At 50.7% G+C, this 71,518-nt stretch overlaps 2 protein-coding genes across 2 annotated transcripts; both read right to left on the minus strand.

Moving 5' to 3' along the window:
• Positions 1-31,573: 31,573 nt before the first annotated feature.
• LOC123069294 (GDSL esterase/lipase At5g45910-like) lies at positions 31,574-33,420 on the minus strand. Its single transcript, XM_044492110.1, has 5 exons — positions 33,025-33,420; positions 32,708-32,926; positions 32,454-32,599; positions 32,083-32,359; positions 31,574-32,009 (listed from the first exon to the last, which is right to left on the minus strand). Exons 1-5 carry the CDS (start codon positions 33,311-33,313, stop codon positions 31,795-31,797), a joined length of 1,146 nt encoding a protein of 381 aa, XP_044348045.1. The 5' UTR covers positions 33,314-33,420; the 3' UTR covers positions 31,574-31,794.
• Positions 33,421-50,755: 17,335 nt separating this feature from the next.
• LOC123065200 (GDSL esterase/lipase At5g45910-like) lies at positions 50,756-52,602 on the minus strand. The gene is made up of 5 exons (XM_044488549.1): positions 52,207-52,602; positions 51,890-52,108; positions 51,636-51,781; positions 51,265-51,541; positions 50,756-51,191 (listed from the first exon to the last, which is right to left on the minus strand). Exons 1-5 carry the CDS (start codon positions 52,493-52,495, stop codon positions 50,977-50,979), a joined length of 1,146 nt encoding a protein of 381 aa, XP_044344484.1. The 5' UTR covers positions 52,496-52,602; the 3' UTR covers positions 50,756-50,976.
• Between the last annotated feature and the right edge of the window lie 18,916 nt (positions 52,603-71,518).

The raw sequence follows: 71,518 nt of genomic DNA on the forward strand, positions 1-71,518 counted from the left end.
AGACCACGAGCTGGTTGTGCCGCCAAAGCGGTACTACCACTTGCCCCAGCGGTACTACCACTGGGGTTGCAGCTCAGGGCACTAAGGAGGCAGAGCAGGACAGATGGGGTGAAGCAGAGCCACACCAGGGGTACTACCGCTCGAAGGAAAGGTACTACCACTTATAGGCGGTAGTTTCGCACACCCACTGCCGCTCTACAACCGCTAGGAGCTCGCAGGGTCCTGGATAAGAGTGGAAGTGGAGCCGTAGTGCACGGACGGTACTACCGCTTGCAAGCGGTACTACGCTCATACTACCGTTCCACTGTCGCGCAACCCGACATGAAAAATCGCATTCCCAGAAGCAGCGGTACTACGCGCAGCACAGGGCCGCGGTACTGCCGCTTACAAGTGGTACTACCGCTCGTGAGAGCGGTACTACCGCTTGAGGCCTTCAGGAACATAGCAGAGAAAACAGAGGATCCAATCAATCCTGAGCTGACACAACTTCTGCAAATGAGCTCTCAATCAAGCAAACTCAAGCTTGTTGGATAGATAACGACGATTAGCATCCAAACAGCAATGTGAAACCTCTATGAATGAAGAACCGGGAAAAATCCCAACATCGAAAACATCATAGAAGATGCAAGTGAACTCCGTTTTTGATGAACTCAAGCTTGTCATGAAGAGATCATAAGATCCAAATGTCACAAGGAGAAGAACCAAGAAAGATGATGCAAGGATGCAATGGTTTGAGCTCTCTACGAACGATATGATCAAGCTACCAACTTGAGAGCCCCCCTTGATAATATGTCAATCAATCCTATAACCCGGGAAAGATGATGCAAGGATGCAATGGTTTGAGCTCTCTACGAATGATATGATCAAGCTAGCAACTTGAGAGCCCCCCTTGATAGTACAACAATCGATCCTATAACCCGGTCCCCCAATTACCACCATGATACCGGTAAAATAGAAAACCTATCAAGGGAAAACATTTGCCTTGCGCATAATCCACTTGAGCTAGATGATGACTGTCTTGTCCTCCTCAAGATGGACCACCTTTCTTGATTGCGTTGGGTCGATGAAGACTAGTTGATTGCTCCCCCATGCTCCACTATGGGTGAGTCACTCTTCAGCACATCTTCACAAGTCCATTGTCACTACAATGGATGGCAAGCTTCAAGCACTTGATCTCTCCGTGATGCTCCACTTGAACTTGCACACCGCAATCTTGATGACGATCACCACTTGATGTCATCCTCTCCATGGGTTGTATGATATCTTCCTCTTGACGCAAGCCCGTGGAAACATACCTAACCCCACATAGAACTCTCACGTAGACAATGGGTTAGTACACAAAGCGTAATGGACAATTTTTACCGTACCATGGGATCACTTGATCCCTCTCGGCACATCTTCTACGCTTTGTGAGTTGATCAACTTGATTCACTCTTGACTTAGTCTTAATCACCCATGTATCATGACCAATATTTATATAATTCCTTGAATAACACCTCGGTCAACACATAAACTCATTAAAACCAACACATGGACTTCAAGAAAAGCCTATGGACAAATCCTTGGTCAACACAAACACTCCTTGAAACCAACACATGGACTTCAAGAAAAGCCTATAGACAAATCGTTGGTCAACACAAAAACTCCTTGAAACCAACACATGGACTTCAAGAAAAGACTATGGACAAATCCTTCAAATATAACTCAAGGCAACCATTAGTCCATAGAAAATGTCATCAATTACCAAAACCTAACATGGGGGCACCGCATGTTCTTTCACCTGAGAGGTTTACGGTCCGCCTTGGAGATGCCCTACCTGCAATATATAGTGTCGTCTGAGAGGTTACTTCTCCACTTGGAATTTTTTATGGGGAAAAAGGAATTCACTGATATGGAGCAGCTATTCAAGATTTTTTTCGAAAAGGGGGGCTTGTCGTGGTCCTAAGACTGACAGTAGAAAGGGGGGTAGGTATGAAGAGGCAAGATCTTAGCTATGGTGAAGGTTTACACACGAGGTTTATGAGTTCAGGCCCTTCTCGGTGGAAGTAACAGCCCTACGTATCGGTGCCCGGAGGCGGTCGATTGGATTATGTGTGTTGTATTACAGGGGGTGCGAACCCTTGTGCCAGAGGAGGAGGGTGGCTTATATAGAGTGCGCCAGGACCCCCGCAGACCTCCATTACAAGGGACTTAATGTACATAAAGTATGGGCGTTACTGGTAACGTCTGCCTTAAGTGCTATTAATGATCTTAAAGACTATGGAGTGAATCTCTGACCGTTACAGCGCTGAGTGACTCTGGTCTTCAGTATGGTCGAGTGACTTTCCGTATGGTCGAGTGACGGTAAGGAGGAGGACCTTCGAGTGATGTGGCCATCGAGTGGATTGCACTCGACGTATACAACCGGGGCTCTCCTATTGTCTCTTGGTCCTTTTATCTTCTAGGGTAGTGACCTTGGGTAGGGCGTATAGGTCAGGCCTATGACCCTACCCCAAGTCTGTATCCTCATCAGTAGCCCCTGAATGGATTAAGGTACGAGTGGAAAGTAGGTCAAAGTTGAACCTGCTCCGAGCTTCGCGTCTTCACGAGTGTTTTTTGCAAGTCTGAACACATGCGTCGGTACTTCGATGTTGACTCAGTCGCCTTGATCCATCCAGTAAGCTGTCGAATGAACTGGTGACCTCATGCGTCGAGTGCTGTGTTGGGAAGTGGGATCTTGGGTGCGATTGTCTGCAGTGTGTCCCGGATTTCACGGGATATGAAATTTCGGGGAAGCGCGCGAGACGGGGAGTGCCGAAGCGGGAGGAGCGGATAAACAGTGATGCCTCGATTTCCATGCTGCCTTTTTCGCCACGTATGCTGCGTGCGACTGTTGCGGGATTTGACAGGATCGCCTGGTCCCATGCGTCAGTCACTCGGAAGCGACCCTCTATAAGGTGACGGGACCAAGGCGTCTGCACTGTGCACACCTTTTCCTCCTTCTTCCTTCTCCGCTCCTCTGCCGCGCCCTGCTCTTCTATTCCGACGCCGCCGCTCCGTCGACATGGCGAAGGACAAGACGGTGGCGCTAGAATGCGCGAAGAAGACGAAGGGGGTGGCGAAAGGCAAGAAGCACCAACGTGGGTTGTCGTCGTGCGTGGGGCTACCGCCGGGATGGATCCAGGGCGATTGGATCCGTTCTTCGATTCAGCAGGCGGATCTGGACAAGTTGGCGGAGTCTGGGCTAACCGCCAAGGGAGTGGCAAGGCTGCCGGAGGGGGAGATGAGTCCCCAGCCTCGACCGGGTGAGTGCGTTCTGCTCGCCACCCACGTCGACCGTGGTTTTTTGCTTCCTCCGCATCCTTTCTTCTGGGGGTTCTTGAACTTTTTCGGTGCTCAGCTCCACCATTTTTCTCCCAACACCATCACGTATCTAGCTGCTTTTGTATCGATGTGCGAGAACTTCTTAGGGTGTCAACCACACTGGAGTCTATTCAAACATATCTTCACCATTCGTTCCCAGTCGGTAAAAAAGGCGAAGTCGAGTGACTCGAAAACCCACATCATCCAGATGTGTGGGGCTTTAGGTATCCAAAAGAGGAATAGGAGTGCCTTTCCCGCCATGACTCTCCCTGACTCCGTTAGAGGCTGGCAGTGGACCTGGTTCTACTACCAGGACATCGTAACTCCATGTCAGTCGACTGGTCTTCCCCACTTCTCTTTTGACCGTGTTCAAACCCCTGCCCAACTGAAAGTAACCGTTTTTGAGACCATGGAGACGAGGATGTTGGTGGATAGAGTGGTCCAGCTCATCAATGATGGTGTTACTGGCCTGGTCTTGCTGGAAGTGTTCCTCAGTCGATGCATCCAGCCTCTCTAGGCTCGCGATCACCCGATGTGGCTATATTCCGGACTGGACGACACCGCTCGGGTCCATCCAGAAGAAGTGCCATCCAAAACCGTAGCTTTGTGGCTGAGGAACATCACAGGCAACCAGGACAACCCCAGAGGATCTAGGTGAGTCGTCCCCTTCAGTGACAGAAACCCGCCTAACAAGGTATACTTTTGTTCCGACTGCTTCCCACTCACGTTCCGACTGTACTTAATGTTGACTGACCCTAACTCGACCGATTTGTTCCGCAGGTATTAACTGAGATGCATTTGATGCCCAACGGTGAACAAGCTTTGGAGCAGGACCAGGAGGGAGGGAACAGTGCGGAGGAGAGTGGTGAGTGGGAGTCTTGTGAGAAGAAGAGGAGGAGGAGAGCGAGGAGTCGGACGAGGAGGAATAAGTCGACTCACCGCCGCGCTCCGAATGCCGGTCCAAACAGCAGCATGATCCGTCTGGCAGGTGCGGGAAAAGCATGGTCCCGACTCCCGAGTGCCAGTACTCAGAAGCGCACTCGGACGTCGACCCCGGAGCCGACGGAGAAGGTGGCCAATCAACCTAAAGTTGCTCCTCCCAAGGTTTGGAAGACATTGCCATGGATTAAGATGGACGTCCCCGTTGCTTTGGGGTGAGTATCTCGCTTGCGATTTCGTAGGTCGACTGAAGATTTTCTTGTTCTGACCGACCAATTCATGTGCCCTTCTAGTCCCACCTCTGCTGCCACTGACATTGACATTGACAAGGCGCCAGGAGACGAAGAGGCTACCTCACGAGTCGGTAAGTCCGATCGACCAAGCTTCGTTAAGTTGAGTAAATCGTCAATCGGTAGAATTTCTGACATTTCTCTCTTTCTGTAGTTCCGCAAGAAGTTGTTGTGCTTCCTGACGATGAAGAAGAAGCGCCTCTACAGGAGAGGAAGAGGAGGAGTGGGAGCGCTGGCAGGAGGAGGCTTGAGGTTCAGGTTCCTCAGTCGACGCCGGCGCTCGAGGCGGTGGTCGAACGCTGCGGAGAGCCTGTTCAGACCAGCGTCACATTTGCCAGCCCGCTGATGACTGATCATCCGGTGGGCTCGACCGCACCGACTCCTGCTGCTCCAATGCAACTCCACGCCTCCGACCCAGCGACTACCTCGGTTGCTCTGCAGCCATCACTTTTTGCTGCGTATCAGACTCCGGATGACTCGTCGAGTGCCGCTAGGGAAGCTCTTCGCCAGGTGAACCTTGTCATGGAGCAGGTGAAGGTGGTGCATGAGGCTAGCCAAGTGGCTTACAATGCCAGTACTGCCCTTCAGGCCAATGTTCAGGTCAGCAAGACTCCGACTGAACTTTCAAATGTTATCTTATATCTGATCACCCACTGGGGTGTTTCTTTGCTTAGAGCTTGGGAAATCTTGCATGTCACTCGACTTGGGTTGAACCTTAGTTGACATTCTGAACCAGTGGGGGCACGCCGAGTGCACCCACTGGGTGTAGTCCCCGAGACCACGGTCGACTGCTGGCAGTCGACTCAGGTCTTAGAATGTATCTCTTTCTTTCTCCCCTTTTTTTGAACTCACGCTGGGCAGACCCTGCTGAGTATTGATCTGAACGAGTGGGGGCACGCTAAGTGCACCCACTGGGTGTAGTCCTTAAGACTACTTGTTGGATATTTGATTCGACAGTAGTCTTAGAGTAACGTTTCTCCATCGATGCCCTTTATTTTTGTTGACTAACATATCACTTTTGTTGACTGTAGAGGTCTTGTGATCTTGGAGCTCGTCTTTCCGAGTTAAAGAAGAAGCATATCAGCGTTGAACTTGACCTTGAACTTGCCAAGAATAATCTCAAGACTGCTCAAGAAGAGACGACCATCATGGGACATAACCATTCGGCCGTTTCGTCTGCTTAGTAGACTTTCCACCGCTCTTCATTCAGTCTCTTTGAACTGAGTGACTTCACATAAGCAGATGTGCGTAGTGAAAACCGCCAACTTCAGGCTCGTCTGAAGAGTGTTGTTTCTTTAGAGAGAATGAAGGAGGCGTTGGAGAAGAAGGACCTAGACCTTGCTGCTGCTCAAAAAGAAGCTCGTGAGAAGACGATGCTTGCGGACCAGAAGCTGGCTTCAGTCGGCAAGTTGGAGGATGAGAACGCGAAGTTGAAGACAGCCATCTCGGACGCCAATCGGGGAGTCGAGCAGCTGAGGAAGGACAAGGAGAACCGGACCACTGAAGTCGACGGCCTCAGGGCCAAGACGGGCAAGCTAGAGTCCCATTTGGAACAACTTGTGGCGAAGCTTGTCTTGAAGCTTGAAGGTATGACTGTTCAGTTAGGTAACTATCGTCGGCTAAAATTTGCAATACTGTCGACTCATTGTTTTTTGTGATGGAACAGAACTCTGTCAGGACTTTGAAGCTGAAACTGGACGGGTCGAGGCAGGTCTCGACCCCATCAACCATCCCGTGAAGGATGAAGTTGCGATGAACTTGCTTCGACTGGAAACACGCTTGGACGGCGCAGTCGACTATTTGGCTCGGCTGAAGGCTGCAATGGCCCGAGTGGACGCCGAACTCTGGCCTCAGGCAGAACTTCCTCAAAGTCTCGAGTCGCTGATGACTCGACTCAACCAAATCCCTAACCGAGTGCAAGAGTGGAAGAAGTCTTCTGCCCGCTATGGCGCTGACGTTGCCTTGTCACTGGTTCGCATGCACTGCAAGGAGGCTAAAGAAGAGAAGCTCGCGGCCCTCAAGGTGGTGAATACGAAGAAGCACTCTTTCCAGGACTTCATGAGCACCTTCCTCGAGGCAGCTACCCGCATTGCTGACAGCATTGATCTTGACAGCTTCTGCAATCCGTCCAGCCCTTCTCCCGTCGAGTGACCGAAAAAACATTATGCCTCACTTTTATTTGCCTCGGAATGCCGAGTGATTCTGTAATCGTTAAAACTCCTTTGGGCCTGACGCGCAAGCACTTTTAATCTGCGGTTAGGAACCTCTAGATTTATCTTTGAATGAAATCCGTTCTTTTTATTGGACCAGTCTCCCTCTGTTTGACGCAGGTGCTGGAGAGGGATCAGCAGTCGAATCAGTTGGACGAGCCTTGGGCAGCATTGATCAGCTCATCAGCAAGGTACTCAGCAATGGTCTTGACGTTCCAGTCATCAGCAAGGGGCCAACCATTGGATGGGTGCACACAATCTCGTCCTTCTTCTTGATGGTGCATCCTCCGTGGGGGGTGGCTTCATGGTCGACCTGCAACCCCTCTCACCACTCGGTAGGGTTTTTCGAACTTAGGCGAGTACTAGACTGCGGCTAAGCCTTCGAATGGGAGGGCTGCTCACAACTTGGTAGGATTCTCAAACTTAGGTGAGTATTGGACTGCAGCTAAGCTCCCGAGTGGGAGGGCTTCTCACCACTCAGTAGGATTTCTCGGACTTAGGCGAGTACTAGACTGCGGCTAAGCCTCCGAATGGGAGGGCTGCTCACCACTCGGTAGGATTTCTCAAACTTAGGCGAGTACTGAACTGCAGCTAAGCCCTCGAGTGTGAGGGCTGCTCACCACTCGGTAGGATTTCTCGAACTTAGGCAAGTACCGGACTGCAGCTAAGCCCCCAAGTGGGAGGGCTGCTCACCACTCGGTAGGATTTCTCAAACTTAGGCGAGTACTGGACTGCAGCTAAGCCCCCGAGTGGGAGGGCTCCTCACCACTCGGTAGGATTTTTCAAACTTAGGCGAGTACTGGACTGCAGCTAAGTCCCCGAGTGGGAGGATTGCTCACCACTCGGTAGGATTTCTCAAACTTAGGCGAGTACTAGACTGCAGCTAAGCCCCCGAGTGGGAGGGTTGCTCGCCACTAGGTAGGATTTTTCAAACTTAGGCAAGTACTGGACTGCAGCTAAGCCCCCGAGAGAGAGGATTGTTCACCACTCAGTAGGATTTTTCAAACATAGGCGAGTGCTGCTCACCACAATCTCGTCCTTCTTCTTGACGGTGCAACCCCCGGGGGGATAAAGGGCCGAGACCGACCCATACCGTTTGGGAGGACTTTTTATTAATTAGGCGAGTACTGGACCGCAGCTAAGCCTCTGAGTGAGAGGCAGACTCACTACTCGGTAGAATGTTCATCACTTAGGCAAGTACTGGACTGTAGCTAAGCCCCCGAGTGAGAGGCAGACTCGCCACTCGGTAGGATTTTCATCACTTAGGCGAGTACTGGACTGCAGCTAAGCCCCCGAGTGAGAGGCAGACTCGCCACTCGGTAGGATTTTCATTACTTAGGCGAGTACTGGACTGCAACTAAGCCTTCGAGTGAGAGGAGACTCACCACTCGGTAGGATTTTTATCACTTCATCTTAGGTGAAACAGATTCACAGCTAAGCCCCCGAGTGAGAGGCAGACTCACCACTCGGTAGGATTTTTATCACTTCATCTTATGCGAAACAGATTCACAGCTAAGGCGACACATACAAAAGAAATAAACAACAATCATTCGGAAGACTGTGAAATTATGTCTTTTCATAATCAAACTAAGAGGTACTTCTTATTACATCTCATCAGTCTAAATACTTAAGAGTAAAAAGGGCGGAGCAGTTCCGCATTCCAGGCGCGTGGTTCATCTTTGTTGTGCTCGACGTTGAAGAGACGATATGCTCCATTGTGGAGTACCTTGGTGACGACGAAAGGGCCTTCCCAAGCGGGGGCGAGCTTATGTGGCTTTTGCTGGTCCACTCAGAGAACCAAGTCCCCTTCCTGGAACGCTCGACCCCTTACGTTCCTGGCATGGAATCGACGCAAGTCTTGTTGATAAATGGTCTACCGGATCAAGGCCATCTCTCTTTCTTCCACCAGGAGATCGACTGCATCTTGTCGAGCTTGCTCTGCTTCCTCTTCTGAGAAGAGTTCGACTCGGGGAGCATTGTGGAGCAAATCGCTCGGCAAAACGGCTTCGGCCCCGTAGACTAAAAAGAATGGAGTCCGTCCAATCGATCGATTGGGAGTTGTCCTCAGCCCCCAAAGCACTGATGGGAGCTCATCGACCCAAGCTCCTGCCACGTGCTTGAGGTCACGCGTCAACCGGGGCTTCAGTCCTTTGAGAATCAATCCATTCGCTCGCTCAGCCTGCCCATTCGACTGAGGATGGGCGACCGAAGCGTAATCGACCCTCGTGCCTTGGGAAGCACAAAAGGCTCTGAATTCATCAGAGTCGAAGTTCGATCCATTGTCAGTGATGATGCCGTGCGGTACACCATATCTGAATATCAATTCTCTGATGAAACTCACAGCAGTACTTGCTTCAAGGTTTTTAATGGGCTTGGCTTCGATCCAATTGGTAAACTTGTCGACTGCTACTAGCACATGGGTAAACCCACTCCTGCCGGTCCTCAGGGGTCCAACCATGTCCAATACCCAAACAGTGAAAGGCCAGATGAGTGGAATGGTCTTCAGAGCTGATGCATGTTTATGGTTCATGTTGGAGTAAAACTGACAACCTTCACACTTGTCCACTATTTCCTTTGCCATCTCGTTGGCGTGCGGCCAGTAAAACCCGGCTCGGTATGCTTTGGCCACGATGGTCTGAGAGGACACATGGTGGCCACAGGTCCCCGAATGAATATCATTGAGGATCGTTCGGCCTTCTTCTGGCATGATGCACTTCTGGCAGACCCCAGTTACACTTTCTCTGAACAACTGTCATTTTATCACAGTAAAGGCTTTAGACCATCGGACGATCTGTCGAGCCTCTTCTTCATCCTCTGGGAGTTCTTTCCTAAGAATGTATGCAATGTATGGCACTGTCCAGTCGGGAGTGATGACCAAAACCTCCATGACTAAGTCGACCACGGCTGGGATTTTGACTTCAGTCGGATCTGTGGCACCCTTGGGCTGTGGCGATTCTTCGGTGAAAGGATCTTCCTGAACTGAAGGTGAATGAATATGTTCCAAAAACACATTTCGGGGAATGGCCTCTCTCTTTGATCCTATCTTTGCCAACTCATCTGCAGCTTGATTTTTCAGTCGGGGTACATGGTGAAGCTCCAAAGCTTCAAACTTCTTTTCCAGCTTTCTCACTGCATTACAATAACCAGTCATGGCTGGGCTCCTGACATCCCATTCCTTCATCACTGGATTAACCACCAAATATGAGTCACCGTAGACCATAAGGCGACGGACACCAAGTGAAATGTCCATACGCAACCCGTATAAAAGTGCTTCATATTCGGCTTCATTATTGGAGGAATCAAAATGAATCTGGAGAACGTAACTGAGTTTATCTCCACGGGGGGATACCAATACTACCCCAGCACCTGAACCATTTAGCTTCTTGGAGCCATCAAAGAACATAGTCCAATGCTCCGAGTGGACTTGAGTCGGCAATTGCTGCTCAATCCACTCGGTAAGGAAATCTGCGATTGCTTGGGACTTGATAGCTTTCTTTGCCTCAAACTTGATATCCAATGGAAGGAGTTCAATCGCCCATTTTGCCACTCGACCAATTGCATCTCTGTTATTCAGAATTTCAGATAGTGGCGCATCGCTGACAACTGTAATGGAGTGGTCAGAGAAATAATGCACAACCTTCTTCATGGTCATGTATATTCCATAGACAAGCTTCTAATAATGTGGGTATCGTTGCTTGGATGGAGTCAAAACTTTAGAGAGATAATAGACTGGGCGTTGAACCTTGTAAGCTTTTCCTTCTTCTTCTCGCTCGACCGTGAGTACTGTACTGACAACTTGTCCGGTGGCTGCAACGTAAAGCAGTAAAGACTCTTTGCTGATTGGCGCTGCGAGCACCGGCTGGGTTGAAAGCAGGGTTTTGAGCTCTGCAAACACTGCATCAGCTTCTTTAGTCCACTCGAACTTATCAGATTTCTTCATCAGTCGGTAGAGAGGCAAGGCCTTTTCACCGAGACAAGAAATGAATCGACTCAGGGCGGCCAAACAACCAGTCAGCTTCTGAACGTCATGCACTCGCACAGGGCATTTCATTCGGAGGATGGTATCAACTTTTTTTGGATTGGCGTCGATCCCTCGTTCGGAAATGAGAAAACCGAGTAACTTTCCTCCTGGAACTCCGAATGTGCACTTTGACGGATTAAGCTTGATATCGTACCTCCTTACGTTGGCAAAGGTTTCTGCAAGGTCAGTCAATAGGTCGGAACCTTTGCGAGACTTGACCACAATGTCATCCATGTATGCTTCCACATTCCGACATATTTGAGTGAGCAGGCCCTTCTGAATCATTCTCATGAATGTGGCTCCGGCATTTTTCAAACCAAAAGGCATGGTGACATAGCAAAAGCACCCGAATGGGGTGATGAAGGTTGTTTTTATTTCATCGGGACCACACAGTCGGATCTGATGATATTCGGAATATGCATCTAAGAAAGACAAGCACTCGCACCCCGCAGTCAAGTCAACAATCTGATCGATGCGAGGGAGAGAGAAGTGATCTTTCGGGCAGGCCCGATTGATATGCTTGAAATCAATGCACATACGAAGTGAATCATCCTTCTTAGGAACCATGACTACATTGGCTAACCACTCGGAGTGGTAGATTTCACGGATGAACTCGGCTGCCAATAGTCGAGCCACTTGTTTGCCAATTGCTTTCCTCTTCTGCACGGTGGACCGCCAAAGGTGCTCTTTGACGGGCTTTACCTTGGGGTCGACAGGCAAACGGTGCTCGGCCAGTCCCCTGGGCACACCCGGCATGTCAGAAGGTTTCCATGCAAAGATGTCCCAGTTCTCACGGAGGAACTGGACGAGCGCTTCTTCCTATTTGTTATCGAGCGTTGTTGATATATGAGTCGGTGCATCATTGGGATCTGTCGAGTGAATATGAACTGGCTTCGTCTCACCACTCGACTGAAATGCGGAATCTGTGGCAGGCTTCTTGGCTCGAAGCAAGTCACTTGGATCTGCATTCTTCTGATACTCTTGGAATTCGACTGCTGCCATCTGTGCGTCGGCGATTTTGGAACCTTTCTGGAAACATTCCTCAGCCTTCTGCCGATTGCCAGTAACCGTGATCACACCTTTGGGGCCAGGCATCTTCAGTTTGAGGTACACATAACATGGTCGAGCCATAAAACGTGCATAGGCTGGCCTACCCAGAATGGCATGATAGGCACTCTGGAAATCCACGACTTCAAATGTCAACTTCTCCTTATGGTAATGCTTGGAATCACTGAAAACCACGTCAAGGGCGATCTGGCCGAGTGATTCGACTTTCTTTCCAGGGATAACACCATGAAAACGCATGTAGCTCTCGCTAAGTTTGGACATCGGAATGCCCATCCCCTTCAAGGTTTCAGCGTAAAGGATGTTCAGACCACTGCCACCAGTCCATTAGTACTTTGGTCAGTCGAGTGCCCCCAACCACGGGGTCGACCACCAGTTCTTGCCTCCCAGAGGTGGCCACACGAGCAGGATGGTCAGACTGGTCGAACGTGATGGCTATCTGAGACCATCTCAGGCAGGTGGTCGTCGCTGCAGGAGCGACCATATTCACTTCTCTGTTGATGACCTTCAATCGACTCTTGCTTTCAACATCAGCAAAAATCATCAGAGTGGAATTGACTTTGGGATAACCATCGTCCTTGTCGGTGTCAAAACCGGAGGATCTCGGGTAGGGGGTCCCGAACTATGCGTCTAGGTGGATGGTAACAGGAGACAAGGGACACGATGTTTTTACCCAGGTTCGGGCCCTCTCGATGGAGGTAAAACCCTACTCCTGCTTGATTAATATTGATGATATGGGTAGTACAAGAGTTGATCTACCACGAGATCAGAGAGGCTAAACCCTAGAAGCTAGCCTATGGTATGATTGTTGTTTGTCCTACGGACTAAACCTCTCCGGTTTATATAGACACCGGAGAGGGCTAGGGTTACACAGATTCGGTTACAATGGGAGGAGATCTACATATTGTATCGCCAAGCTTGCCTTCCACGCCAAGGAAAGTCCTATCCGGACACGGGACGAAGTCTTCAATCTTGTATCTTCATAGTCCGGGAGTCCGGCCAAAGGTCATAGTCCGACCATCCGGACACCCCCTAATCCGGGACTCCCTCAGTAGCCCCCGAACCAGGCTTCAATGACGATGAGTCCGACGTGCAGATTTATCTTCGGCATTGCAAGGTGGGTTCTTCTCCAAATCCCATATACCTGTCGAATAGTGTCCGGCCTCCAATGATGTTGCGCTCCTTGGCTTCTGCGCCCAATAATGGCCATCTTCCATGTGTCAAAAGAATGTGAAAAGACATGGTGTTTTTTATTTACCCCCTAGCTGCGAAAATGGGCCGCTTATAAAAGAGGTGGGGACTTAGATCCGAAACACACCATCTTCCCTCCACGAGCATTCATCGGAGCGCATTCGACAAAGATCCATTCCATCATGGCCGGTCGACACAGCTCCTCCTCTCACCCCCTAGCCCTCAGCCTGGAGATTGGGAGAGGTGTTCCGTCCCGCACAGCGAGCTAGTAGCGCTCCAAGCCAATGGGCTTCTCCCCTCAGCTTACATGGTCCCAGTTCGAGCCGGGATTGCCACTTATAATGGCGGAGAGCAAGCGGAGAGCGTCCCCAATCCCTCCAAAGGAGAGAGGGTATGCCTTGTCCCTTATTTAATAAGAGGGCTCGGATTTCCAGTTCATCCGTTTCTCCGGGGGCTCCTGGAGTTCTATGGCCTCCAGTTACACAACCTTACGCCTGCCTCCATATTGCATATTGCGGGCTTCATAGCCCTTTGCGAGCTGTTTTTGGGTATCGAGGCCCATTTCGCGCTGTGGAAGTTGTTCTGCCTCGTGCCCCGTTCTCAGGAGGGGTCGATATATCAAGTGGGTGGAGCCGAACTATGGCGCATCGCCGGGACCGGATATCTATCCGGAACCCCAAAGAAGGCGTCCGAAGACTGGCCTTCAGAATGGTTTTATATAGAAGACGTCCCTCTGCCGGACCCTGTACGGATCGGCCTCCCTGAGTTTGATAATGCTCCCTTGAAGAAACGCCTGAGCTGGCGCCCACGGAGCCCTCAGAAGGAAAATGACAGGGACGTCCTTTACCTGATGAACCGGATAAGGTTGTTAGCTCATTCCGGACTGACCATGATCGAGGTCATGGCCATATGCATTACGCGGGGGGTGCAGCCGCTTCAATACCGAGGCCACCCCATGTGGGATTTCAACAGGGAGGACGACGCCACCCGGTGTGGCCGTAAGGGGCCGGATTCGGCTGCCACTCTAACGAAGATCTTGTCCGCTTTGTACAAGGGAGAAGAGGAGGAATTCCTCTGTGTCAACCCACGGGGCGGATTTTCTATGTACAATCCTCCAAGCTGGGTAAGCGAACACGTTCACTTGCCCATCCGTTTTTATATTCCCATAGTTAAGTACTTAGTCTAGCAATTTTAACGCCGGAGCTATGCCAGACTGTAAAGGGGATAAACAGCCCTCCTCCACAACCCGAGGACCTGGAACGGTCCCTCGATCCGGACTCCCAAGAGGACACGGACTTGGCCGTGGAGCTTATTGATGGAGTGTTTCATCAATTGAGTAAGGACAACACCTTAGTGGCCATTACGGCCGATTATCCCGGACTACTTCCAGCCTCAAAGGTAACTGAGACCGAAGTCCCTAGTATTTTCAAGAGGATCCATCCGTGCTTATCTTTGATCACCATATACAAATGGCGTTTTCTGCAGGGGAAGTCCTTGAGGCGGAGGGCCGAGACCGCGGCGGCTAGCCAACAAGGGCCATCGAGGCCCAGCGGGCTAAAAAGAAGTGCGGACCGGATCGAGACGCCGACGCAATGATACGGCATGCAATTTTAATGCCCAGGGTTTATGCCCTCAAGGCATACTAACACTCATGCTCTCTTCAGGAAGAAGAGCGCCCGCCGGACTATATCCACCGGCCAGGCTTCAAGGCCGGGTCCAGAAGCGGGGCGAACACGGGGCGCGCACCGGACGCTCCTCTGACAGAGGACGCGGACAGGCTGTCTGCCACTAATTCTGAGGTGGAGAGTGCCATGAACCACAGGCGCTGCCGGACTGTTCTTCGTGACGCTTGTTTTTTCCAAGAGGCGTTGGACACCTTTAATACGGGAGATGTGTACCTCCATGCCGCTCAAAATGGTCTAGCCAGAGCCACAGAGCAGTATGTAAAAGACATACGAGTGAGAAAATATGATGGTTATATATGTCAGTAGCCCCCGAGACTTGAAACAGTTCAAATAACTGATTTAAGGATCATTTGTTATGCAGGATCTTACAGAAAAGAATACTCAACTGTCCCAGGAGCTGGAAGAGTGCAAAGCCCAACTTGAGGCCGCACTAGCCGCAACAGGGAAGGCCAAGGAGACCCCCTCTAGTAATATATGCTTCGAAAGATGAGTATGTTGTGAAGTGCGGCATGTGTGCAATTCTGACAATAACAGTGCAGATGGCGCCGGAGTGGATCCGGACAAGCAGCAACTCTTGCGCCAGTTAAAGGCCGGCGAGAGCGTGCTTACGAGGGTGAGGCAAGAGAAGAACAAGCTTCAAGATGCCAACACCCAGCTGGGCGAGGAACTAAAGGATGTTCGTGCTCAGCTGTCGGATTCCGTAAAGGAGAATCGGCGGCTTCGACGCGGCATTTTTAGTAAGTGCTTGAACAAACCTTCAAAAAAGAGTTTGGCGAGGAAGTCGATTGACAGAGTTATGTTTGTAGGTATGCTGACAGGTCGGCCTGCGGAGGAAATGCCCGGTTCTACGGGTGACCTTCTTCCCGAGCTATCACAACTGCACGAACAAGTTCGGCAGGCGATGCAAGGCGTCGTCCAAGCTTTGTGGCCATCCGTCTCCATGCCCGAAGGCCTTGGAGAGCTTGCAGAGAAGCTAAAGGGAGCGCGGCAGCACTTCCGATTATGGAAGATATCGGCCTGCCGTCAAGGCGCCAGGGAGGCCTGGGCCATGGTGAAGACGCGGTACACGAAGGCTGACCCAAACCACATGGCCGAGGTCGGACCTGTGGGGCCCGATGGGAAGGAGATCCCTGTCAGTTTAGTGTACGGCCAGGTAGAGCTGGCCGCCAAGTATTCCCAACAGGACTGTAAATTGGACAGCCTGTTGGATGGTATTGAAGAAGAATATACCCAGTCAAATTGACTATGTAATTTAAAATGACATGTAAAATGCCTTCTAGCCGGATTGTAGATCATTTGTCATTGCGGACCTTTTCGCTTCAACCTCTGGACCCAATTGTCCGGAGTGTGTCCGAATACCCTCTCGGTTATGTAAGAACCGGGGCATGCGTGGAGACCAGGCGTAGGGGTCATTAGTGCTTTAGCAGACAAGTGCCCAACTAGTTATGTTATATTACATGGTTAGTAAGAAACATCTTCCAGGGAGAATAGTTCCGTTAGGGGTTCCTTTCCCTGGGAGGCATGCCCTAAAGTGCATGTCCGGACTGCGAAAAAAGCAGAAAAGCATCTGGGGGCGGATAAATAAACAAGTGAAAAATCATCTTTTAGTTCACCGACCGAATATTCCCTTCAGAACGCTAGCTTTCGGCTTCACCCAGTCTAAGGTACACATCCGGCTGACCCGGCGGTAACAATCGCAGAGGTGCTCCCTTTACCACCTAGCCAAACAATCGGGAACGTAGGGGTAAGCACAGGAGCCAGGCAACCCAGCTTGGCCAAAACTTAAGTCATATCGATGCATATAATGGTGAATAAAAGGTACAGGCAGAACTGTGACACGTGTGTTGGGCATGAGGCCCGTATATACAAGCTTCTGATAAAGAAACCCCCAGGTATAGTGAGCGCGGGTAGCGCGTCAATTATGTGTGAACAAGGCGCAAATGAGCCCTTAAAAGGCTGTAAGAGAAAAGGATGGAGAAGGAGAGAAATATAAGACAGCTAATATGTAAAAAATAGACAGAGGAAGGAGACGAACAAAGAGTCCAGCGCTAGGTGTAGAATCTTCGTAGGCGCGCGGCGTTCCATGAGTTCGGCTCGAGTCGGTTATCCGATGCATTTCACAGACGGTAAGCTCCACCAGTCAGGACTTGGTCGATTATGAAGGGGCCTTCCCATTTGGGCTTGAATTTGTCCTTTTTCTTGTCCAGTAGGCGTAGAACTAATTCGCCAACATTGTAAGTTTTGGCCTGTACTTCTCTGCTTTGGTATCTTCGAGCCTGTTGTTGATAGAATGCGGAACGAGCTTTTGCCACGTCGCGCTCCTCCTCCAATGCGTCCAAACTGTCCTGCCGATCGAGTTCGGCTTCTCTTTCTTCGTACATGCGCACGCGAGGTGAGTCATGAATTATGTCGCAGGGCAGAACTGCCTCTGCGCCGTATACCATAAAAAATGGTGTGAATCCGGTAGTGCGGTTCGGTGTGGTCCGCAGCCCCCAGAGTACAGAGTCGAGCTCCTCTACCCAGTGCGTGTTAGATTCCTTGATGGGACCGTACTAGTTTGGGTTTGATACCTCTCATGATTAGACCATTTGCTCGCTCGACTTGACCATTAGTTTGTGGGTGATAGACTGAAGCGTAGTCGAGCTTGATGCCCATGTTTTTGCACCAGAGTTTTACCTCGTCGGCCGTAAAGTTTGTGCCGTTATCAGTATGCTGTGGGGGATGCTGTAATGGTGTACAACCCCTGATATGAAGTCTATCGCTGGTCCAGATTCGACCGTCTTAACAGGCTTGGCCTCTATCCATTTGGTGAATTTGTCAACCATGACCAATAAGTATCTTTGCTTGTGGGTTCCCCCTTTAAGGGGTCCAACCATGTCAAGCCCCCAGACCACAAAGGGCCAGGTGATGGGTATAGTTCGGAGGGCGGTGGGTGCCATATGGCTTTGGTTAGCGAATAATTGGCAGCCGATGCATCGTTGGACTAAGTCATGAGCATCTATCCGGGCCGTAGGCCAATAAAATCCAGTACGGAAGGCCTTGCTTACGAGGGCCCGGGCTGCGGCGTGGTGCCCGCCTAGTCCGGCACGAATTTTAGCCAGAAGGTTCCGCCCCTCCTCTTCGGAGATACACCTTTGAAGGACTCCGGTGGTGCTTTTCCTATAAAGCTCTCCTTCATGGACTTTGTAGGCTTTAGATCGCCGCACTATGCAGCGTGCCTCGTTTTGGTCCTCGGGGAGTTCTTGCCTAGTTAGGTAGGCTAAGAATGGTTCTGTCCACGGGGCAATGACTGCCATTATTTCGTGGGCTGAGGATGTTACTTCATTGGCAGAGCCTCCCGTTGTGTCAGAATGTTCGGTGTCAGGTGGTGCGGCTGAGTCCGGGTTGTTATTTCCGGACTCCCCTTCCCATTGGACGGATCGCTTGAAGAGCCTCTCCAAGAAAATGTTGGGGGGGACTGCATCGCGCTTTGCGCTGATGCGTGCCAAGACGTCTGCTGCCTGATTATTTTCCCGGGCTATATGGTGAAATTCGAGCCCCTCGAACCGAGCTGACATTTTTAGGACGGCATTGCGATAAGCTGCCATTTTCGGATCCTTGGCATCAAAGTCTCCATTTATTTGGGATATCGCGAGGTTCGAATCCCCACGCACCTCTAGGCGTTGAATGCCCATGGAGACTGCCATCCGGAGACCATGTAGAAGGGCCTCGTATTCGGCTGCATTGTTAGAGTCCGTATACATTATCTGGAGTACATATTGAACTGTATCTCCTGTTGGGGACGTCAGAACGACACCAGCCCCCAGACCCGCTAGCATTTTGGAGCCGTCGAAGTGCATGATCCAGTTGGAATATGTGTCGTACTCTTTAGGGAGTCCGGCTTCAGTCCATTCGGCGACAAAGTCGGCCAAAACTTGCGACTTGATAGCTCGCCGTGGCTTATAGGTTATGTCGAACGGGAGGAGCTCAATGGCCCATTTGGCAATCCGGCCCGTCGCGTCGCGGTTGTTTATAATATCATTAAGAGGCACTTCGGAGGCTACTGTTATTGAACACTCTTGAAAGTAGTGTCGTAGCTTCCGGGACGCCATGAACACTGCGTACGCTATCTTTTGGTAATGCAGGTACCGTGACTTGCATGGAGTGAGGACAGTGGACACGCAGTAGACTGGTTTTTGAAGGGGGAATTTGTGTCCGTCCGTTTCTCGTTCGACGATGAGCACTACGCTTACAACTTGATGAGTTGCCACAATGTATAATAGCATTGGTTCGCCGATGTTAGGCGCGGCCAGGACCGGGTTTGTTGCCAATATGGCTTTTATTTCTTCGAGTCCGGCCATGGCAGCATCCGTCCACTCGAAGTGTTCGGTGCGCCGGAGGAGGCGGTAAAGGGGTAATGCCATTTCTCCCAAGCGGGAGATGAAGCGGCTTAGATCCTCCACGCATCTAGTCAATTTTTGTATTTGTTTGAGGTCCTTTGGAATATCCAATTGCGACAGAGCTCGGATCTTGGCTGGGTTTGCTTCAATTCCTCTACCGGATATAATGAAGCCCAAGAGCTTTCCGGCTGGTATGCCGAAAACGCATTTTTCCGGGTTAAGCTTGATGTCATATGTTCGGAGGTTATCGAACGTGAGCCTCAAGTCGTCTATTAGAGTTTTGACGTGCTTGGTTTTGACGACCACGTCATCCACGTATGCTTCAACTATTTTGCCGATCTGGTTGGCCAGACATGTCTGAATCATGCGCTGATATGTTGCGCCGGCGTTTTTGAGCCCGAAGGGCATTGTGTTGAAGCAGAATGGGCCGTATGGGGTGATGAATGCCATTGCGGCTTGGTCTGGCTCTGCCATCTTAATTTGATGGTAGCCAGAGTATGCGTCGAGGAAACACAATGAATCGTGTCCTGCGGTAGTGTCGATGATTTGATCGATGCGGGAGAAGGGGAAGGGATCCTTTGGGCAAGCCTTGTTGAGGTCCTTGAAATCGACGCATAGGCGCCAGGATTTGTCCTTCTTTGGTACCATCACCAGGTTTGCTAGCCAGTCCGGATGTTTTATATCTCTGATGAATCCGGCTTCCAGTAGTTTGGCTAGCTCCTCTCCCATGGCTTGTCTCTTAGGTTCAGAGAAACGCCGAAGAGCCTGCTTAACATGCTTGAATCCTTTTAGGATGTTTAGGCTGTGCTCGGCCAGCCTGCATGGGATTCTTGGCATGTCTGAAGGGTGCCAGGCAAAGATGTCCCAATTTTCGCATAGGAATTCTTATAGTGCGGCGTCCACATCAGGCCGTTTTTGTAGGGTTCGTTGGATGGACTTGGAATTTGACTATTTCGTCTGCTGGTTTAAAGGAGGTGGACTTGGATCTTTTGTCGAGTATCACGTCGTCCCTGTCCACCATGGAGCGCATCACGGTTAGTTCCCTAGCCGCTAGGGCTTCGGATAATGCCTCAAGGGCCAGTGCGACTGTCTTGTTTTCGGCGCGGAGTGCTATGTCCGGGTCACTAGCAAGAGTGATGATTCCGTTGGGTCCGGTCATTTTGAGCTTCATGTACCCGTAATGGGGTATAGCTTGAAAAATTGTGAATGCCTCTCGCCCTAACAGAGTGTGGTATCCGCTGCTAAACAGGGCCACTTCAAATGTGACCTCCTCGGACCTGTAATTATCCGGCGTGCCAAACACCACATCCAGTGTGATTTTTCCTGTACAGCACGCTTCCCGACTGGGGATTATTCCTCTAAAGGTTGTGTTGCTTCGCTCAATGCGGCTCTAGTCTATTTCCATTTTTCGAAGGGTTTCCTCATAAATGAGGTTCAATCCGCTGCCACCGTCCATGAGTACCTTGGTAAGTCGAAAGTCATCCACTATCGGACTGAGGACCAATGCGGCTGGTGCTTGGGCTGTTCGGAATTTAGGTTCGTCACTGGCATTAAAGGTAATAGCCATGTCACTCCATGGATTTATTGTTGCTACCTGGTAGACTTCGGTAAGGCTGCAGAGTGTTCGTTTCCGCACATTGTTTGATGCGAAAGTCTCAAAGATTGTCGATACTGTACTGGTATTTCTGGGGTGGTGCTCTGCGGATTCTGGAGTTAGAAGCTCCTCGCCACTTCTGGCCACCTGCCGGAGTATCCAACATGCTCTAAGGCTATGAGTTGGTGTGACGCCCTCTGTACTATGAATTTTACAGGGTCCATTGAGCCATCCCTCCAGTACGGTTCCATACCCTATAGAGGGTTTTTGTTTTTTGGTGATTAACCCCTGTGCATGGCGATAATGCGCCCTTTTATTTCGGACTGGGGTTGTATTCAGGGCCGGATCGTCCCAGAATTTTATTTCGGTTGTCCGGACGCTTTCCATCGCACAGTATTTTCGTACCATGGATGCCAAGTCAGTGAAGTGTGTAATATCACGGCGACTTATGGCGTTGAGGATTCCGATGTCCGTACAATTATTGCATAAAGATGAAATTGCATCCTCCTCGCGGCAGTCCTATATCTTGTTCATAGCCAGGAGGAATCTGGCCCAGTAATGATGTACTGTTTCCTTGGGCTCTTGCGGAACTTGGGATAGATCCCTTATGTTAGGGTGGGCGGGTGGAGTTAAATCCGGAACCTCGCACGATCTCAGGCTCAGGGGCCAAGGAGTTTCCGAATTCGGAAGCTTGGATTCTTGGATGTTGTCCAATGAATCTGGCCTGCTGCCTGACTTTAGGTTCAGGGCTTGAGTGACGCCCTCCCCTCCGCGGGTATCCAGCTTGGGGGGATCGGGAATCCGGACATATTTGGTCCTTAAGATGGGTATATATTCGCCGCATTGTTCCTCAACCACTGCGACGTGGTGGGTGACCTGGGGAGAGTCAATTTCTCTTGGATCGGGTTTAAGCCCAATCTGATCGTAGTCTGTAGCGACTCCCAGGGCGGCGATGCGATCCAAGAGCTCGTTTAAGGAAGAGAGCTCCATCGGATCTAACTGCTCAGCGAGTTCCGAGTCGACATGGAGATTGCTTTTGATGACCCGAGAAGTCATCGTCGGCGCGGCGGCCGAACACGCGGTCATAAGAAAACCGCCTAGCCGGAGAGTTTGGCTGATAGCCAAAGCTCCTTTAGCAAGAGTGTTGTCTTTAAAGACGGGACGTGGCATCCTTCCTGATGGTGACGGCACAGTGGAACTCTCAATGAGAGCACCAATGTCGGTGTAAAAACCGGCGGATCTCGGGTAGGGGGTCCCGAACTGTGCGTCTAGGCGGATGGTAACAGGAGACAAGGGACATGATGTTTTTACCCCAAGTTCGGGCCCTCTCGATGGAGGTAAAACCCAACTCCTGATTGATTAATATTGATGATATGGGTAGTACAAGAGTTGATCTACCACGAGACCAGAGAGGCTAAATCCTAGAAGCTAGCCTATGGTATGATTGTTGTACGTCCTACGGACTAAACCTCTCCGGTTTATATAGACACCGGAGAGGGCTAGGGTTACACAGAGTCGGTTACAATGGGAGGAGATCTACATATCGTATCGCCAAGCTTGCCTTCCACGCCAAGGAAAGTCCTATCCGGACACGGGACAAAGTCTTCAATCTTGTATCTTCATAGTCCGGGAGTCCGGCCAAAGGTCATAGTCCGGCCATCTGGACACCCCCTAATCCAGGACTCCCTCAGTCCTCCTCTTCATCTTCATCTTTGTCCGACTCCTTCTCCTTCTCATTGGGATGATTCTCCCGGAACTGCTGGATTAGGAGTCGACATTGTCGAGTGGTATGCTTCGGGTAAATCAGATTACCTTCTTCATCTTTTTTCGTGTGGATGTGACATGGCAAATCCAGCACATCATTCCCTGCTTGATCCTTTACCTTCTTAGGGGGCCAGGGCCCCTTAGGTTTTCCCTTAAACTTTCCTTGAGTCACTGCTGCAATCTCTCCAGGTGCTGCTGGTTCGGCCTTGCGCTTCTGTTTCCGACTGGAGTTACCTCCATTGGCCTCTTGGCCGACTGGTTTGCTCTTCCTGCTACGGAGTCGATCCTCTTCTTCTCCGTTAGCGTACCGGGTTGCTATCTCCATCATCCGAGTTAGAGTCATATTCCCAGTCTGACCGAATTTCAAGACCAACTCTCTGTATTTGACGCCTTCCTTGAAAGCGCACACTGCTTGATGATCTGAAACATTTTCGACGGTGTGATGCAAAGTGGACCACCCTTGGATAAAATCTCTCAAGGTCTCACTTGGCTTCTGCACACAATGCTGCAACTCGGTCAATCCCGCTGGTCGTTTGCAAGTGCCTTCGAAAGTTCTGACGAACACTCGAACTAGTTCCTCCCAACTATATATACTGCTCGGGGCCAACTGAGTTAACCACGCTCGGGCCGACCCTTCCAACATCAGAGGGAGATGTTTCATCGCAACTTCATCGTTTCCACCGCCAATCTGTACAGCCACTCAGTAATCTTCAAGCCAAGTTTCAGGCTTGGATTCGTCAGTGAAGTTACTGACCCCGATGCCAACCTGAAGTTGGGAGGAATCACCGCTGCCCTGATGGCCCTGCTAAAACACTCGGGACCAGAAACATGCACTCTGCTGCCGCTTGGACGATCTCTGCCAGGGTCTTCTCTGTGCGCTCTGTTCCGGTCGACCAGGCCTTGAACGAGGATAGACCTCGCGTCGAAGCCCGGTTCCTTGGGTCGACTGAAGCTCTACGCTCTCCACTGTGACGGCGCCTGTCATCGTTCCGCCGAGGCACATACAATGCACTCCTCGAAGGAGGCGTGGGTCCTTGATGACGATTGTCATGGTCGAGTGGATGATCATACTGCCCACGACCCTCATGCCGCGGAGGCGATCTTGGGTTATGAGCCGACTGAACCGTGTCCGCTGCAACGGATCTGCTGTGAATCCTATTCTACGACTGAGATACTGTTGTGTTCTGCTCGCATGCTGCCCGGAGCAAGGCCCAAATCTGCATCAACCCTCTGCCAGCTTCAGACTGGGAAGGTTGGATCGACTCTGCTATTCGGGCCGCAGCTGTGAGATTCTGAATCGGAGTGCGGTATACCTTAGGTGGAGGCGGAAAAAGTTGTCGTCAACTGGACTCATGGATCCGCTCCTGAGCATGCTCGTTGAGAGAACGCTGAAGGTTATCCAGTCGAGTGCGCTCAGCCAAGTTAGCTAGGCGCACCCCCTCCAAGTCCCGAGCCTCGGGGGTTTCTCCAACGATGGGCGTTTGGAGTGCATCCATGTTGCGGCGACGAAGTTCTTCCCTCTGCTACGAAGAGAGGGGTTCGGGTCGGTATTCCTCATGGCCGTGCGACGGATCGCCGCCTGCGTCTCCGCCGCCTTCACGGCGGAAACTGGGCGGGCTGTGAGGTCCGTCGACCATCAAGACTTCAGTCGCAGGGTCGCTGCTATCGCACTCGGATGCGTTCTCCGCGGAGCCAGTTGACAGGCCGAACAGGCCGTGGAGAGTTTCGTCGGGCTCAATTGTCGCGACTTGATGGTGGTCGAACATCGAACCACCATGTGCTTCATCCACCGTTGAAGCCGTGATCGACCGGATCGCATGCGGCGACGAACGGCAGGAAGTGAAAACACCGTCGGGGTCGACTGATACTGAGTCGACGGCTGCCAAAGGAGAACGACGTGAACACATGCTCGGAAGTGTGTTGCCCCTCAGACGGGGAGCGCCTCAACATACAGGGGAGCTTCTTGAAGCCACGCGAAGTCGTCGGCGACGAACACGAGCGTGCCGAGACAGATCTCGTAGCCCTCAGCCAATCCGCCACCGGAAACCATGACGATGATGATCGGAAAAACTTGCAACTTCACCAGCAATGCGCTAAGATACCCGCCCCAAGGTGGGCGCCAACTGTCGTTCGTCGCCGTAAGCGATCCGGTCGATCCGTAGTGCTTCTTCAACCTCTGGTTTTCTTGCTCCAGCCGCCCAAAGCAGCGCCGGTCGTGCCTGCTACTCCTGCCTTCCGTGGCCAGTTGTGCTGCCGCGGAGGCCTCACCGCCCCCATACTACTCCCACCGCTGGCCAGTCCATCCCTCCAATCACCCACACCCCCTGTTATTCTGTGGCGACGGCAGCCTCACACCGCAGCCGAACCAGTGAACCCTCATACTCCTCTCTGCGTGAGCATCCACTGCCGCGTCTTCCCTGGCTCAGCGTCGTCCCCTTCCTAGGCCTCGCCGTCGTCCACCGCCGTGGTGCTCTCGGCGCGGCGTGGTCAATGTGGTCAACGACCGACTTCCATCGGAAGAGTACTGTACATGGAGAGGCTGACAGCTGGGTCCACGGCCGCAGCAAGGAAGTGTCTCCTTATTACACGCAAAATAATTATTCCTCCACCTGACAGCAGGGACCCACCAGACGGGCCACCGTATTTCGCGAAAAAAAACATTTCCCCCTGACTGCTGGGACCCATCAGCCACATCTTCTTACGCAAGGAAGTGCGTCTGGGCAAAAAAAACGATTCGCCCCCTGACTGCTGGAACCCACCAGCTACATCTTCGCACGCAAGGAAGTGCGTGACAGTCGGGACCCACCTGGTCGAAGCGTACGTAGCGTTGTCATTCTGGTCGTGGACGTGTACTTACATATATAGTGGTCGATGTAGAGGCGCGCACGTGTCGTAGTAGAGGCGCGCACGTAGCATGTACACATAAGTACAGCGGCCAGTGTGCAAGAAAGAACATACGGCCATGTACGTACATACGGGCGGGGTCTCGAACACCTACTTGCGCATATATACGTACGGCCAGGGCTCGTGTACATGGCTGGATCGGAACGGAGAAACTGTGTCGTCTTCGTGTTCATGGGGAGGCAACGGAATGCGTCGTGTTCATGGGGAGGCAATGGAATGCGTCGTGTTCATCGGGAGGCAACGGAACACGTCGGAGCCAACCGGCTTGGACGTAACAGGTGATGGAAACGAGGCCTGGCGTACCGGAGAATAGAGGAAACGGCCTTGTGTTCGACCGGCCACGTTCGAAACGGAATCCTGTTCATCGGGAGGGGTCTTGCGTACCGCAAAACAGAGGAAACGGACCTCCTACGGTCGAAACGGGGGTCCTGTTGATCGGGAGGGGTGTGGCATACCGCAAAACGGACGAAACGGACTTGTGTTGAAGCGCTACGGTCGAAACGGGGGTCCTGTTCATCGGGAGGGGTGTGGCGACCGCAAAACGGGACTCCACGGGATATTGTTCATCTCCACCGTCGACCTCCTCCAGCCTCCACGGGCTACTGTTCATCCACCGTCGACCTCCTCCAGCCTCCATCTACGACTGTTCATCCACGGGATCCTTTTCATCCAGCCTCCACCGTGCGCTACTCCACCAGCTACTATTCAACCACCCCTCTCCACGGGCTCCTGTTCAACCACCCCTCCACGGGCTACTATTCATCCACCCCTCCACCGTCTACTGTTCATCCAGCCCTCCATGGGGTCCTGTTCATCCAGCCCCAACCAGCTCAATCGATCGGGGTCCTGTTCGTCCAGAGGCAACACCATGGGGTCCTATTCATCCACCTCCACCGCTCATTGTTCATCCACCCCCCCCCCCGAACACTCACTGTTCATCCAACCCCCCCCCCCTACAATGCTCACTGTTCATCCAGAGGCAGCATCAATCGGCTTCAGTTAGCAGCGGTAGCGAAGGAATCGCTCGATTGCTCGGGTTCAGTAACGCGTAGCCTCCAGTGCAATCGCTCGGGTTCAGTTAGAGCCCAACGTCTCGCTCGGGTTCAGTTAGAGCCAATGCCTCGCACACACGCGCGTACGTGTACGAGAGAAACGCGCATCGCTCGGCCCCCGACCATCCACCGTAACCGGGAACTCACCGAAATTTTCCTCGCCCTCGCTTCTACCACAGTTTTTTCCGCCATGGACGGCCCAAAGAATGTCATGCAGCTGCGTCTCCGGCCCGCCCAGGATGAAAAGCCCATTTTCTGTCATGATTTTTTGTCATAGAAGTAGGAGCCCACCACATCTATGATGATACCGGGTTTTGTCACAATTATCGTCATAGAAGTGTCATATGTATGACAGAAAATTTTTTCGTTCGGCCCAAATTGTCACGGATGTGTCTTTTTTTGTAGTGGCGGTACTACTGCCCGTGCGGTAGTGCACATAAAGAAGTGCAATGGTGCAAGACCATGGGCCAGTTGTGCCGCCAAAGCGGTACTACCACTTACCCCAGCGGTACTACCACTGGGGTTGCAGCTCAGGGCACTAAGGAGGCAGAGCAGGACAGAGTGCGTGAAGCAGAGCCGCACCAGGGTTACTACCGCTCAAAGGAAAGGTACTACCGCTTATAGGCGGTAGTGTTGCACACCCACTGTCGCTCTACAACCGCTGGGAGCACGTAGGGTCCTGGAGAGGAGCGGAAGTGGAGCCGTAGTGCACGGACGGTACTACCTCTTGCAAGCGGTACTATGCTCATACTACCATTCCACTGCCGCGCAACCTGACATGAAAAAACGTATTCCCAGAAGCAGCGGTACTACGCACGGCACAGGGCCACGGTACTGCCGCTTACAAGTGGTACTACCGCTCGTGAGAGCGGTACTACCGCTTGAGGCCTTCAGGAACATAACAGAGAAAACAGAGGATCCAATAAAGCCTGAGCTGACACAACTTCTGCAAATGAGCTCTGAATCGAGCAAACTCAAGCTTGTTGGATAGATGACGGCGAGTAGCATCCAAACAGCGATGTGAAACCTCTATGAATGAAGAACCGGAAAAAATCCCAACATCAAAAACATCATAGAAGATGCATGTGAAATCCGTTTTTGATGAACTCGAGCTTGTCATGAAGAGATCATAAGCTCCAAATGTCACAAGGAGAAGAACCAAGAAAGATGATGCAAGGATGCAATGGTTTGAGCTCTCTACAAACAATATGATCAAGCTACCAACTTGAGAGCCCCCCTTGATAGTACGTCAATCAATCCTATAACCCGGGAAAGATGATGCAAGGATGCAATGGTTTGAGCTCTATACGAATGATATGATCAAGCTACCAACTTGAGAGCCCCCCTTGATAGTACGACAATCGATCCTATAACCCGGTCCCCCAATTACCACCATGAGACCGGTAAAATAGAAAACTTATCACGGGCAAACATTTGCCTTGCGCATAATCCACTTGAGCTAGATGATGACTATCTTGTCCTCCTCAAGATGGACCACCTTTCTTGATTGCGTTGGGTCGATGAAGACTAGTTGATTGCTCCCCCATACTCCACTATGGGTGAGTCACCCTTCGGCACATCTTCACAAGTCCATTGTCACCACAATGGACGGCAAGCTTCAAGCACTTGATCTCTCTGTGATGCTCCACTTGAACTTGCACACCGCAATCTTGATGACGATCACCACTTGGTGTCATCCTCTCCATGGGTTGTATGATATCTTCCTCTTGACGCAAGCCCATGGAAACATACCTAACCCCACACAGAACTCTCACGTAGATAATGGGTTAGTACACAAAGTGTAATGGACAATTTTTACCATACCATGGGATCACTTGATCCCTCTCGGTACATCTTCTACGCTTTGTGAGTTGATCAACTTGATTCACCCTTGACTTAGTCTTAATCACCCATGTATCATGACCAATATTTATATAATTCCTTGAATAACACCTTGGTCAAACACATAAACTCATTAAAACCAACACATGGACTTCAAGAAAAGCCTATGGACAAATCCTTGGTCAACACAAACACTCCTTGAAACCAACACATGGACTTCAAGAAAAGCCTATAGACAAATCCTTGGTCAACACAAAAACTCCTTGAAACCAACACATGGACTTCAAGAAAAGACTATGGACAAATCCTTCAAATATAACTCAAGGCAACCATTAGTCCATAGAAAATGTCATCAATTACCAAAACCTAACATGGGGGCACTACATGTTCTTTCATCCGAGAGGTTTACGGTCCGCCTTGGAGATGCCCTACCTACAATATATAGTACCGTCTGAGAGGTTACTTCTCCACTTGGAAATTTTTATGGGGAAAAAGGAATTCACTAATACGGAGCAGCTATTCAAGAATATTTTTTTTGAAAAGGGGGGCTCCCCGGCCTCTGCATGAGAACGATGCATACGGCCAACTTTATAAAAAGCAAATAGGTTCAATAAGGTCTTATAGTCTCAAGAAAAGTAAAGAAAAGCTTACAAAGAGCCAATAAAAAAGTAGCCAAAAAGCCACAACCGGCTGGCAGAAGAAAGGTAGGAAAACTAATTGGCTATCCTATTACATGACCGCCATCCAAACCGGTTGAAAATATCCCGTGCTACCATCTTCCACTGGATAGGTCCTGTAACCAAACGCTCCCTGGCCTCCGTCGGAGTGAGTAGCGACCACATACGGATCAACGCAGTGGCACGGAAAATAACCTGCAAAAAATGAATATTTGTTATTCTGCTAAAAACCAAATCATTTCTGCAGTTCCAGACTGCCCACAATAAAGCACATACTCCTACGCGAATGTGTCTTGCTGTTTTGGACTCTATCCCGTTAAGCTACGTTCCAAAGAACATGCTGACAGAATTTGGAGGAGTGATGTTAAAAGCTATGTGCACCATCCGCCATAGAACCTTGGCCAATGGGCAATCAAGAAAAAGGTGTTTGATAGTTTTATCCCGATCACAAAAACTACATCTAGTAGGTCCTGTCCAGTTACGCTTTGCCAGATTGCCCTTAGTTAAGATGACTTGTTTATGTACAAACCACATAAACACTTTAATTTTCAAAGGAACTTTGACTTTCCAAACATATTTGGAACTAGGAATGGAGCTAGAATTGATAACATCGAGATACATTGATTTAACTGTAAACTCCCAAGTCCTAGTAAGCTTCCAGTGCAACTGATCGGGCTGTTGAGACAGCGGAACCTCCATCAGTCTACTCACTAAATGGAGCCACGCTTCCCAACGATTACCGACAAGCGTCCTCCTAAATTGAATATTAAGGGGGAAGGACTGAAGTACCGTTGTGACTAAGCTTCGCGACATTGAACAATACTATAAAGAGATGGGTATTGAAGCGCGAGGGGTGTCTCTCCTAGCCAAGTATCCTCCCAGAATCGCGTGTTGGCGCCATTTTTGATTATAAACTTTGTCCTATTAAAAAAGGCTGATTTGACTCTCATGAGCCCTTTTCAAAAAGGTGAGTCCGTCGGCCTCGTTGTCACCTGGGACAAAGTTTTGAAGTGAAGATACTTACTACGAAGAAACTACACCCACGTGGCCCCAGTCTCAACAGATGCCTTATACAGCCACTTGCTGAGAAGACATCTGTTTTTGACTTCAAGACTTTCAATGCCAAGACCCCCTTGGTCTTTTGGTCGACAAATAATATCCTATTTGGCGAGTCTGTATTTTCTTTTTAGTTCAACACTCTCCGAGAAGAATCGGGATCGATAGAAGTCCAGCCTTTTCCTAACTCCAACTGGAACCTCGAAAAAAGGCAAGAGAAACATAGGCATACTCATGAGAACCGAATTAATAAGAATTAACGGCCTCTGTATGACATGAGCTTGCCTTTCCAGCAACTCAGTTTCTTCTCAAATCGATTCTCGATGCACTTCCATTCTCTGTTTATCAACTTACGAGGGTGAATTGGTATGCCTAAATACATAAAAGGTAAAGTCCCCAATTCGCACCCAAACAATTGCATATAAGCCTCTTGTTCCTCGTTGGCTCTTTCAAAACAGAACAATTCGCTTTTATAAAAATTAATTTTTAACCCGATCAATTGTTCAAATAAGCATAACGCCAGCTTCATATTTCTTGTTTCATATTCAAGATGTCCAATAAAAATCTGGTTTTTTTTACGGGACAATAAGAATCTGGTTTTGCTAAATCTAAGGTGCCTGAAATTTTTCCTCGCGTCGGCCAATTTCTGCTTAGCTCGAGGCCGTAAGTGGGGGACATGAGGAGCTGACTTGTGTCTCTCTGGAAGGCCAAAAGCTTCGTTCTATTTGTCCAGATCTACATCAAGAATTAAGTGTTCAGAGTTCGTGTCTCTTATATTTTCTATAAACTGCACTTGTCCCTTATTGGCCAAGGTTCTGAACTACAATTTGTTATCATTATATATAGACTAGTGATGCAGTAAGGGACGTTGTTAAACTGAACTCGGGTGAACAGTAAAATCAAAATAAATGAAAAAATGGATGTCTTTTGTAGAAAACATTGAAAAATATTTTGATAGGTTGCAAAGTTTCAATATCGAATGAGATTTGTGGAAAACGTGACAAAAAATCGATGCTCCAAATGTGTTATTTTCAAAAGCATTTTGGAGCATTGAATTTTTTTGCCATGTCTTCCACGAATATCATTTCGTGATGAAACTTTGCAAGCAATTTGTCATGTTTGCTCGAAAAAAACCAGTTATTTTTTCTTAATTTTACTGTTCACTCGAGCTCACAAAAGCACTTTCGTGCTTTAAGCACCTTCACCTCTTTCTCTGCTGACCGTTCATCTTCTTGACAATTAAACAGTAATCCTAATATATTTATCTGAAGTTGAGCTCAAGATATGACGTGAATGGATTCTAGCAGATTTATGTACTGCACTGCAGATTGCGGTGTTTGCGTAAACCAAATTAACCCTTATGTTTGAACAATTGTCTTCCATGGTTTACTGCAGCAATACAAACATTTGCAGAATATAAAGATCGTAGTTATGTCATTTGCCCTGTGTGAAAATTACTTGGTCAGTTTGATTGTAGTTTTTCATCGGGATGATGTATGGTTGTATATTCTCCTGAATATCTAAGCAATGTCATGAAAGACTGAACAATATGATGACATTTCTGACTCTAAAATATACTGTATTACTCAACGTTGTAATCAAGAATTTCCAGATCAGATCCATCCGATCAACTTCACCGACAAACTTCCGAATCTAGCTCCAAAAAGAACAACAAGAGGTTTCCAAAATAAACTTGCATGCTTCCATTTCAATTCCAGTGTTTTTCAGTTCAGACAGGCCAGACTTCAGATAGCTATCAGTCCATGAATCAGGGCAGCTTCTGCTACCTCACTAACTGATACCTGCTCTCTCTTGCAGTTGCAGGGGAGTCTATGCTGCCCAGCCAGCCATCGGCGATGTAGCGGTAAGCCGCCTCCGTCAAGTGCGCGACATCCCAGAACAGACGAGCAGCCGGTTTCTCACATACATGTGCACCTTGGTCGCCGCAGATAAGTGCCCCAGGCCCTCCGCAACAGTTGGTAAGAACATCTTCAAACCCTGCAGAATGACAACCATCAACTTTGACCTGCTGCAAGCGGGCCTGCAAGACAACGGCTCTGAAAGTGCTTACCATACTTGCGAGGTGACTCAACCATGTCAATGATGGGGCCGAAGAGGTCGGCGTAGACGATCATGGCGTCCGGGTGCCTGCCCCGAAGCTTCTCCAGGGCCTCCTGCAGCAGCAGGTTGTGGTGCATCCCTAGCTTGTTGTAATCTTCCAGGCAGCCGGTGGTGGAGTTGTATTCCGCGGGGTCGTCTTTGGCGAAGGAGCTGAGAATGTGCGGCGTGCATCCCGACGGGATTGTCCCGGGAACGACGAAACTCGTGGCCCCGTGCTTGATCAGCCTCTGTTACCATTGCCATAGCCGGATCAATACCATGTTAAACTGCCTCCACTCCTGTTTCAAAGGTGAAATTCGGGTTGACGAGGTAGGTAGGTACCTCGATTGCCATTGAGATGGCCCTGATCACTTCCGGAACGAACGCCGTGATCTCTTGCAGGCTCTTGGTGGGGAAGGAGAAGTGGTAGTCGTTGACCCCGAATTCGCCCACGAAGAAGAGGGATCTGCCGAAGAAGGCCTCGCACTCTGCAGCGGAAGAAAAATGTACGGCGCATGTTTCAGTTTCCTGTCACTCTGCAGGCAGCGCGGCTAGCTGAATAAACATTTGCGTCGATTGACTTGAGAAGTGCCAACCTTGGGTCGTGCGGCAGAGGGAAGGCTTGAGAGCCTCGAACCACTGCAGCTGGACGCCCAAGCTGGTGTTGAGAGGGAACTTGTTGCCGGGATCGGACCCGTCGTGGAAGAAAGCGGCGTCCAGAGCGGTGGCGCCCCCGACGGCGAAGTTGGCGCCTTGGCGGAAGCTCCCGTTGTGCGCCAGGGACGGCGGGACGAGCGGCAGGCCGAGGCGCTGAGCTGCAAGCGGACCAGTTGAGTTGAGCACCTCAAGCCTGTCTCGCCACAGATCAGGAGAGTTTGCTGAGGGAAGTGGGGAATGAGGTGGTACTCCGTACCGATGAAGTCGATGATGAGGCGGCCGTCGGAGTTGCGGCCGGTGGGGCGGCCGAAGAAGGTGGAGCCGTAGGGTGGGCGCGTGACAAGGTTGAAGACGGAGTTGGCGGCGAAGACGACGGGGTTGTTGCCGGTTTCGGCGTAGGAGTCGCCGAAGCTGAAGATGGAGTCGTAGCGCCTGGCGGAGAGGCCTGCGGGGGAGGAAGGGATCAGCGCCCATGCCCATCCCAGGTTCGCGACCAAGAGGAGCAGCAAAACGGCGCTCGGCAGCTTGCGCATCTTGGTGGCCATGGCCTGACGACACCTCGCAGCGGCCTAGGATTCAGCGGGGAGCAGCTCCCGCAGCTCTAGGCTGCCTCAAATTTATCACATCAAAATCAGAGCAAGCAAGCGTTGTTGTCCACAGGCTGGAGTATTATAAAGTAACCATCACCGATTACAACCATCGATTACAACCGAAAGCCGAACAAACACACACTACCATCGCACACAGCACACACCAAACACAAGATACAAAGGTGTCGAGCATCAACACATCACCCCACCGACCAACAAGCAAGCTAACATGATCGCTTGGAGCCGACCGAGACCTCCAGCATGAGCAACCACAATAGAGAAGCGAGCCAGACAACAGCGAAGCCAGGACTCCAAAGTGGTGCCTCCAAGAAGGATACGGCCATGGGTAGCCGCCACCGGCAGATCTCGAAGATCAGGTTTTCACCTGGAGCAAGATGACAGGAGTAGAACGCTACGATGGAGCCTTCAGGAATGATAGGGCGTCAACGGCCGACGTCACCGTTGGCCAGTCAAAGGACTGGGCAAGTGGTGTATCCCGGCGCTCACACCCCGTCGTCGCACCCTAACTTCGTCAAGCACCCGCAACCACGCCACCCGCGTGGCCATGGTTGCCGCCCCGCACCTGAGACGCGCGCTCCGCTCCCAAAAGTCGCGCCTCCACCGCCAGAGCCGCTGCCCTACAACCAGACAACCCCGAGGCCACACAAAGGCCCCAGCTTTGGCCCAACCGACAGCCCCCGACCAATGGAGCCACCAGCAAACACTCTGCCCCGGAGATCGGTGGACCTGCGCCAACCCGCCTGCGGTGAAAAAAGGGGGAGAAGAAGGAGTGGACGCATCCGGACCAGCACATCCTTGTGCCGGCGACAGGTGACGCTACCGCATCGAGGCCACCCATCCCTCCTATCGAGCTCCCCGCCAAACACGAGGAAAGGGGGAGAAGGAGGAGCGGATGCCTCCGGACCGGCACACCCCTCTGTCGGCAACACGTGACGCGACCACATTGAGGCCACCCGTCCCTCCCATCGAGCACACCCTCGTCTCGCCCCACCATGGCAGCCGACATGAAGGAAATATGCCCTAGAGGCAATAATAAAGTTATTATTTATTTCCTTAATTCATGATAAATGTTTATTATTCATGCTAGAATCGTATTAACCGGAAACTTAGTACATGTGTGAATACATAGACAAAACATATAGTCCCTAGTATGCCTCTACTTGACTAGCTCGTTAATCAAAGATGGTTATGTTTCCTAACAATAGACATGTGTTGTCATTTGATGAACGGGATCACATCATTAGGAGAATGATGTGATGGACATGACACATCCGTTAGCTTAGCATTATGATCGTGTTAGTTTCATTGCTACTGCTTTCTTCACGACTTATACAAGTTCCTCAGACTATGAGATTATGCAACTCCCGAATACCGGAGGAACACTTTGTCTGCTACCAAATATCACAACGTAAATGGGTGATTATAAATGTGCTCTACAGGTGTCTCTGGAGGTGTTTGTTGGGTTGGCATAGATCGAGATTAGGATTTGTCACTCCGTGTTTCGGAGAGGTATCTCTGGGCCCTCTCGGTAATACTCATCACTATAAGCCTTGCAAGCAATGTGACTAATGAGTTAGTTGCGGGATGAAGTATTACGGAACGAGTAAGAGACTTGCCGGTAACGAGATTGAACTAGGTATTGAGATACCAACGATCGAATCTCGGGCAAGTAACATACCGATGACAAAGGGAACAACGTATGTTGTTATGCGGTTTGACCGATAAAGATCTTCGTAGAATATGTAGGAACCAATATGAGCATCCAGGTTTCGCTGTTGGTTATTGACCAGAGATGTGTCTCGGTCATGTCTACATAGTTCTCGAACCCGTAGGGTCCGCACGCTTAACGTTCGATAACGATTGGTATTATGAGTTTATGTGATATGATGTACCGAAGATTGTTCGGGGTCCCGGATGTGATCACCGACATGACGAGGAGTCTTGAAATGCTCGAGACATAAAGATTGACATATTGGACGACTCTATTCGGACACCGGAAGTGTTTCGGAGAGGTTTCGGATAAAACCGGAGTGCTGGAGGGTTACCAGAACCCCCCGGGGAACTAATGGGCCTTGATGGGCCCTAGTGGAGAGAGAAAGGGGCCGGCCAGGGCAGGCCGCGCGCCCCCTCCCCCTGAGTCCGAATAGGACAAGGAAGGGGGGTGAGGGAGTCCCGGATTAGGGGGTCCTCGGACAGTCGGACTATATACTTGTGTCGGACTGTTGGACTATGAAGATACAAGATTAAAGACTTCGTCCCGTGTCCGGGTGGGACTCTCCTTTGCGTGGAAGGCAAGCTTGGCAATTCGGATATGTAGACTTCCTTCTGTGTAACCGAATCTGTGTAACCCTAGCCCCCTCTAGTGTCTATATAAACCAGAGGGTTTAGTCCGTAGGACAACAACAATCATAATCATAGGCTAGCTTCTAGGGTTCAGCCTCTACGATCTCGTGGTAGATCAACTCTTGTAATACTCATATCATCAAGATCAATCAAGTAGGAACTAGGGTATTACCTCCACAGAGAGAGCCCGAACCTGGGTAAACGTTTTGTCCCCCGCCTCCTGTTACCATTAGCCTTAGACGCATAGTTCGGGACCCCCTACCCGAGATCCGCCGGTTTTGACACCGACATTGGTGCTTTCATTGAGAGTTCCACTGTGTCATCACGGTAAGGCTTGATGGCTCCTTCAATCATCTACAGCGATATGGTCCAGGGCGAGGTTTTCCTCCCCGGACAGATCTTCGTATTCGGCGGCTTCGCACTGCGGGCCAACTCGCTTGGCCATCTGGAGCAGATCGATAGCTACGCCAGTGGCCATCAGGTCACATTTGGAAGCCTGAACTACACTGCCGACATCTGCGGAGACTTGATCTTCGGCGGATTCGAGCCCAGGACAGGTGCGCCCCACGGTCACGATGAGCGTGTCTTAGATCTGCCATCTGACGGTGTTCGGAAGATCACACGTGCAGCTGCCCCGGCTTTAAATCCAGAACAGATCATGCCATCCGAGGACGGGTGTATGAACCCCGCCATGGAGGCCGAATACTCAGTGGCCATAGAGCCAAACACAGATCTCACCTCCAATGAGGTCGGTGTCTTCGGACCCTCGGACTCGTCTCCGACCATGGGCTCTGAATCGCGTGCATCCGTGCCCATCGGATCTGACTGGGCACCGATCATGGAGTTTAGCTCCGCGGATATCTTAAAGCACTCGCCCTTGGGTGACGTGCTAAACTCATTAAAATCTCTCTCCTTGTCAGGAGACTCTTGGCCGAACTGTGTCTGGCTTGAGTGGGAAGCGGACGACAAAGAAATTCGTTACCCACCCACCACCCACTTAATAGCCACTGTCGACGACTTAACCGACATGCTCGATTTCGATTCCGAAGACATCGACGGTATGGACGACGATGCCGGAGAAGAACAGGAACTACCGCCCACAGGGCGCTGGACAGCCACCTCATCATATGATATATATATATGGTGGACACACCCAAAGAAAGCAATGGCGATGAGGCAGCCGAGGATAACCCTCTTGAGAAGCAATCTAAGCGCCAGCATCAGGGGCAACGAAGAATTTATCGTGCCTAAGGATCTCGTCGAGCAGGAGCGCCGGCTTATAGCCACTACAAAGAGCCTAAAGAAAAAACAGCAGCAGCTTCAAGCTGATCAAGATCTACTAACTGATAGATGGACTGAGGTCCTGGCAACCGAGGAATACGGACTCGAGCTACCAACCAAAAGTTACCCGAGGCTCAGGTTGTTACCTCAATTGGAGGAGGACCACTAGAGCCTACACTACCACCGCAGGATGCGGCTGACCGGCCACCTCATGGCCAAGACAAAGCGGCGTATATGCCCGAACACCAGCCCGCACCTTATCGCCAAACAAATAAAAACACGAAGGCCCGGGGCTACACGCATGACCTGCAAGATGAATTGGAAAACAAAGCAGGACAGTCAAGATCGATCTATGGATCATGGGGGCGCGCCCTAACGCGTGACGATGACCGCCACGCCGGATATACTAAATACAAATCCGGCCGGGCCAAATACAACAGACCAGACTTATTTGAACTGCGTCGTGATGTAGCCCGGCATAGGGGCGCCGCACACCCCCTATGCTTCACTGACAAAGTAATGGAACACGAATTCCCAGAAGGGTTCAAGCCCGTGAACATCGAGCCATATGATGGGACAACAGACCCTGCGGTATGGATAGAAGATTACCTTCTCCACATTCACATGGCCCGCGGTGATGATCTACATGCCATCAAATACCTCCCACTAAAGCTCAAGGGACCGGCTCGGCATTGGCTGAATAGCCTGCCGGCAAACTCCATAGGTAGTTGGGAGAACCTGGAAGACGCATTCCTTGACAACTTCCAGGGCACTTATGTGCGACCATCGGATGCTGATGACTTGAGTCACATGACCCAACAGCCCGGAGAGTCAGCCAGGAAATTCTGGACTCGGTTCCTAACTAAAAAGAACCAAATTGTCGACTGTCCGGACGTTGAAGCCCTAGCGGCCTTTAAGAACAACATCTGTGACAAGTGGCTTGCCCGACACCTCAGCCAAGAGAATCCAAAATCCATGGAAGCTCTTACGACACTTACCCGCTTTTGCGCGGGCGAGGACAGCTGGTTGGCTCGCAGCAACAGCACATCAAGAAATCCTGGCACTTCAGACACCAGAGACAGCAACGGCAAGCCCCGGCGCAACATACACAAGCGTCGCAATAATGGTGATAACGCTGAAGACACGGCCGTTAATGCCGGATCCAGTGGCTCTAAGTCGAGTCAGCGGAAAAAGCCATTCAAAAGAAACAACCCAGGCCCGTCCAGTCTGGACCGCATACTCAATCGCTCATGTCAAATTCACGGCACCCCCGATAAACCAGCCAACCACACCAACAGAAAATGTTGGGTGTTTAAACAGGCCGGCAAGTTGAATGCCGAAAACAAGGGAAAGGGGCCGCATAGTGATGACGACGAGGAGCCCCAGCCGCCGAACATAGGAGGACAGAAGAAATTTCCTCCCCAAGTAAAAACGGTAAATATGATATACGCCACCCATATTCCTAAGCGGGAGCGGAAGCGTGCACTAAGGGATGTGTACGCGATGGAGCGAGTAGCCCCAAAGTTCAACCCATGGTCTTCTTGTCCGATCACCTTTGATCGCAGGGACCATCCGACCAGTATCCGTCATGGCGGTTCGGCCGCACTGGTCCTTGACCCTATCATTGACGGATTCCACCTCACACGAGTCATCATGGACAGTGGCAGCAGCCTGAACCTGCTCTATCAGGATAAAATGCACAAAATGGGCATCGATCCCTCAAGGATCAAACCCACCAATACCACCTTTAAAGGTGTCATACCAGGTGCAGCGGCCTGTTGCATGGGCTCAATCACATTGGAAGTAGTCTTCAGATCTCCGGACAACTTCCGAAGCGAGGAGTTAATCTTCGATATCGTCCCCTTCCGCAGTGGCTATCATGCATTGCTCGGACGAACCGCATTCGCCAGATTCAACGTGGTGCCGCATTATGCCTACCTCAAGCTCAATATGCTAGGACCTCGTTGGGTTATAACAGTCAATGGAAACACAGAGCAGTCCCTCCGCACCGAGGAACACACTGTGGCCCTCACAGCAGAAGTACAGAGCAACCTCCTTAGGCAGACCTCCAATTCGGCAATAAAGCCCCCGGACACCGTCAAGCGAGTCCGAAGTACCCTGCAACAGGATCGTCCGGCACGTCTAGAGCTCGCCTAGCAATTCGGCCTCCATCCTAGTCCCAGTCAAGCGGTGAAATTTGTGTCGCGCGTACATAATTACGCACTTAAATTACCATGGGCATAGGCGGAGGCACAACTACAATGCGGTCCACAATGCGGCTCAACCGCCCCAGGACCCATATACCTTCACCCTTTTCTTTCTTTTAGGTCCCTATCTTCTCGAGGCTCTTCCGATAACCTAATTATCGGACCCATCGCGGGACTGAAACACCAAGGAGGCAAGGAGCTTTGACGTACAAGGGAATCCCCAGGTGGTCTCTGTTAACGATCACTATACCTATTTTACATACCCACACGCAATGCGGTCCACAATGCGGCTCAACCGCCCCAGGACCCATATACCTTCACCCTTTTCTTTCTTTTAGGTCCCTATCTTCTCGAGGCTCTTCCGATAACCTAATTATCGGACCCATCGCGGGACTGAAACACCAAGGAGGCAAGGAGCTTTGACGTACAAGGGAATCCCCAGGTGGTCTCTGTTAACGATCACTATACCTATTTTACATACCCACCAATACCACCTTTAAAGGTGTCATACCAGGTGCATCGGCCTGTTGCATGGGCTCAATCACATTGGAAGTAGTCTTCAGATCTCCGGACAACTTCCGAAGCGAGGAGTTAATCTTCGATATCGTCCCCTTCCGCAGTGGCTATCATGCATTGCTCGGACGAACCGCATTCGCCAGATTCAACGTGGTGCCGCATTATGCCTACCTCAAGCTCAATATGCTAGGACCTCGTTCGGTCATAACAGTCAATGGAAACACAGAGCAGTCCCTCCGCACCGAGGAACACACTGTGGCCCTCACAGCAGAAGTACAGAGCAACCTCCTTAGGCAGACCTCCAATTCGGCAATAAAGCCCCCGGACACCGTCAAGCGAGTCCGAAGTACCCTGCAACAGGATCGTCCGGCACGTCTAGAGCTCGCCTAGCAATTCGGCCTCCATCCTAGTCCCAGTCAAGCGGTGAAATTTGTGTCGCGCGTACATAATTACGCACTTAAATTACCATGGGCATAGGCGGAGGCACAACTACAATGCGGTCCACAATGCGGCTCAACCGCCCAGGACCCATATACCTTCACCCTTTTCTTTCTTTTAGGTCCCTATCTTCTCGAGGCTCTTCCGATAACCTAATTATCGGACCCATCGCGGGACTGAAACACCAAGGAGGCAAGGAGCTTTGACGTACAAGGGAATCCCCAGGTGGTCTCTGTTAACGATCACTATACCTATTTTACATACCCACACGCAGCTCGATCTTGGTTAGGACATGTAAATAGTCCTATTTTTGCTTATCGCACTACTTGTATACATATGCCTTGACATATGATTTAAATAAACAATGGAAAATAATGTGCAGCGTCAGCTTATTACTACATTTCTTTTTCTCTTTTCCTTGACTGTTTATTCATTACAAATTGCACATGTACATTCTGGTACGGTCAGTTCGCCAGGGGCTTCAGTGTACCCCATAACACAGCAAGAAAAGTCCGAACACTTTCGATAGTGCGGCACCCCGAACTTATAGCATTATATGCATCAGCTCCGAATCATGTCTTGGGTCAATAGTTGGGTTGCCTGGCTCCCATGTTTTGCTACCTTACGTTCTGCTATATCGGCTAAGGTGGCACAGGGAGAACTACTGCGATTGTGTCCCGGTTCTTCCGGACGAGCACCTCAGTAGAGAAAGCCGAAAACTGACTGTCATGATGCGGCGAGAGCTGGTCACTGTTCGAGAGGTTTCAAATCCTTAAAGATTTTCTCCACTTTGGGCGAGGAATCGGTCTTTGTCAAATTTGGGCGTGTATAGCGCCCCAAATTAGGCCTTGCGAATACCAGGGGCTACACCAAAATTTAAAATTATAGAACTTCTATGGCTAAGTGAGGGTGATAAAGCTGTATAGTCCGATTGCCTTGTTCACTGCGCTAAACACCTCCTTAGAGGACCAAAAAATTGGACAAAGAGTGTTTAGATTTATCCTGAACACCCCTGTACTAGTTACATGGGGGCACAAGCCGACGACTGGCCAACTCTCAGATTTTATAAACGGCCGCACAGAAGGTAAAATTTTAAATCAACAAGCTTTATATTGCACAAAAGAACTTGTTTCATATTACAGGATAAAATGAGTACATTCACTCAAAGATTACATGCTTAGCACATTGCTCCGCCACAAGGCGGGAGCCCTTCAGGACACTGTCATAATACTTTTCCGGCTGGCGGTGCTCCTTGCCCTTTGGTGGCCCCTCCGTCATCAACTTCTCGGCAGACATCTTCGCCCAGTGCACTTTTGCGTGGGCGAAGGCCATTCGCGCACCTTCAATGCAAACTGACCGCTTTATGACTTCAAGCTGTGGGCAGGCACTCACAAGCCGCTTTACGAGGCCGAAGTAGCTGCTGGGCAGAGGCTCGGCAGGCCACAACCGGACTATGAGGTCCTTCATGGCCAGTTCGGCCGCCTTGTGCAGTTCGACCAGTTGCTTCAGCTGGTCGCTCAAGGGCATCAGATGTTCGGTCCCAATATACTGAGACTAGAACAACTTCTCCGTCGAGCTCCCTTCTTCGGCTCGGTAGAACTCTGCGGCATCAGATATGCTGCGCAGCAGATCTGCGAACGCTCCTGGAGAGCTCCAAATTCGGGTAAGTAAAAGGAAAGTCTCCTTCACATGCTTGCTTTGCATAATGTATGCCTTACCCGCCGCAATCTTCTTGGCCGCCTTAATCTCCTGGAGGGCCTTTTGGGCTTCGGCTTTGGCATATCGCGTGCTCTGGAGAGCCTTAGCAAACTCGGACTCTTGAGTCTTAGAGTCACGCTCTAGGGACTCGTACTTTTGGACGAAATCCTGGAGCTCTTGCTGGACCTCGTTGACTCAGGCCTCTTGCTTCTCGCGCTCAACGTGTTCCTTGGCCTCTTTGTCATCGGCCTCGGTCAACGCCTTCTTAAGGGCCGCCACTTCGGTCGTGGCCCCTATTAAAGTTCATGACGCTTCTATTAGCAGAAACCATTTTTCCTTTATAAATATACAAACGGGGTATTGTGTACCTTTGTTTTCCTCGAGCTGCCTCTTCACGAGGCCAAGCTCTCCTGACCTCCGCAGTACGAGCGGCAGCGGCCAGCAGCGACGCCTGCTTATTCACATAGACATCTTCTATTAGACTCCTGCAGAATTATTTGATCCTCTGTTCGGCCTTTCTTTCCGAACACCAAACAGAGCATCAGGGATACTGTCTATGTTGTCATATTTTCCTACAATTTTATTACTTACCTCAAAGCCTGTTAGGAGGTTGGCGCAGGCTTCGGTCAATCCGCTTTTGGCGGACCGGACCTTCTCAAGCACCGTACTCATAAGAGTACGGTCTTCTTCATCAATGGAAGTGCCGCGAAGCGCTTCCAGCAAGTTGTCCGATGCCTCTGGATGGACAGAGGTCATCGATACAGGTGGCTTGCCCCCCTTAGAGAGAGGCTACCTGCCTAACTTTGGAACCGCTTGGGTTTCCGGAGCCGTATTCGGTTGGGGGCCAAACTTGCTGCGGCCCCCGTTATCAGAGTCCATGAGGGTCTTCCCCCATGTGCCCGGCGATTGGGATTTCGCCTGAGGGCGTCTCCAGAACTGTCTCCCCCTGGTCCGGTATCCTCTGAGACAACACGTCGGTGTCGTCTGCGGGCCTGGGGGAGGAGGCTGTCGGGAGTGAATCGTTGTTCATCGCCGACGGCCCAAGGACCCCTCCGAGGAGGATACCTCGATGTGGATTTGGTCGGACTGCATATGCATGTTCGGCATAATAAGAAGCAATAAAGCAAAACATACTGAAAGTATTATAGCATTCGGATACTTACGACTTAGCCAGGGGCTTGTCCCTGGGCAGCTACTCCTCGCCGTTGTAGGTGGCCATGGTGGAGTGGTCCGGAAGGAAGGTCTTTCCCTTCTTGGACGCCCCGGCCTCCCCCTGCGGGGCGGCCTTTCTCTTCTTCCCCCCCCCCCCCGCCCCCCCCCCCGTTTGGGGGGAGGGATTTCCTCTTCCTCCTCCTTGTCTTCATTGGAGGAGTGCGCCTTGGTGTCTTCGGACGTCGTGTCCGATACAACCTTGCGCTGGAGACCTTTCCTGGTCCCCATGGCCTTCTTCTTTGTCTTCTTCTCCAGTACCTCATAGGGCGCCGGAAACAACATCTTCGTTAGAAGAGTCGATTCTAGATCTTCAGGTAGTGGAGCCGGACAGTCAATCCGCTCCGCTATCGCTACCCAGTCCTGATTAAATTGGCATGGATGCTTAGATTCCTCCCACGAATGTGCTAGTAAAAGGCACATCTTGCAAAATATAAAAACTCACCGGATGGGCTTGGCGTTTCGCGCTGAGTCCAGGATCTTCGGTTATAGGTGGAGGGACCTCGTTGGCTTTGAAGAGCACCTTCCAAACATCTTCGTGCGTAGTGCCGAAAAGCTCTTGCAGCATCTGGTGTTTGGCCGGGTCAAACTCCCACAGATTGTAAGCCTCTCTTTAACACAGAAGGATCTAGTGGATGAGAATGACCTGGACCACATTGACAAGCTTGATCTTCTTGCCTATCATATTTTGGACGCAGGTTTGAAGTCCGGTCAGCTCCACTGATGAGCCCCAGGCTAAGTCCTTCTCTTTCCAGGAGGTGAGCCGCGTGGGGACTGTCGTGTCAAAACCGGCGGATCTCGGGTAGGGGGTCCCGAACTGTGCGTCTAAGGCTAATGGTAACAGGAGACTGGAGACACGATGTTTTACTCAGGTTCGGGCCCTCTCGATGGAGGTAATACCCTACTTCCTGCTTGATTGATCTTGATGATATGAGTATTACAAGAGTTGATCTACCACAAGATCGTAGAGGCTAAACCCTAGAAGCTAGCCTATGGTATGATTGTTGTTGTCCTACGGACTAAACCCTCCGGTTTATATAGACACTGAAGGGGGCTAGGGTTACACAGAGTCGGTTACAGAGAAGGAGATCTACATCCGAATCGCCAAGCTTGCCTTCCACGCAAAGGAGAGTCCCATCCGGACATGGGACGAAGTCTTCAATCTTGTATCTTCATGGTCCAACAGTCCGACCAAAGTACATAGTCCGAGTGTCCGGATACCCCCCTATCCAGGAATCCCTTAGTAGCCTCTGGACCAGGCTTCAATGACGATGAGTCCGGCATGCAGATTGTCTTCGGCATGGCAAGGCGGGTTCCATCTCCGAATACTCCAAGATAAATTCCAAACACAAGGACCGTGTCCGGCTCTGCAAGACAAACTGCACATACCACCATAGAGAGAACAGTAATCCACGAATCTAATACGCTGACAACTCTTCGTAGCGTGACATCACGCCACGGCCCGGCTTTTATCCGAACCATTTTTATAACCAGCCATCGCACACATTGCGAGGCAGTTTCTTTGGCACGTCTTGTCAAAGCAGAGATCGTGTCCCCCTTATCGCGGGATTCTCATCAATACGGGTGTGGGTAACCCAACCGCACCACCAAACGTGGTGAGTGGGGAACGAGCAGGTTTCATTAGGCAAGCGGGGAGGCGCAGAGTTTCATTGCCTCTATAAAGAGGAAAGGCCCCTTCCTTTTTACCCACACCTTCTCCTTTTGCTCATCCATTCTCTTTCGCTTGAGCCCTAACGCCCGAGCATTCATCTTCTCCACCAACGAAGGTTCTTCCGAAAATGTCCGGATCCGGAGCAGGAGGCAAGTGGATGGCCTCTACCGTCCAGGAGAAGGATATCAAAAAGCTTCGGGAGGCCGAGTACCTGGCCCAGAAAATTGGCCACCGCCTTCCGGCGGCGGGACAGATTGTCCCTACTCTAGAGTCCTACGAGAGGGTCGTGTTCCTCCCTCGTTTTGTCCGCGGGCTCGGGTTTCCCCTTCACCCATTTGTTTGCGGCATCATGTATTATTACGGGATCGATTTCCTTGATCTATCCCCCAATTCCTTCCTCAACATCTCGACGTTTATTGTTGTGTGCGAGGCCTTTCTCCGCATTGCGCCGCACTTCGGCTTATGGCTGAAGATCTTCAATGTGAAGCCCAAGGTGGTGAACGACGAGCACGCCGAGTGCGGAGGTGCCATGGTGAGCAGGATACCCAAGGTCACATGGTCGACGGGTACTTTCAATGATTCTGTCAAGGAGTGGTAGCAACAGTGGTTCTATATCACTGAGCCGCGTGGCAAAAAGTGGGCCGCAGCTCCTGAGTTCCGATCCGGAGCCCCTTTGCGGCTCACGTCCTGGCCCGAGAAGGGCTTGAACTGGTCTTCATCTAGACCCTGCCGAGCACCAGACCCTGCGGGAACTTTATGGATCCTCACACAAGGACATCTGGAAGGTGCTTTTTAAGTCCGGCAAACCGTGGTCGGACTCCGCTGCGGACCGCGGGTACCAACTGTCCCGCCCCGCAAGTCCGGTAAGTAGTCATTATATTTTGTCCGTCCATATGTTTCATTGTCATATCCCGTGGAAGATGCCCTAACGTGCTTCCCGCAATTCTCTGAGGGATGGACGAAGAAGGCGGGGCGGATACACTGTCCAGCCCCGCTGCTAGAAGAACCAGCCGGACCTCTTCTAACGAAGATCCTGGTCCCGGCGCCTTACAAGGCGCCAAAGAAAGAGGCCCACAAAGAGGCCAAGGAGACCAGGGGTGGCCTGCGTCATCGTGGGGCTTCTGACACAAAATCCGAAGACTCCAATACATCTCTCCCCTCTGAAGAGGAAGAGGATGAGGAAGATGAATCCACCACAGGGGGAGGAAAGAAAAGGACGGCCTCCTCATCTCTGGAGGCCGAATTGCCCAAGAGGGGAAAAACTCTCCTGCCAGAGGCGTCCACTACGGCTACCGACAGCAGCCCGGAGTGGGATCCCAGGGCCCAGCCCCTGGAAAACTTGTAAGTGCACAAAATCCGAACACGTCTATGCTTCCAGGATTACCAAGGCATAGATAAATTAATTGGTGCCATACTTTTTGCAGCCCGGCTAGGTCTCGCGCCAAACAGTCCTCATCAGAGGATTCGTTGAGCTCAGATGCCCTTAAGAGCGAGACACCTCCGAGGGCCCTTTCCCCGAAGCTCTGGCATGACACCGAGGTGTCGTCCCAAAAGGAGCAAAATCAGGAGGGGCATACCTCAGGGGCCGGATACACGGGAGCGGCGGCTCCACTGGGTGTCGATGGCGGGGGCGATCTTGGACTCGGCCCTCAGCCGGACACAGTCCCTGAGACCTTTGAGGCTCCGGGTTCAGACGGGCAGCTCCCCTTGACTAGAGGAGGTGATCCTACTCCACCAGTGACCTCTGCCCAACCAGAGGTGTCGAGCAGCTTATTGACAGCACTAAAGAGCGCTTCCATCGTTGATGAACATCGCACCCTTATGGGCGTGGTAATTGAGAAGGTTCAGGCCGCTGAAAGTGGATAGATGACGGCGAGTAGCATCCAAACAGCGATGTGAAACCTCTATGAATGAAGAACCGGAAAAAATCCCAACATCAAAAACATCATAGAAGATGCATGTGAAATCCGTTTTTGATGAACTCGAGCTTGTCATGAAGAGATCATAAGCTCCAAATGTCACAAGGAGAAGAACCAAGAAAGATGATGCAAGGATGCAATGGTTTGAGCTCTCTACGAACAATATGATCAAGCTACCAACTTGAGAGCCCCCCTTGATAGTACGGCAATCAATCCTATAACCCGGGAAAGATGATGCAAGGATGCAATGGTTTGAGCTCTCTACGAATGATATGATCAAGCTACCAACTTGAGAGCCCCCTTGATAGTACAACAATCGATCCTATAACCCGGTCCCCCAATTACCACCATGAGACCGGTAAAATAGAAAACTTATCACGGGCAAACATTTGCCTTGCGCATAATCCACTTGAGCTAGATGATGACTGTCTTGTCCTCCTCAAGATGGACCACCTTTCTTGATTGCGTTGGGTCGATGAAGACTAGTTGATTGCTCCCCCATACTCCACTATGGGTGAGTCACCCTTCGGCACATCTTCACAAGTCCATTGTCACCACAATGGACGGCAAGCTTCAAGCACTTGATCTCTCTGTGATGCTCCACTTGAACTTCCACACCGCAATCTTGATGACGATCACCACTTGGTGTCATCCTCTCCATGGGTTGTATGATATCTTCCTCTTGAGGCAAGCCCATGGAAACATACCTAACCCCACACAGAACTCTCACGTAGATAATGGGTTAGTACACAAAGTGTAATGGACAATTTTTACCATACCATGGGATCACTTGATCCCTCTCGGTACATCTTCTACGCTTTGTGAGTTGATCAACTTGATTCACCCTTGACTTAGTCTTAATCACCCATGTATCATGACCAATATTTATATAATTCCTTGAATAACACCTTGGTCAAACACATAAACTCATTAAAACCAACACATGGACTTCAAGAAAAGCCTATGGACAAATCCTTGGTCAACACAAACACTCCTTGAAACCAACACATGGACTTCAAGAAAAGCCTATAGACAAATCCTTGGTCAACACAAAAACTCCTTGAAACCAACACATGGACTTCAAGAAAAGACTATGGACAAATCCTTCAAATATAACTCAAGGCAACCATTAGTCCATAGAAAATGTCATCAATTACCAAAACCTAACATGGGGGCACCGCATGTTCTTTCACCTGAGAGGTTTACGGTCCGCCTTGGAGATGCCCTACCTACAATATATAGTACCGTCTGAGAGGTTACTTCTCCACTTGGAAATTTTTATGGGGAAAAAGGAATTCACTAATATGGAGCAGCTATTCAAGAATTTTTTTTTTGAAAAGGGGGGGCTCCCCGGCCTCTGCATGAGAACGATGCATACGGCCAACTTTATAAAAAGCAAATAGGTTCAACAAGGTCTTATAGTCTCAAGAAAAGTAAAGAAAAGCTTACAAAGAGCCAATAAAAAAGTAGCCAAAAAGCCACAACCGGCTGGCAGAAGAAAGGTAGGAAAACTAATTGGCTATCCTATTACATGACCGCCATCCAAACCGGTTGAAAATATCCCGTGCTACCATCTTCCACCAGATAGATCCTGTAACCAAACGCTCCCTGGCCTCCGTCGGAGTGAGTAGCGACCACATACGGATCAACGCAGTGGCACGGAAAATAACCTGCAAAAAATGAATATTTGTTGTTCTGCTAAAAACCAAATCATTTCTGCAGTTCCAGACTGCCCACAATAAAGCACATACTCCTATGCGAATGTGTCTTGCTGTTTTGGACTCTATCCCGTTAAGCTACGTTCCAAAGAACGTGCTGACAGAATTTGGAGGAGTGATGTTAAAAGCTATGTGCACCATCCGCCATAGAACCTTGGCCAATGGGCAATCAAGAAAAAGGTGTTTGATAGTTTTATCCCGATCACAAAAACTACACCTAGTAGGTCCTGTCCAGTTACGCTTTGCCAGATTGCCCTTAGTTAAGATGACTTGTTTATGTACAAACCACATAAACACTTTAATTTTCAAAGGAACTTTGACTTTCCAAACATATTTGGAACTAGGAATGGAGCTAGAATTGATAACATCGAGATACATTGATTTAACTGTAAACTCCCAAGTCCTAGTAAGCTTCCAGTGCAACTGATCGGGCTGTTGAGACAGCGGAACCTCCATCAGTCTACTCACTAAATGGAGCCACGCTTCCCAACGATTACCGACAAGCGTCCTCCTGAATTGAATATTAAGGGGGAAGGACTGAAGTACCGTTGTGACGTAAGCTTCGCGACATTGAACAATACTATAAAGAGATGGGTATTGAAGCGCGAGGGGTGTCTCTCCTAGCCAAGTATCCTCCCAGAATCGCGTGTTGGCGCCATTTTTGATTATAAACTTTGTCCTATTAAAAAAGGCTGATTTGACTCTCATGAGCCCTTTTCAAAAAGGTGAGTCCGTCGGCCTCGTTGTCACCTGGGACAAAGTTTTGGAGTGAAGATACTTACTACGAAGAATCTACGCCCACGTGGCCCCAGTCTCAACAGATGCCTTATACAGCCACTTGCTGAGAAGACATCTGTTTTTGACTTCAAGACTTTCAATGCCAAGACCCCCTTGGTCTTTTGGTCGACAAATAATATCCTATTTGGCGAGTCTGTATTTTCTTTTTAGTTCAACACTCTCTGAGAAGAATCAGGATCGATAGAAGTCCAGCCTTTTCCTAACTCCAACTAGAACCTCGAAAAAAGGCAAGAGAAACATAGGCATACCCATGAGAACCGAATTAATAAGAATTAATAGGCCTCCGTATGACATGAGCTTGCCTTTCCAGCAACTCAGTTTCTTCTCAAATCGATTCTCGATGCACTTCCATTCTCTGTTTATCAGCTTACGATGGTGAATTGGTATGCCTAAATACATAAAAGGTAAAGTCCCCAATTCGCACCCAAACAATTGCCTATAAGCCTCTTGTTCCTCGTTGGCTCTTTCAAAACAGAACAATTCGCTTTTATAAAAATTAATTTTTAACCCGATCAATTGTTCAAATAAGCATAACGCCAGCTTCATATTTCTTGTTTCATATTCAAGATGTCCAATAAAAATCTGGTTTTTTTTACAGGACAATAAGAATCTGGTTTTGCTAAATCTAAGGTGCCTGAAATTTTTCCTCGCGTCGGCCAATTTCTGCTTAGCTCGAGGCCGTAAGTGGGGGACATGAGGAGCTGACTTGTGTCTCTCTGGAAGGCCAAAAGCTTCGTTCTATTTGTCCAGATCTACATCAAGAATTAAGTGTTCAGAGTTCGTGTCTCTTATATTTTCTATAAACTGCACTTGTCCCTTATTGGCCAAGGTTCTGAACTACAATTTGTTATCATTATATATAGACTAGTGATGCAGTAAGGGACGTTGTTAAACTGAACTCGGGTGAACAGTAAAATCAAAATAAATGAAAAAATGGATGTCTTTTGTAGAAAACATTGAAAAATATTTTGATAGGTTGCAAAGTTTCAATATCGAATGAGATTTGTGGAAAACGTGACAAAAATCGATGCTCCAAATGTGTTATTTTCAAAAGCATTTTGGAGCATTGAATTTTTTTGCCATGTCTTCCACGAATATCATTTCGTGATGAAACTTTGCAAGCAATTTGTCATGTTTGCTCGAAAAAAACCAGTTATTTTTCTTAATTTTACTGTTCACTCGAGCTCACAAAAGCACTTTCGTGCTTTAAGCACCTTCACCTCTTTCTCTGCTGACCGTTCATCTTCTTGACAATTAAACAGTAATCCTAATATATTTATCTGAAGTTGAGCTCAAGATATGACGTGAATGGATTCTAGCAGATTTATGTACTGCACTGCAGATTGCGGTGTTTGCGTAAACCAAATTAACCCTTATGTTTGAACAATTGTCTTCCATGGTTTACTGCAGCAATACAAACATTTGCAGAATATAAAGATCGTAGTTATGTCATTTGCCCTGTGTGAAAATTACTTGGTCAGTTTGATTGTAGTTTTTCATCGGGATGATGTATGGTTGTATATTCTCCTGAATATCTAAGCAATGTCATGAAAGACTGAACAATATGATGACATTTCTGACTCTAAAATATACTGTATTACTCAACGTTGTAATCAAGAATTTCCAGATCAGATCCATCCGATCAACTTCACCGACAAACTTCCGAATCTAGCTCCAAAAAGAACAACAAGAGGTTTCCAAAATAAACTTGCATGCTTCCATTTCAATTCCAGTGTTTTTCAGTTCAGACAGGCCAGACTTCAGATAGCTATCAGTCCATGAATCAGGGCAGCTTCTGCTACCTCACTAACTGATACCTGCTCTCTCTTGCAGTTGCAGGGGAGTCTATGCTGCCCAGCCAGCCATCGGCGATGTAGCGGTAAGCCGCCTCCGTCAAGTGCGCGACATCCCAGAACAGACGAGCAGCCGGTTTCTCACATACATGTGCACCTTGGTCGCCGCAGATAAGTGCCCCAGGCCCTCCGCAACAGTTGGTAAGAACATCTTCAAACCCTGCAGAATGACAACCATCAACTTTGACCTGCTGCAAGCGGGCCTGCAAGACAACGGCTCTGAAAGTGCTTACCATACTTGCGAGGTGACTCAACCATGTCAATGATGGGGCCGAAGAGGTCGGCGTAGACGATCATGGCGTCCGGGTGCCTGCCCCGAAGCTTCTCCAGGGCCTCCTGCAGCAGCAGGTTGTGGTGCATCCCTAGCTTGTTGTAATCTTCCAGGCAGCCGGTGGTGGAGTTGTATTCCGCGGGGTCGTCTTTGGCGAAGGAGCTGAGAATGTGCGGCGTGCATCCCGACGGGATTGTCCCGGGAACGACGAAACTCGTGGCCCCGTGCTTGATCAGCCTCTGTTACCATTGCCATAGCCGGATCAATACCATGTTAAACTGCCTCCACTCCTGTTTCAAAGGTGAAATTCGGGTTGACGAGGTAGGTAGGTACCTCGATTGCCATTGAGATGGCCCTGATCACTTCCGGAACGAACGCCGTGATCTCTTGCAGGCTCTTGGTGGGGAAGGAGAAGTGGTAGTCGTTGACCCCGAATTCGCCCACGAAGAAGAGGGATCTGCCGAAGAAGGCCTCGCACTCTGCAGCGGAAGAAAAATGTACGGCGCATGTTTCAGTTTCCTGTCACTCTGCAGGCAGCGCGGCTAGCTGAATAAACATTTGCGTCGATTGACTTGAGAAGTGCCAACCTTGGGTCGTGCGGCAGAGGGAAGGCTTGAGAGCCTCGAACCACTGCAGCTGGACGCCCAAGCTGGTGTTGAGAGGGAACTTGTTGCCGGGATCGGACCCGTCGTGGAAGAAAGCGGCGTCCAGAGCGGTGGCGCCCCCGACGGCGAAGTTGGCGCCTTGGCGGAAGCTCCCGTTGTGCGCCAGGGACGGCGGGACGAGCGGCAGGCCGAGGCGCTGAGCTGCAAGCGGACCAGTTGAGTTGAGCACCTCAAGCCTGTCTCGCCACAGATCAGGAGAGTTTGCTGAGGGAAGTGGGGAATGAGGTGGTACTCCGTACCGATGAAGTCGATGATGAGGCGGCCGTCGGAGTTGCGGCCGGTGGGGCGGCCGAAGAAGGTGGAGCCGTAGGGTGGGCGCGTGACAAGGTTGAAGACGGAGTTGGCGGCGAAGACGACGGGGTTGTTGCCGGTTTCGGCGTAGGAGTCGCCGAAGCTGAAGATGGAGTCGTAGCGCCTGGCGGAGAGGCCTGCGGGGGAGGAAGGGATCAGCGCCCATGCCCATCCCAGGTTCGCGACCAAGAGGAGCAGCAAAACGGCGCTCGGCAGCTTGCGCATCTTGGTGGCCATGGCCTGACGACACCTCGCAGCGGCCTAGGATTCAGCGGGGAGCAGCTCCCGCAGCTCTAGGCTGCCTCAAATTTATCACATCAAAATCAGAGCAAGCAAGCGTTGTTGTCCACAGGCTGGAGTATTATAAAGTAACCATCACCGATTACAACCATCGATTACAACCGAAAGCCGAACAAACACACACTACCATCGCACACAGCACACACCAAACACAAGATACAAAGGTGTCGAGCATCAACACATCACCCCACGACCAACAAGCAAGCTAACATGATCGCTTGGAGCCGACCGAGACCTCCAGCATGAGCAACCACAATAGAGAGGCGAGCCAGACAACAGCGAAGCCAGGACTCCAAAGTGGTGCCTCCAAGAAGGATACGGCCATGGGTAGCCGCCACCGGCAGATCTCGAAGATCAGGTTTTCACCTGGAGCAAGATGACAGGAGTAGAACGCTACGATGGAGCCTTCAGGAATGATAGGGCGTCAACGGCCGACGTCACCGTTGGCCAGTCAAAGGACTGGGCAAGTGGTGTATCCCGGCGCTCACACCCCGTCGTCGCACCCTAACTTCGTCAAGCACCCGCAACCACGCCACCCGCGTGGCCATGGTTGCCGCCCCGCACCTGAGACGCGCGCTCCGCTCCCAAAAGTCGCGCCTCCACCGCCAGAGCCGCTGCCCTACAACCAGACAACCCCGAGGCCACACAAAGGCCCCAGCTTTGGCCCAACCGACAGCCCCCGACCAATGGAACCACCAGCAAACACTCTGCCCCGGAGATCGGTGGACCTGCGCCAACCCGCCTGCGGTGAAAAAAGAGGGAGAAGAAGGAGTGGACGCATCCGGACCAGCACATCCTTGTGCCGGCGACAGGTGACGCTACCGCATCGAGGCCACCCATCCCTCCTATCGAGCTCCCCGCCAAACACGAGGAAAGGGGGAGAAGGAGGAGCGGATGCCTCCGGACCGGCACACCCCTCTGTCGGCAACACGTGACGCGACCACATTGAGGCCACCCGTCCCTCCCATCGAGCACACCCTCGTCTCGCCCCACCATGGCAGCCGACATGAAGGAAATATGCCCTAGAGGCAATAATAAAGTTATTATTTATTTCCTTAATTCATGATAAATGTTTATTATTCATGCTAGAATCGTATTAACCGGAAACTTAGTACATGTGTGAATACATAGACAAAACATATAGTCCCTAGTATGCCTCTACTTGACTAGCTCGTTAATCAAAGATGGTTATGTTTCCTAACAATAGACATGTGTTGTCATTTGATGAACGGGATCACATCATTAGGAGAATGATGTGATGGACATGACACATCCGTTAGCTTAGCATTATGATCGTGTTAGTTTCATTGCTACTGCTTTCTTCACGACTTATACAAGTTCCTCAGACTATGAGATTATGCAACTCCCGAATACCGGAGGAACACTTTGTCTGCTACCAAATATCACAACGTAAATGGGTGATTATAAATGTGCTCTACAGGTGTCTCTGGAGGTGTTTGTTGGGTTGGCATAGATCGAGATTAGGATTTGTCACTCCGTGTTTCGGAGAGGTATCTCTGGGCCCTCTCGGTAATACTCATCACTATAAGCCTTGCAAGCAATGTGACTAATGAGTTAGTTGCGGGATGAAGTATTACGGAACGAGTAAGAGACTTGCCGGTAACGAGATTGAACTAGGTATTGAGATACCGACGATCGAATCTCGGGCAAGTAACATACCGATGACAAAGGGAACAACGTATGTTGTTATGCGGTTTGACCGATAAAGATCTTCGTAGAATATGTAGGAACCAATATGAGCATCCAGGTTTCGCTGTTGGTTATTGACCAGAGATGTGTCTCGGTCATGTCTACATAGTTTCGAACCCGTAGGGTCCGCACGCTTAACGTTCGATAACGATTGGTATTATGAGTTTATGTGATATGATGTACCGAAGATTGTTCGGGGTCCCGGATGTGATCACCGACATGACGAGGAGTCTTGAAATGCTCGAGACATAAAGATTGACATATTGGACGACTCTATTCGGACACCGGAAGTGTTTCGGAGAGGTTTCGGATAAAACCGGAGTGCTGGAGGGTTACCAGAACCCCCCGGGGAACTAATGGGCCTTGATGGGCCCTAGTGGAGAGAGAAAGGGGCCGGCCAGGGCAGGCCGCGCGCCCCCTCCCCCTGAGTCCGAATAGGACAAGGAAGGGGGGGTGAGGGAGTCCCGGATTAGGGGGTCCTCGGACAGTCGGACTATATACTTGTGTCGGACTGTTGGACTATGAAGATACAAGATTAAAGACTTCGTCCCGTGTCCGGGTGGGACTCTCCTTTGCGTGGAAGGCAAGCTTGGCAATTCGGATATGTAGACTTCCTTCTGTGTAACCGAATCTGTGTAACCCTAGCCCCCTCCAGTGTCTATATAAACCAGAGGGTTTAGTCCGTAGGACAACAACAATCATAATCATAGGCTAGCTTCTAGGGTTCAGCCTCTACGATCTCGTGGTAGATCAACTCTTGTAATACTCATATCATCAAGATCAATCAAGCAGGAACTAGGGTATTACCTCCACAGAGAGAGCCCGAACCTGGGTAAACGTTTTGTCCCCCGCCTCCTGTTACCATTAGCCTTAGACGCATAGTTCGGGACCCCCTACCCGAGATCCGCCGGTTTTGACACCGGCATTGGTGCTTTCATTGAGAGTTCCACTGTGTCATCACGGTAAGGCTTGATGGCTCCTTCAATCATCTACAGCGATATGGTCCAGGGCGAGGTTTTCCTCCGCGGACAGATCTTCGTATTCGGCGGCTTCGCACTGCGGGCCAACTCGCTTGGCTATCTGGAGCAGATCGATAGCTACGCCAGTGGCCATCAGGTCACATTTGGAAGCCTGAACTACACTGCCGACATTTGCGGAGACTTGATCTTCGGCGGATTCGAGCCCAGGACAGGTGCGCCCCACGGTCACGATGAGCGTGTCTTAGATCTGCCATCTGACGGTGTTCGGAAGATCACACGTGCAGCTGCCCCGGCTTTAAATCCAGAACAGATCATGCCATCCGAGGACGGGTGTATGAACCCCGCCATGGAGGCCGAATACTCAGTGGCCATAGAGCCAAACACAGATCTCACCTCCAATGAGGTCGGTGTCTTCGGACCCTCGGACTCGTCTCCGACCATGTGCTCTGAACCGCGTGCATCCGTGCCCATCGGATCTGACTGGGCACCGATCATGGAGTTTAGCTCCGCGGATATCTTAAAGCACTCGCCCTTGGGTGACGTGCTAAACTCATTAAAATCTCTCTCCTTGTCAGGAGACTCTTGGCCGAACTGTGTCTGGCTTGAGTGGGAAGCGGACGACGAAGAAATTCGTTACCCACCCACCACCCACTTAATAGCCACTGTCGACGACTTAACCGACATGCTCGATTCCGAAGACATCGACGGTATGGACGACGATGCCGGAGAAGAACAGGAACTACCGCCCACAGGGCGCTGGACAGCCACCTCATCATATGATATATATATATGGTGGACACACCCAAAGAAAGCAATGGCGATGAGGCAGCCGAGGATAACCCTCTTGAGAAGCAATCTAAGCGCCAGCATCAGGGGCGCCGCTCTAAGCCCTGCCATAGCAAAATAGCGATACCGGCACAAGAGACAACAGCACACCGGATGATGCCGAAGACGAAAACAATCCCGCCCAGCCAAGCATCGAGCAAGCCGGACGGGAGGATGGGCAAGCTAGCCCTGATGAACAGGCAATGGATGTAGACTCGGAGGATGACAATTACATGCCCCTCTCCGAAGACGAGGTGAGCCTCGGCAACGAAGAATTTATCGTGCCTAAGGATCTCGTCGAGCAGGAGCGCTGGCTTATAGCCACTACAAAGAGCCTAAAGAAAAAACAGCAGCAGCTTCAAGCTGATCAAGATCTACTAACTGATAGATGGACTGAGGTCCTGGCAACCGAGGAATACGGACTCGAGCTACCAACCAAAAGTTACCCGAGGCTCAGGTTGTTACCTCAATTGGAGGAGGACCACTAGAGCCTACACTACCACCGCAGGATGCGGCTGACCGGCCACCTCATGGCCAAGACAAAGCGGCGTATATGCCCGAACACCAGCCCGCACCTTGTCGCCAAACAAATAAAAACACGAAGGCCCGGGGCTACACGCATGACCTGCAAGATGAATTGGAAAACAAAGCAGGACAGTCAAGATCGATCTATGGATCACGGGGGCGCGCCCTAACGCGTGACGATGACCGCCACGCCGGATATACTAAATACAAATCCGGCCGGGCCAAATACAACAGACCAGACTTATTTGAACTGCGTCGTGATGTAGCCCGGCATAGGGGCACCGCACACCCCCTATGCTTCACTGACAAAGTAATGGAACACGAATTCCCAGAAGGGTTCAAGCCCGTGAACATCGAGCCATATGATGGGACAACAGACCCTGCGGTATGGATAGAAGATTACCTTCTCCACATTCACATGGCCCGCGGTGATGATCTACATGCCATCAAATACCTCCCACTAAAGCTCAAGGGACCGGCTCGGCATTGGCTGAATAGCCTGCCGGCAAACTCCATAGGTAGTTGGGAGAACCTGGAAGACGCATTCCTTGACAACTTCCAGGGCACTTATGTGCGACCATCGGATGCTGATGACTTGAGTCACATGACCCAACAGCCCGGAGAGTCAGCCAGGAAATTCTGGACTCGGTTCCTAACTAAAAAGAACCAAATTGTCGACTGTCCGGACGTTGAAGCCCTAGCGGCCTTTAAGAACAACATCTGTGACAAGTGGCTTTCCCGACACCTCAGCCAAGAGAATCCAAAATCCATGGAAGCTCTTACGACACTTATGACCCGCTTTTGCGCGGGCGAGGACAGCTGGTTGGCTCGCAGCAACAGCACATCAAGAAATCCTGGCACTTCAGACACCAGAGACAGCAACGGCAAGCCCCGGCGCAACATACACAAGCGTCGCAATAATGGTGATAACGCTGAAGACACGGCCGTTAATGCCGGATCCAGTGGCTCTAAGTCGAGTCAGCGGAAAAAGCCATTCAAAAGAAACAACCCAGGCCCGTCCAGTCTGGACCGCATACTCAATCGCTCATGTCAAATTCACGGCACCCCCGATAAACCATCCAACCACACCAACAGAAAATGTTGGGTGTTTAAACAGGCCGGCAAGTTGAATGCCGAAAACAAGGGAAAGGGGCCGCATAGTGATGACGACGAGGAGCCCCAGCCGCCGAACATAGGAGGACAGAAGAAATTTCCTCCCCAAGTAAAAACGGTAAATATGATATACGCCACCCATATTCCTAAGCGGGAGCGGAAGCGTGCACTAAGGGATGTGTACGCGATGGAGCGAGTAGCCCCAAAGTTCAACCCATGGTCTTCTTGTCCGATCACCTTTGATCGCAGGGACCATCCGACCAGTATCCGTCATGGCGGTTCGGCCGCACTGGTCCTTGACCCTATCATTGACGGATTCCACCTCACACGAGTCATCATGGACAGTGGCAGCAGCCTGAACCTGCTCTATCAGGATAAAATGCACAAAATGGGCATCGATCCCTCAAGGATCAAACCCACCAATACCACCTTTAAAGGTGTCATACCAGGTGCAGCGGCCTGTTGCATGGGCTCAATCACATTGGAAGTAGTCTTCAGATCTCCGGACAACTTCCGAAGCGAGGAGTTAATCTTCGATATCGTCCCCTTCCGCAGTGGCTATCATGCATTGCTCGGACGAACCGCATTCGCCAGATTCAACGTGGTGCCGCATTATGCCTACCTCAAGCTCAATATGCTAGGACCTCGTTGGGTTATAACAGTCAATGGAAACACAGAGCAGTCCCTCCGCACCGAGGAACACACTGTGGCCCTCACAGCAGAAGTACAGAGCAACCTCCTTAGGCAGACCTCCAATTCGGCAATAAAGCCCCCGGACACCGTCAAGCGAGTCCGAAGTACCCTGCAACAGGATCGTCCGGCACGTCTAGAGCTCGCCTAGCAATTCGGCCTCCATCCTAGTCCCAGTCAAGCGGTGAAATTTGTGTCGCGCGTACATAATTACGCACTTAAATTACCATGGGCATAGGCGGAGGCACAACTACAATGCGGTCCACAATGCGGCTCAACCGCCCCAGGACCCATATACCTTCACCCTTTTCTTTCTTTTAGGTCCCTATCTTCTCGAGGCTCTTCCGATAACCTAATTATCGGACCCATCGCGGGACTGAAACACCAAGGAGGCAAGGAGCTTTGACGTACAAGGGAATCCCCAGGTGGTCTCTGTTAACGATCACTATACCTATTTTACATACCCACACGCAGCTCGATCTTGGTTAGGACATGTAAATAGTCCTATTTTTGCTTATCGCACTACTTGTATACATATGCCTTGACATATGATTTAAATAAACAATGGAAAATAATGTGCAGCGTCAGCTTATTACTACATTTCTTTTTCTCTTTTCCTTGACTGTTTATTCATTACAAATTGCACATGTACATTCTGGTACGGTCAGTTCGCCAGGGGCTTCAGTGTACCCCATAACACAGCAAGAAAAGTCCGAACACTTTCGATAGTGCGGCACCCCGAACTTATAGCATTATATGCATCAGCTCCGAATCATGTCTTGGGTCAATAGTTGGGTTGTCTGGCTCCCATGTTTTGCTACCTTACGTTCTGCTATATCGGCTAAGGTGGCACAGGGAGAACTACTGCGATTGTGTCCCGGTTCTTCCGGACGAGAACCTCAGTAGAGAAAGCCGAAAACTGACTGTCATGATGCGGCGAGAGCTGGTCACTGTTCGAGAGGTTTCAAATCCTTAAAGATTTTCTCCACTTTGGGCGAGGAATCGGTCTTTGTCAAATTTGGGCGTGTATAGCGCCCCAAATTAGGCCTTGCGAATACCAGGGGCTACACCAAAATTTAAAATTATAGAACTTCTATGGCTAAGTGAGGGTGATAAAGCTGTATAGTCTGATTGCCTTGTTCACTGCGCTAAACACCTCCTTAGAGGACCAAAAAATTGGACAAAGAGTGTTTAGATTTATCCTGAACACCCATGTACTAGTTACATGGGGGCACAAGCCGACGACTGGCCAACTCTCAGATTTTATAAACGGCCGCACAGAAGGTAAAATTTTAAATCAACAAGCTTTATATTGCACAAAAGAACTTGTTTCATATTACAGGATAAAATGAGTACATTCACTCAAAGATTACATGCTTAGCACATTGCTCCACCACAAGGCGGGAGCCCTTCAGGACACTGTCATAATACTTTTCCGGCTGGCGGTGCTCCTTGCCCTTTGGTGGCCCCTCCGTCATCAACTTCTCGGCAGACATCTTCGCCCAGTGCACTTTTGCGTGGGCGAAGGCCATTCACGCACCTTCAATGCAAACTGACCGCTTTATGACTTCAAGCTGTGGGCAGGCACTCACAAGCCGCTTTACGAGGCCGAAGTAGCTACTGGGCAGAGGCTCGGCAGGCCACAACCGGACTATGAGGTCCTTCATGGCCAGTTCGGCCGCCTTGTGCAGTTCGACCAGTTGCTTCAGCTGGTCGCTCAAGGGCATCAGATGTTCGGTCCCAATATACTGAGACTAGAACAACTTCTCCGTCGAGCTCCCTTCTTCGGCTCGGTAGAACTCTGCGGCATCAGATATGCTGCGCAGCAGATCTGCGAACGCTCCTGGAGAGCTCCAAATTCGGGTAAGTAAAAGGAAAGTCTCCTTCACATGCTTGCTTTGCATAATGTATGCCTTACCCGCCGCAATCTTCTTGGCCGCCTTAATCTCCTGGAGGGCCTTTTGGGCTTCGGCTTTGGCATATCGCGTGCTCTGGAGAGCCTTAGCAAACTCGGACTCTTGAGTCTTAGAGTCACGCTCTAGGGACTCGTACTTTTGGACGAAATCCTGGAGCTCTTGCTGGACCTCGTTGACTCAGGCCTCTTGCTTCTCGCGCTCAACGTGTTCCTTGGCCTCTTTGTCATCGGCCTCGGTCAACGCCTTCTTAAGGGCCGCCACTTCGGTCGTGGCCCCTATTAAAGTTCATGACGCTTCTATTAGCAGAAACCATTTTTCCTTTATAAATATACAAACGGGGTATTGTGTACCTTTGTTTTCCTCGAGCTACCTCTTCACGAGGCCAAGCTCTCCCGACCTCCACAGTACGAGCGGCAGCGGCCAGCAGCGACGCCTGCTTATTCACATAGACATCTTCTATTAGACTCCTGCAGAATTATTTGATCCTCTGTTCGGCCTTTCTTTCCGAACACCAAACAGAGCATCAGGGGATACTGTCTATGTTGTCATATTTTCCTACAATTTTATTACTTACCTCAAAGCCTGTTAGGAGGTTGGCGCAGGCTTCGGTCAATCCGCTTTTGGCGGACCGGACCTTCTCAAGCACCGTACTCATAAGAGTACGGTATTCTTCATCAATGGAAGTGCCGCGAAGTGCTTCCAGCAAGTTGTCCGATGCCTCTGGATGGACAGAGGTCATCGATACAGGTGGCTTGCCCCCCTTAGAGAGAGGCTACCTGCCTAACTTCGGAACCGCTTGGGTTTCCGGAGCCGTATTCGGTTGGGGGCCAAACTTGCTGCGGCCCCCGTTATCAGAGTCCATGAGGGTCTTCCCCCCATGTGCCCGGCGATTGGGATTTCGCCTGAGGGCGTCTCCAGAACTGTCTCCCCCTGGTCCGGTATCCTCTGAGACAACACGTCGGTGTCGTCTGCGGGCCTGGGGGAGGAGGCTGTCGGGAGTGAATCGTTGTTCATCGCCGACGGGCCCAAGGACCCCTCCGAGGAGGATACCTCGATGTGGATTTGGTCGGACTGCATATGCATGTTCGGCATAATAAGAAGCAATAAAGCAAAACATACTGAAAGTATTATAGCATTCGGATACTTACGACTTAGCCAGGGGCTTGTCCCTGGGCAGCTACTCCTCGCCGTTGTAGGTGGCCATGGTGGAGTGGTCCGGAAGGAAGGTCTTTCCCTTCTTGGACGCCCCGGCCTCCCCCTGCGGGGCGGCCTTTCTCTTCTTCCCCCCCCCCCCCGCCCCCCCCCCCCCCGTTTGGGGGGAGGGATTTCCTCTTCCTCCTCCTTGTCTTCATTGGAGGAGTGCGCCTTGGTGTCTTCGGACGTCGTGTCCGATACAACCTTGCGCTGGAGACCTTTCCTGGTCCCCATGGCCTTCTTCTTTGTCTTCTTCTCCAGTACCTCATAGGGCGCCGGAAACAACATCTTCGTTAGAAGAGTCGATTCTAGATCTTCAGGTAGTGGAGCCGGACAGTCAATCCGCTCCGCTATCGCTACCCAGTCCTGATTAAATTGGCATGGATGCTTAGATTCCTCCCACGAATGTGCTAGTAAAAGGCACATCTTGCAAAATATAAAAACTCACCGGATGGGCTTGGCGTTTCGCGCTGAGTCCAGGATCTTCGGTTATAGGTGGAGGGACCTCGTTGGCTTTGAAGAGCACCTTCCAAACATCTTCGTGCGTAGTGCCGAAAAGCTCTTGCAGCATCTGGTGTTTGGCCGGGTCAAACTCCCACAGATTGTAAGCCTCTCTTTAACACAGAAGGATCTAGTGGATGAGAATGACCTGGACCACATTGACAAGCTTGATCTTCTTGCCTATCATATTTTGGACGCAGGTTTGAAGTCCGGTCAGCTCCACTGATGAGCCCCAGGCTAAGTCCTTCTCTTTCCAGGAGGTGAGCCGCGTGGGGACTGTCGGTGTCAAAACCGGCGGATCTCGGGTAGGGGGTCCCGAACTGTGCGTCTAAGGCTAATGGTAACAGGAGACTGGAGACACGATGTTTTACTCAGGTTCGGGCCCTCTCGATGGAGGTAATACCCTACTTCCTGCTTGATTGATCTTGATGATATGAGTATTACAAGAGTTGATCTACCACAAGATCGTAGAGGCTAAACCCTAGAAGCTAGCCTATGGTATGATTGTTGTTGTCCTACGGACTAAACCCTCCGGTTTATATAGACACTGAAGGGGGCTAGGGTTACACAGAGTCGGTTACAGAGAAGGAGATCTACATCCGAATCGCCAAGCTTGCCTTCCACGCAAAGGAGAGTCCCATCCGGACATGGGACGAAGTCTTCAATCTTGTATCTTCATGGTCCAACAGTCCGACCAAAGTACATAGTCCGAGTGTCCGGATACCCCCCTATCCAGGAATCCCTTAGTAGCCTCTGGACCAGGCTTCAATGACGATGAGTCCGGCATGCAGATTGTCTTCGGCATGGCAAGGCGGGTTCCATCTCCGAATACTCCAAGATAAATTCCAAACACAAGGACCGTGTCCGGCTCTGCAAGACAAACTGCACATACCACCATAGAGAGAACAGTAATCCACGAATCTAATACGCTGACAACTCTTCGTAGCGTGACATCACGCCACGGCCCGGCTTTTATCCGAACCATTTTTATAACCAGCCATCGCACACATTGCGAGGCAGTTTCTTTGGCACGTCTTGTCAAAGCAGAGATCGTGTCCCCCTTATCGCGGGATTCTCATCAATACGGGTGTGGGTAACCCAACCGCACCACCAAACGTGGTGAGTGGGGAACGAGCAGGTTTCATTAGGCAAGCGGGGAGGCGCAGAGTTTCATTGCCTCTATAAAGAGGAAAGGCCCCTTCCTTTTTACCCACACCTTCTCCTTTTGCTCATCCATTCTCTTTCGCTTGAGCCCTAACGCCCGAGCATTCATCTTCTCCACCAACGAAGGTTCTTCCGAAAATGTCCGGATCCGGAGCAGGAGGCAAGTGGATGGCCTCTACCGTCCAGGAGAAGGATATCAAAAAGCTTCGGGAGGCCGAGTACCTGGCCCAGAAAATTGGCCACCGCCTTCCGGCGGCGGGACAGATTGTCCCTACTCTAGAGTCCTACGAGAGGGTCGTGTTCCTCCCTCGTTTTGTCCGCGGGCTCGGGTTTCCCCTTCACCCATTTGTTTGCGGCATCATGTATTATTACGGGATCGATTTCCTTGATCTATCCCCCAATTCCTTCCTCAACATCTCGACGTTTATTGTTGTGTGCGAGGCCTTTCTCCGCATTGCGCCGCACTTCGGCTTATGGCTGAAGATCTTCAATGTGAAGCCCAAGGTGGTGAATGGCGAGCACGCCGAGTGCGGAGGTGCCATGGTGAGCAGGATACCCAAGGTCACATGGCCGACGGGTACTTTCAATGATTCTGTCAAGGAGTGGTAGCAACAGTGGTTCTATATCACTGAGCCGCGTGGCAAAAAGTGGGCCGCAGCTCCTGAGTTCCGATCCGGAGCCCCTTTGCGGCTCACGTCCTGGCCCGAGAAGGGCTTGAACTGGTCTTCATCTAGACCCTGCCGAGCACCAGACCCTGCGGGAACTTTATGGATCCTCACACAAGGACATCTGGAAGGTGCTTTTTAAGTCCGGCAAACCATGGTCGGACTCCGCTGCGGACCGCGGGTACCAACTGTCCCGCCCCGCAAGTCCGGTAAGTAGTCATTATATTTTGTCCGTCCATATGTTTCATTGTCATATCCCGTGGAAGATGCCCTAACGTGCTTCCCGCAATTCTCTGAGGGATGGACGAAGAAGGCGGGGCGGATACACTGTCCAGCCCCGCTGCTAGAAGAACCAGCCGGACCTCTTCTAACGAAGATCCTGGTCCCGGCGCCTTACAAGGCGCCAAAGAAAGAGGCCCACAAAGAGGCCAAGGAGACCAGGGGTGGCCTGCGTCGTCGTGGGGCTTCTGACACAAAATCCGAAGACTCCAATACATCTCTCCCCTCTGAAGAGGAAGAGGATGAGGAAGATGAATCCACCACGGGGGGAGGAAAGAAAAGGACGGCCTCCTCATCTCTGGAGGCCGAATTGCCCAAGAGGGGAAAAACTCTCCTGCCAGAGGCGTCCACTACGGCTGCCGACAGCAGCCCGGAGTGGGATCCCAGGGCCCAGCCCCTGGAAAACTTGTAAGTGCACAAAATCCGAACACGTCTATGCTTCCAGGATTACCAAGGCATAGATAAATTAATTGGTGCCATACTTTTTGCAGCCCGGCTAGGTCTCGCGCCAAACAGTCCTCATCAGAGGATTCGTTGAGCTCAGATGCCCTTAAGAGCGAGACACCTCCGAGGGCCCTTTCCCCGAAGCTCTGGCATGACACCGAGGTGTCGTCCCAAAAGGAGCAAAATCAGGAGGGGCATAACTCAGGGGCCGGATACACGGGAGCGGCGGCTCCACTGGGTGTCGATGGCGGGGGCGATCTTGGACTCGGCCCTCAGCCGGACACAGTCCCTGAGACCTTTGAGGCTCCGGGTTCAGACGGGTAGCTCCCCTTGACTAGAGGAGGTGATCCTACTCCACCAGTGACCTCTGCCCAACCAGAGGTGTCGAGCAGCTTATTGACAGCACTAAAGAGCGCTTCCATCGTTGATGAACATCGCACCCTTATGGGCGTGGTAATTGAGAAGGTTCAGGCCGCTGAAAGTGGACTGAATGAATCCTGCATTAGCCTTATAAAAGGCTTGGAGGTAAGTTATTAGGAGTTTTTAGAAGATTTGTCATAGTATAGATAGTAGCCCCTGATACACTGTCCGGTAAAAGAAGGATCCAGACAGGTGATCAAATTTCCTCCCACAGGAGACTCAATGGCATATATCTCTTCCTTTAAAAACAGGCGTCTGCGGCGACTGCCGCCTCTCATACTACGGAAGTATCCGGACTGAAGCAGAGTCTGGAGTGGGCCGAAGAAGAACTTGGCCAGGTGAAGAAGCAGTTGGAGGACCACCGAGGTATGTCGAAACCTTGTTTAATTTTAGCACAATAAAGTAGGTATGCCTAATGAAAGTATGTATATTACACGCTCTAGGGTCGAATGCCAAAATTCAGGCATTGAAGAAGGATGTAGCCTTAGACGAAAAGAAGGCCGCCGCGGAACAGGCCCTTCGCGAGAAGCACGAGGCCAGGGTCATTGAAGCTGAATGAGAGCTTCAGGAGGCCGTGCAGAAAAGCGGGACTTTGGAGCAGAGTCTGTCATTGAAATAATCCGAACTCACCCAAGCTCTCCAAGCCGCAACTGATGCTCGGGAGGAAGCCCAAGGTGCTCTGAAGGACATTTAGGAGGCAAGGAAGATTGCGGCTGGTAAGGCCTTTTCCTATTTAGAGCATTTGTTGATGCCATAGCAGAAAAAATTTGAGGTGACCAATTGACTTCTGATTTCTCCAGGGGCGTTTGCGGATCTTCCACGCAGCATATCTGATGCTGCTCAATTCTATCGAGCTGAGGAGAAGAAGACTATGGAAAAGCTTTCCTGGTCGTAGTATTTGGCGACGAATTATTCGGTGCCATTTGTCGATCAGCTGAAGCAGCTGGTCGAACTGCACCAGGCGGCCGAACTAGCCATGAAGGATCTGATTATCCGGCTATGGCCCGTCGAGCCTATTCCGAGCAGTTACTTTGGGCTCGTGAAGCGAATTGTGAGTGCATGTCCTCGGCTTGACATCATTAAGCGGTCGGTTTGTATAGAAGGTGCGCGAATGGCATTTGCCCACGCGAAAGTGCATTGGGGAAAGCTGGATGCTAAAAAGCTGATGACCGAGGGACCACCTGAGGGGAAGGAGCACCGCAAGCCCGAACTATATTACGATGGTGTCCTCAAAGGAGCCCGCCTTGTGGCGGAGCAATGTACCAAAGACATTGTATTTCCATGAAGGCAATCCTGTTGTCCTTTGTAAGGCGGAACAAAGTCACCTTTATTTATGTATTTGCCTATTATATGAAAGTTTTTCCTCCTGTGCGGCCGTTTTATATGTTAGTTTTGTGAGTTGGCCAGTCGTCGGCTTCTGCCCCCACGTAGGAAGTACGAGGGTGTTCGGGATACACCTGAGCACTCTTTACCCCATTCTTGGGTCCATGAAGGAGGTGTTCAGCACAGCGAACCAAGCAATCAGACTATAGGGCTTTATCACTCTCACTTAGCCATAGGAATTCGAGTATGGTAGGCGCAGCCCCTGGTGTTCGGAAGACCATACGAGGGACTCTAACAGCACCTGATCGGTAGACTGATCTGTCGCACTCTGCATTTATGATGGCATTATGAGGAATAAATCCTTAAAGATTTTACAACCTCTCGAATAGCTAACCAGCTCTCGCCTTATCTTGACAGTCAGTTTTCGGCTTTCTCTACTGAGGTGCTCGTCCGGAAGAACTGGGACACAATCACAGTAGTTCTCCTAGCGCTACCTTAGCCGATATTGCGGAACGTAAGGTGACAAAACATGGGAGCCGGGCAAACCCAACTAATGACCCAAGACATGATTAGGAGCTGATGCATATAATGTTATAAGTTCAGGGTGCGGAGTGACCGAGAAGGTGGTCGGACTTTGTTGCCATGGTGTGGGTATAATGAAGCCCCTTGGCGTTTTAAGGCATAATACGGTATTCGGATGCCTTTTATGACTTGAAAATGTCAATGATAGATGATAGCGGATAAGTGTCATATATCTCTACATGTTGTACTTAAGTAATATGTTTATGTGTATGGGTATTGTTCATGTTGTAAAAAGGAGGTATGACGGCGTACCCTGTGTATGAATCCGAAGTATGTCCGGATCGTCTTCGGGGGAAATGTTCAAAGATTCCCCCTTTGCGCATTCGGGCTGATTTCCTGGCGCCGGTTCTATTATCCACAGAAGAGATCCTGCAAGGAAAATGCTGAGAGATGTATGTGCGCCATGGAGCGGTTGAACCGCAGGGCCTGACCCTTCCCAACTTATGTTGGGGTGTTTGACTGGCGTCTGGTCGAGCCGAGCTATCCTGTCATGAAGTAGTTCGGACTCCTTTATTGGTGTTCGAGGGGTTGGCTGCTGAATCGAGGTTCGGCAAGGTGGCACAATTCACTGCTTCAGTGGTCGTATGCTTTTCAGCGCCGAAGTGTGGTTCGGCCGTGCCCGTAATTGCGACTATGTCACGTGGGCCTGGTATGGTACCACATTGAATCGAGCCAATCGTGGTTCGCCCGGCAGTACTGTATAGGGGGATAGTGTCGAAGACTGATTCTCTGGTATGGTGATCATTCGGTGATCCGGAGAACACCTCTAGGGTGGTGTTTATAACGCTCACCATGTTGGATTGCGTAGGAGTTTCTTTTGCTCTATATTGCATTGCTTTGAGACCCCTTTATTGTTTTTGGTGTATGACCGGCCGGCTTGTTTGAAGACCCGGCATTCTCTATTTGTATGATTAGGTGCCGATCCTGGTGTACCGTGGATTTGGCATGGGCGATCGAGGATGCGGTCCAGGCTGGATGGGCCCGAATTGCTTTGTTGAAGTGGCTTTTTCCGCCGACCAGACTGGGAGCCGCGGAATCCAATGTTGACTGCCGTCTCGCGGGCATCATCATTAGTCTTGGGACGCTTATGTTTGTTGCGTCGATGTTTATGGGTGCTATATCTGGCCTCTAATGTGCCAGGGGTGTTTGCTTTGTTGTTGTGAGTCAGCCAGCTATCTTCGCCTGCGCAAAAGTTGGTAATGAGTGTTGTTAGGGCCGCCATGGACTTTGGTTTCTCTTGGCCGAGGTGTCGGGCGAGCCACTTGTCCCGGATACTATGTTTGAAGGCTGTTATGGCTTCGGTGTCCGGACAGTCGGCAACTTGGTTCTTTTTTAGTAGGAACCGAGTCCAGAGTCTCCTGGCTGACACTCCGGGCTGTTGGGTAATGTGACCTAAGTCATCAACATCTGGTGGTCGCCTATAGGTACCTTGGAAGTTATCGAGGAATGTGTCCTTGAGATTTTCCCAGCTGCCGATGGAGTTCACCGGTAGGCTATTCAGCCACTGTTTGGCTGGTCCTTTAAGCTTAAGGGGGAGATACTTGATGGCATGTAGATCATCACCGTGGGCCATGTGAATGTGGAGAAGAAAATCTTCGATCCATACCGCGGGGTCTGGTGTGCTGTCGTATGATTCGGTGTTGACGGGTTTAAACCCTTCTGGGAATTCGTGATCCATTACTTCATCAGTGAAGCAGAGGGGGTGTGCGGCGCCTCTGTGCCGGGCTATGTCACGATGCAGTACGACTAAGTCTGGTCGGTTATGTTCGGCCCGGCCGGATTTATTAATAGTGTATCCGGCATGACGGTCATCGTCATGTGCTGTGGCGCGCCCCCGTGATCCGTAGATCGATCTTGGTTGTCCTGCGTTGTTTTCCAATATGTCTCGCAGGTCTTGCGTATTGCCCCGGGCCATAGTGAACTGGCATGGGAGTGCGGGCTGGTACGTCGTTTTATCCCGGCCATGAGGTGGCCGGTCAGCCTCGTCTTGTGGTGGTAGTGCACGCTCTACGGCCTCTTCCTCTAGCTGAGGTAGCAACTTATGTTTTGGGTAACCCTTGGTGTGGGGCTCGAGTCCATATTCCTCGGCCTCTAGGACCTCAGTCCATCTGTCTGCGAGCAGATCTTGATCATCTTAGAGCTGCTGCTGCTTCTTTTTCAGGCTTCTTGCAGTGGCTATAAGTCGGTGCTTAAAGTGCTCCTGCTCTATGGGATCCTCCGGTACGCCAAATTTGTCGTCACTGAGGCTCACCTCGTCTTCGGAGGGAGGCATATAGTTGTCGTCCTCCAAGTATCCGTCCGTCGCCTGTTCATCTAGGCTGACCTGCCAGTGTTCTTGTTCGGCCTGCTCGAAGGTAGGCTAATCAAGATTGTATTCCTCTTCGGCGCCATCTGGATTGTTTTCTTCTCCAATGCCGGTGTTGCTGTGGTGGGGCTTAGAGCGGCGCTGATGACGCCCATGCTTTGATTTCTTCCCTGAGGGGTTATCTTCTATTGCCTCATCGCCATTGTTTTCATTGGGGGTGTCCACCATATATATATATATATATATATATATATATATATATATATATATATATATATATATATATATATATATATATCATATGAAGAGGTGGCAGTCCAGCACCCTGTGGGCGGTGGTTCCTGTTCTTCTCCAGCATCGTCGTCTATACCGTCGATGTCTTCGGAGTCGAAGTTAAGCACGTCGGTCAAATCATCGACCGTGGCTACGAAGTGGGTGGTGGGTGGGTAACGAATTTCTTCGTCGCCTGCTTCCCACTCGAGCCGAACATAGTTCGGCCAGGACTCTCCTGATAGAGAGAGAGACCTTAATGAATTTAGCACATCAGCAAAGGAGGAGTGCTGAAAGATATCCACGGCGGCGAACTCCATTATTGGAGCCCAATCGGACTTGATGTGCCCGGGCACTCGCGGTTCGGAACCCACGTCCGGACACAGGTCCGGTGACGCAGATCCCCTTAACGGCGGAGTCTGTGTTCGGCTCTACTGCCGAAGAGTATGCGGCCTCCATGGCAGGGTCCATCCACCCGTCCTCGGTCGACGCGATCTGCCCCGGATTTAGGTCTGGAGCGGCTGCATGGGCGATATCCCGAATACTGTCCGATAGCAGATTTAAGTCATGCTCATCGTGACTATTCGATACTCCCGATGCAGGCCCGAATCCGTCGAAGATCAAGTCTCCGCGGATGTCGGCCATGTTAATTCAAGTTCCCAAACCTGAAGTGATGGCCAGGGGCGTAGATGTCGATATGCTCTAGATGGCCAAGCGAGTTGGCCCGCAGTGTGAAGCCGCCGAACACGAAGATTTGTCCGGGGAGAAAAGTCTGACCCTGGACTGCGTTGTTGAAGGTTGGGGGAGCCATCGAGCCTTACAGCAACGACACAGAGGAACTCTCAATGAAAGCACCAATGTCGGTGTCAAAACCGGCGGATCTCGGGAAGGGGGTCCCGAACTGTGCGTCTAAGGCTAATGGTAACAGGAGACTGGGGACACGATGTTTTACCCAGGTTCGGGCCCTCTCGATGGAGGTAATACCCTACTTCCTGCTTGATTGATCTTGATTATATGAGTATTACAAGAGTTGATCTACCACGAGATCATAAAGGCTAAACCCTAGAAGCTAGCCTATGGTATGATTGTTGTTGTCCTACGGACTAAACCCTCTGGTTTATATAGACACCGGAGGGGGCTAGGGTTACACCGAGTCGGTTACAAAGAAGGAGATCTACATACGAATCGCCAAGCTTGCCTTCCATGCAAAGGAGAGTCCCATACGGACACGAGACAAAGTCTTCAATCTTGTATCTTCATGATCCAATAGTCCAGCCAAAGTACATAGTCCGGTTGTCCGGATACCCCCCTATCCAGGAATCCCTCAGGGACGCCGGATCGAAATTCAGGGGTTGCTGCCCAGTTGGTGTCGCGTGGCTCGGTGATGTAGAACCATCCCGATTGCCACCCCTTCACAGTCTCCATGAAGGAGCCTTCGGGCCAGGTGACATTGGGCATCTTGTCCACCATGGCGCCCCCGCACTCCGCTTGCTGGCCGACCACCAACTTTGGCTTCACGTTGAAGGTCTTCAGCCATAGGCCGAAGTGGGGCATAATGCGGAGGAAAGCCTCGCACACGACGATAAACGCTGAGATGTTGTGGATGAAATTGGGGGCCAGATCATGGAAGTCCAGCCCATAGTAGAACATAAGTCCGCGGATGAACGGGTGGAGGGGGAATCCCAGTCCGCAGACGAAGTGAGAGAGGAATACTACCTTTCCTGGGGTTTCGGGGTAGGGACGATCTGCCCTTCAGCCGGAAGCCGGTGCGCGATGTTTGCGGACAAGTATCCGGCCTCCCGAAGCTTCATGATGTCCTCCTCTGTAACGGAGGAGGCCACCCACTTGCCTCCCGCTCCGGACATGCTTGGAATGGCTTTACGGAGAAGGTGAGAACTTGGGCGTTGGAGCTCGATAATGGATGAGCAGGGGAAGAAGAAGGCGTGGGTGAAAAAGGGGAATCCTTATCTCTTTATAAAGGTGGTAGAAACCATGGGCCTCCCCACTTGCCCTATAAACTCTCTTATTCCCCAAGCGCCGTGTTGATGGCGCAG

Source organism: Triticum aestivum, chromosome 3B, assembly GCF_018294505.1.
Source record: "Triticum aestivum cultivar Chinese Spring chromosome 3B, IWGSC CS RefSeq v2.1, whole genome shotgun sequence".
Taxonomy (NCBI): Eukaryota; Viridiplantae; Streptophyta; class Magnoliopsida; order Poales; family Poaceae; genus Triticum; species Triticum aestivum.

What these genes read in the sequence shown, in the direction of transcription:
- LOC123069294 (XM_044492110.1), bottom strand. Translation starts at nt 33,313, where the DNA reads ATGGCCACCAAGATGCGCAAGCTGCCGAGCGCCGTTTTGCTGCTCCTC. An exon ending in CCTCTGCCGCACGACCCAAG is followed by an intron (nt 32,600 to 32,707) that starts GTTGGCACTTCT and finishes CTTCCGCTGCAG; the next exon opens with AGTGCGAGGCCTTCTTCGGC. An exon ending in CCATCTCAATGGCAATCGAG is followed by an intron (nt 32,360 to 32,453) that starts GTACCTACCTAC and finishes CAATGGTAACAG; the next exon opens with AGGCTGATCAAGCACGGGGC.
- LOC123065200 (XM_044488549.1), bottom strand. Translation starts at nt 52,495, where the DNA reads ATGGCCACCAAGATGCGCAAGCTGCCGAGCGCCGTTTTGCTGCTCCTC. An exon ending in CCTCATCATCGACTTCATCG is followed by an intron (nt 52,109 to 52,206) that starts GTACGGAGTACC and finishes GTCCGCTTGCAG; the next exon opens with CTCAGCGCCTCGGCCTGCCG. An exon ending in CCATCTCAATGGCAATCGAG is followed by an intron (nt 51,542 to 51,635) that starts GTACCTACCTAC and finishes CAATGGTAACAG; the next exon opens with AGGCTGATCAAGCACGGGGC.